Below are 72,089 nucleotides of genomic sequence, written 5' to 3'. Positions count from 1 at the left end.
AAAAGAAGGTATATACACTTGTTAAGTCCTTTATGGATTAAAACAAGCACCTAAACAATGGCATGCGAAATTTGACCAAACAATGTTGTCAAATAATTTTAAAATAAATGAATGTGATAAATGTGTGTACATTAAAAATGTTCCAACTCACATAGTCATTATTTGCTTATATGTGGATGATATGCTGACAAAGAGTAATGACATTGCCAACATAAATGCTACTAAGTGTATGCTAACTAGCAAGTTCGATATGAAGGACTTGGGAGTTCCTGATTTAATTTTGGGGATTAAGATCCATAAGACTCCTCAAGGTCTGGCATTGTCACAATCTCATTATATTAAGACAGTACTTGAAAAATTCAAGCACTTAGGGTTTAAAGTTGCAAAGACTCTAATTGATGTGAATCTGGCATTAGCAAAGAACAAAGGCCAAAGTATATCACAATTGGATTATGGTCGTGTATTGGGATGCTTAATGTATATCATGAATTGTACACGACCATATATAGCGTGTGCTACAAATAAATTGAGTCGATACACGATCAATCCAGGTCAATCTCATTGGATGGCAATGAAACGAGTTTTGGGATATTTAGAATATACCCAAGGCTTTGTTTTGCACTACAGTAAATATCCTGCGGTGATTGGGGAATACTGTGATGCAAATTAGATTACTGGTTCAGCCGATTCGAAATCCGCAAGTGGATATGTATTCATTATTGGTGGAGGAGCGGTATCTTAGAAGTTGTCCAAACAAACTTGTATTGCCCGCTCTACAATGAAGGCTGAGTTCATAGCCTTAGATAAAGCCGGTGAAGAAGTTGAATGGCTTCGGAATTTCTTGGAAGACATTCCATTTTGGGCCAAACTGTTGGCACCAATATCCATACATTGCGATAGTCAAGCGGAAATTGGAAGGGCTGGGAGCGTTATGTATAACGATAAATCTTGTCATATATGACGAAGACATAAAACCGTTAGGCAATTACTCTCTAGAGGAATTATCACGATTGACTATGTAAAGTCAAGCGATAATGTGTCGGATCCACTTACAAAAGGACTAACTAGAGAGATAGTTGAGAAATCATCAAGGGGAATGGGACTACGGCCGAGAACAAGTCATTGTGGCGGTAGCTCTACCTAGAAGACTGGAAATCCCAAGATCTAGGTTCAAGGAGATCAAACAAAGTCATTAATGACGGTTCAACATTGTCAACTAAAATTTTGGTCCATTCTCGTGATCAGAGAATGTTCAGTAACAAGGATAAAGCATTAAGCTTTTTTTAATGATTTCTAAATTTGATACGGAGTATATCAAATAGTGTATCTACGGGATGACACGTTTAGAAATCACCTATGTAAGTGTAAAGTGTTAGCCGCTTCAAGGAGAATTTTGAAAGGCTAGTTCTCTACGCACTTATGAAACCATGCGGTGTTCATGGCTGAAACGAACACAACAATGAGAACCAAAGACGGTTAAGGGTTGATTGTGTGACTTATGGTTGTCTAGGTATATACCAAAGTTTGACGGTTCAAAGATATCAAATCTACTGGATGACCGAGTATATCCGACATAAGTTCACTATGGAAAGTTCAAAGGAAAAACAACTTATCTAGATGCAATTAATCCTTGCTTGCGAATCACACGGTTTTTCATGTATATTTCCGTGATATAGCCATTCTCCATTCATGTGGGGGATTTTTGTTTTTTTAAGCATTAAAATAGGCTTAAAAGAGGGTAAATGGGAAATAGAGGGAAAATGAAATATTTGAGTTTCATTTGAGATTCCCTCCTTGACAAAGGGACATTTCCCCATATTGGAAGAGGAAGAGGTTTTTGATGGGTATATAAGCAATTGATCTTCTTCTAACTCTTAAAGAGTTGAGAAGAAGGCAAGCCTCGTGTCGTGTCACGACCCGAATTTCCCACACTCGGGAGTCGTGATGGCGCCTACTAATGTGAGTTAGGCAAGCTAATTAGTGACAGAGTACCTTTATCCATTTTATACCTTTTTAGCATTTATAAAGCAATAATATGAAAAACAACGAAAATTTCATTAAGCAGAAGAAATGTAGCGAAATATCTTAAATATAAATCTAATACAATTGTTTAACCAAAATCTTTCCAGAACTGGAGTCACAGTTTCACAGACGGTCTAAGAGTACTACAAGTAAAGGTCTGAAAGAAATTAATACAATACTGTCTCTGGAAATACATGAAAGAAACAGGAATAAAGGAAGATAAGAGGTGACACCAAGGCATGCGGACGTCTGCAGGACTACCTCGGGTCGCTTGTGTGGACTGAAGACAGAACCCTCACTGCGGTCCAAGCGCTCGGGTATCAGTATCTGCACATAGTGCAGAGTGTAGTATCAGCACAACCGACCCCATGTGCTGGTAAGTGCCTAGCCTAACTTCGGCGAAGTAGTGACGAGGCTAGGACCATACTACCAAATAAATCTGTGCAGTTATATAATATAAAGCAGAAAGTAAAACAGGAATAAACAAGTAAAGATAGGAGGGGAAAAACATGCTCCGGGGAATAACACGCAACAACAGAATATCAAGAGGATTATAAAGGAACCAAAATCCAACTACTAACAAGGGTAAGGAAAACAAAGGCATAATTCACTTTCATTTCACATCTTGTTGCAGGTGTGCAACCCGATCCCATTTCATTTATCTCGTTGCAGGCGTGCAACCCGATCCTATTTCACATATCTTGTTGCAGGTGTGCAATCCGATCCCATTTCATATATCTTGTTGCATGCGTGCAACCCGCTCCCATTTAATATATCTTGTGGCAGGCGTGTCACCCGGTCCCATTTCATATATCTTGTGGCAGGCGTGTCACCCTCTCCCATTTCATTTATTTTGTGGCAAGCATTCCACCCGTTCCCATTTCATATATCTTGTGGCAAGCGTGCCACCCGCTCCCATTTCTTTTATCAACACTAATCACAAAAAGGGTCCCGGCAAAGGAACAATAATATCAAACGAACATCCCGGCAAGAGAACAATAATATGACAATAACATCCCGGCAAGGGAACAATAATGATAATAATATCCCGGCTAGGGAACAGTAATGATAATAACATCGCGGCAAGGGAACAATAATATGACAATAACATCCTGGCAAGGGAAAAATAATGATAATAATATACCGGCAAGGGAACAATAATGATAATAACATGTGAAGCGCAATAAACCACAAAGGAATCATAATAATTACAATACAAGACTCACGGTCATGCTTGACACCAACGTATAGATACTCGTCACCATGCATATACGTCGTACTCCACAATTAGCACATAGCAAATAAGACACGACACCTAATCCCTCAAGTTAAGGTTAGACCAAACACTTACCTCAATGCCAAGAACACAATTCACATCTCAATTATCATTTTACCCCTTGATTCCACCACCAATTCGCTCGTATCTAGCCACAAGTTACTTACTTACATCAATAAACGCTAAATGAATCAACCCCAATGCATGAAAATGGGTTTTCCAAAGTTTTACCCAATAAGTCAAAAATCGCCCCCGGGACCACATGGTCAAAGCCCAAGGTTCGAACCAAAACCCGATTACCCATTCCCTCACAAACCCAAATATATAATTTGTTTTGAAATCGGACCTCAAATCGAGGTCTAAATCCCCAATTTTTGAAAAAGCTAGGTTCTACCCAAAACACCCAATTTCCCCTATGAAAATCATTGATTTTGAGTTGAAATCATGTTAAAAGATGTTAATGATTGGAGGAAACGAGTTAAAATTGACTTACAATCTATTTGGAAGAAGAGTTGTTCTCGAAAAATCGCCCTAGGGAGTTTATGTTTTGAAAAGATATGAAAAATGATTAATTTTCGGCTAAGTATTAAAGTTGCAGGTCGCAGGTATGGGAAATGCGAACAGGGTTTGCAATTGCGAACCCCGACCTCTGCTAAGTTGGGAATTGCAAACAGCCTCTCGCAAATGCGAGTTGGGAATTGCGAAGGTAGGGTTGCATTTGCGACTTCTGGCTAGGAAAGGAGGCATCGCATTTGCGATGGAATCCTCGCAATTGCGAGGATAGGCTGGCATGGGCTTCTTTCGCATTTGTGACATGCCTCTTGCAATTGCGATCTCGCATTTGCGAGCCAGGCTTCGCAAATACGAAGCCTGCAGGGCCTGCAATGCAACAGTAAAAAATCTGCAATTCCTCAAGTCCAAAATCCACTCCGTGGCCTATCCAAAACTCACCCGAGCCCTCGGGGTTCCAAACCAAACATGTACACTCCCCTAAAAATATCATACGGACTCGCTCGTGCATTCAAATCACTAAAATAACATCAACAACTATGAATTTAGCATCAAAATCATGAAATTTTCTTAAGAACTTCATATTTTCAATTCTTTTCAAAAATGATCCGATTCACGTCATTTCAAGTCCGTTTCTTACCAAATTTCACAGACTTATCTTAAATCACATATAAGACCTGTACCGGGTGCCGGAACCAAATTACGGGCCCGATACCATCATGTTCTAATCACAATTCATTTCCAATTCTCATAATTAATTTCAGAAAATAAATTCCTTTAAAAAATTCATTTCTCAGGCTTGGAACCTCGGAATTCGATTCCGGGCATACGCCCAAGTCCCATATTTTCCTACGGACCCTTCAGGACCGTAAAATTACGGGTCCGGGTCCGTTTACTTAAAATGTTGACCAAAGTCAACTTAATTCATTTTATAGTCAAAATTTATCGTTTTTCACATATTAGCTTTCCAGCTAGGCGCCCGGACTGCGCACACAGATCGAGGTGATGTCGAAAGATATTTTTAAGGCCTCGGAATGCAGAATTTTATTTTAAAACAAGTGATGACCCCTTTGGGTCATCACATTCTCCGCCTTTAAAACAAACGTTCGTCCTCGAACGGACAGAAGAAAGAAGTACCTGAGTCGGGGAAAAGATGGGGATAATGGCTTTGTATATCACACTCGGACTCTCAGGTCGATGCCTTAGCAGGCTGACCTCTCCACTGAACATGAACAGAAGGGAAACTCTTCGATCTCAACTGATGAACCTGTCGGTCTAGAATAGCCACCGGCTCCTTCTCATAAGACAAGTCCTTGTCCAACTGGACAGTGCTAAAATCCAACACGTGGGATGGATCGCCGTGATATTTCTGAAGCATGGACACATGAAACACTAGATGCATGGCAGATAAGCTCGGCGACAATGCAAGTCTATAAGCCACCTCTCCCACTCGATCAAGAATCTCAAATGGACCAATGAACCTAGGGCTAAGCTTGCCCTTCTTACCAAATTTCATCACGCCCTTCATAGGCGAAACTCGAAGTAATACTCACTCACCGACCATGAATGCCAAATCACGAACCTTGTGGTCGGCATAACTCTTTTTCCTGGACTGAGTTGTACGAAGCTTATCCTGAATAATCCTGACCTTGTCCAAGGCATCCTGAACCATATCCGTACCCAACAACCGAGCCTCCCCCGACTCAAACCATCCAACCGACGACCGACACCACCTACCATACAAAGCCTCATACGGAGCCATCTAGATACTCGACTGGTAGCTATTGTTTTAGGCAAACTCTGTTAAAGGCAAAAACTGATCCCATGAGCCTCCAAAGTCAATGACACAAGCTCGGAGCATATCCTCTAAAATCTGAATGGTCCGCTCGGACTGCCCGTCCGTCTGAGGATAAAATGATATGCTCAACCCAACCCGTGTGCCCAACTCTCACTGAACTGCTCTCCAGAAATGGGAGGTAAACTGCGTACCTCGGTCCAAAATGATAGACACAGACACACCATAAAGGCGAACAATCTCCCGGATATAGATCTCAACTAACATCTCAGAAGAATAGGAGACTGCCACAGTAATGAAATGTGCTGACTTGGTCAGCCTATCAACAATAACCCACACTACATTGAACTTCCTCTTAGTCTGTGGGAGTCCAACAACGAAGTCCATAATGATCCGCTCCCACTTACACTCGGGAAGCTCAATCCTCTGAAACAAACCACCAAGCCTCTGGTGCTCGTACTTAACCTGCTGACAATTCAAACACCGAGCCACATACGCAACAATATCCTTCTTCATTCTCCTCCACCAATAATGCTGCCGCAAATCCTAATACATCTTAGCGGCGCCCGGTGAATAGAGTACCAGGAGCTATGGGCCTCCTCTAAATTAACTCTCGAAGACCATCCACATTAGGCACACAAACTCGACCCTATAATCTCAAAACTCCATCATCACCTAAGGTAACCTGCTTGACACCTTCGTGTTGCACCGTGTCTCTGAGGACACACAAATGAGGATCATCATACTGCCTATCTCGGATACGCTCCAATAAAGAAGAATGAGCGACTGTGCAAGCTAACACACGGCTGGGCTCAGAAACATCTAACCTCACGAACTGATTGTCCAAAGCCTGAACACCCACAGTAAGCGGCTCTCACCGACCGGAATATAAGCAAGACTGCCCATACTGGCTGACTTCCTACTCAACGCATCGGCCACCACATTGGCTTTTCCCGGATGATATAAGATGGTGATATCATAGTCTTTCAACAACTCCAACCACCTTCTCTGCCTCAAATTTAACTCATTTTGATTGAACAAATACTGTAGACTCTTGTGATCCGTGAACACCTCACATGCCACGCAATACAAATAATGCCTCCAAATATTCAACGCGTGAACAATGGCTGCCAACTTCAAATCATGAACTGGATAGTTCTTCTCATGAAACTTCAACTGCCGCGAAGCATAGGCAATGACCTTGTCATCCTAAATCAACACTGCACCAAGTCCAATACGAGATGCATCATAATAAACTGTATAAGGCCCTAAGCTTGTGGGCAAAACCAACACCGTTGCCGTAGTCAGAGCTGTCTTGCGCTTCTGAAAGCTCGCCTCACACTCGTCCGACCATCTGAACTGGGCACCCTTTTGGGTCAACCTGGTCATCGGGGCTGCGATAGATGAAAACCCCTCCACAAACCGACGATAATAGCATGCCAATCCCAAGAAACTCCGAATCTTTGTAGCTGATGCTGGTCTAGTCCAGTTCTTGACTGCCTCAATCTTCTTCGGATCAACCTGAATACCCTCTGCGGATACAACATGACCCAGGAATGCAACTGAACTCAACCAGAACTCACATTTCGAGAACTTGGCATATAACTGACTATCCCTCAAAGTCTGAAGAACCACTCTAAGATGTTGCTCGTGTTCCTCCCGCTACGGGAATAGATCAAAATATCATTAATGAAGACTATCACGAATAAATCTAAGTAGGGCCTAAACACTCGGTTCATCAACTCCACAAAAGCTATTAGGGCATTTGTCAACCTGAATGACATCACTAGGAATTCATAATGCTCGTATCGAGTGCGAAAAGCTGTCTTAGGGACATCGGATGCCCTAATCCTTAACTGATGGTAGCCAGATCTCAAGTCAATCTTCAAAAATATCTTAGCACCCTGAAGTTGATCAAACAAAACATCAATCCTCGGCAAGGGATACTTATTCTTGATTGTAACCTTGTTCAACTACCGGTAATCAATATATATTCTCATCGATCCGTCCTTCTTCTTAAAAAACAACACCGGCACACCCCAAGGCGAAACACTAAGTCTAATGGAACCTTTTTCAAGCAAGTCTTGCAACTGCTCCTTCAACTCTTTTAACTCAGGCGGGGCCATACGGTACGGCGGGATAGAAATGGGTTGGGTGCCCGGAACCAAATCAATGCAAAAGTCAATATCCCTATCGGGTGGCATACCCGACAGGTCTGAAGAGAATACCTCAGGAAACTCACAAACAACGGGCACAGAATCAATAGATGGAACCTCAGCACTAGAATCATAAACATATGCCAAGTAGGCCAAACACCCCTTCTCGACCATACGTTGAGGCTTCACATACGAGATAATATTGCGGGTAGAATGACCAGAAGTCCCTCTCTACTTTAAACGAGGCAACCCCGGCAAGGCTAAGATCACAGTCTTGGCATAATAGTCCAAAATCGCGTGGTAAGGTGATAACCAGTCCATCCCTAATATGACATCAAAATCAACCATGTCCAAAAGAAGCAAATCTACACGAGTCTCAATACCTCCAATCACAACTATACAAGAATGATGGACTCGATCTACCACAATAGAATCACCCACCGGTGTAAACACATAAACATGAGCACTCAAAGAATTACTAGGCATGACCAGATATGGTGCAAAATAAGATGACACATAGGAGTATGTAGACCCTGGATCAAATAACACTGAAGAATCCCTACTACAAACCATAACCGTACCTGTGATAACTGCATCGGAAGCCTCAGTCTCGGGCCTAGCTGGAAGATCATAACATCGGGGGCTGGGCCTCACTACCCTAAACTACATCTCTAGGACGGCCTGTTGCTGGCTGGTCTCCACCTCTAGCGGCCTGGGCTCCACCTCTAATATATCTACCTCCACCTATAGAACCTCTACCCCCACCTCTAGCTGGCTGGGCGGGCTGTGGAACACTCGGTGCCTGAACCATGGCACGGGAACCCTGATGCTGAGAGCTACTCGATGTTTGAGGGCAATACCTAGCAATGTGCCTCGTGTCGCCACAAGTAAAACAAGCCCTCGGTTGCTGGGGATAACGACCCTGGAAACTCTGAAGCGATGGTGCACTGATAGGGGCTAGTGGTGCATTATAGGACTGCTAATCAGAATACTGCATCTAAGGACCACGGCCACCGAAAGCACCGTGAGAAACCTGAAGTGCTGACTGAAAAGGCCTAGGAGGATGGCCTCTACCATACGAATCCATACCTCCAGACGAGGTACCACTGAATCGGCTGGAATGATGAGGCCTCTTGTCAGACCCCTGACCACCTTCCTGTGACAGAACCATCTCCACTCTCCTGGCCACATTGGCCGCCTCCTGGAAGGAAATCTCACTCCCTGTCTCCCTAGCCATCTGAAGACGAATCAGCTGAATACGTCCATCAATGAACCTCCTCACCCTCTCTCTCTCGGTGGGAAGTATGATAAGAGCATGACGAGCCAAGTCGATGAATCTGGTCTCATACTGGGTAAAAGTCATAGAACCCTACTGGAGACGCTCAAACTACCTCCGATAGGCCTCTCTCTGAGTGATGGGGAGAAACTTCTCCAGAAATAGTTGAGTAAACTGCTCCCAAGTCAAAGGTAGTGATCTGGCTGGTCTAGCCAAATAGTGATCTCTCCACCAAGTCTTGGCGGATCCAGACAAGCGAAAAGTAGCAAAATCGACCCCATTGGTCTCAACTATCCCCATGTTCTTGAGAACCTCATGACAGCTGTCTAGATAATCCTGAGGATCCTTAGAAGATGCCGCGTAGAAAGTAGTAGTGAAGAGCTTGGTGAACCTGCCCAATCTCCACAAAGCATCAGCAGACATAGCTGCTCCATCACCGGTCTGAGCTACCATACCCGGCTGAACTACTCCAACTAGCTGAGCTGCTGGAGTCTGAAACTGGGGAGATACCTGCTCTGGAGTGCGAGTAGTAGGAGTCTGGGCTCCTCCTCCAGCCTAAGAGACGGTTGGTGCTACAGGAAGCAAGCTTGCCCGAGTGACACTCTCCATAAGGCCCACTAGACGGACCAGAGCATCCTGGAGTACTGGGGTAGCAATAAACCACTCTGGGACCTGAGCTGGGCCCACCAGAACTGCTGGGGCCGGAACCTCGTCATCAAAGTCAACCTGAGGCTCCGCTGCGGGTGCTGCTGCCGGAGGCTCAGGCTGTTGGTCAGTAGATGAGGAAGCACGTGTTCTCGCCATCTACGAAAGAACAGAGTAGAAATTCAATTACCATTGAGAAACCAAACCGCACGACATGAAGGAATAAATGGGGAGTTTTTCCTAACTTTGTAGCCTCTGTGGATAAATACGGACGTCTCTGTACCGATCCCTCAGACTCTACTAAGCCTGTCTATGAATTGTGAGACCCTTGTAACCTAGAGCTCTAATACCAACTTGTCACGACCCGGATTTCCCACCCTCGGGAGTCGTGATGGTGCCTACTAATGTGATCTAGGCAAGCCAATTATTGACAGATTACCTTTATCCATTTTTGTACCTTTTTAGCATTTATAAAGCAATAATGTGCAAAACAGCGGAAATTTCATTAAGCGGAAGAAATGTAGTGAAATATCTGAAATATGAATCTAATACAACTGTTTAACCAAAAACTACCCAGAACTAGAGTCACAGTTTCACAGACGGTCTAAGAGTACTACAAGTAAAGGTCTGAAAGAAATTAATACAACACTGCCTCTGGAAATACATGAAAGAAACAGGAATAAAAGAAGATAGGAGGTGACGCCAAGGCCCGCGGACGTCTACAGGACTACCTCGGATCTCTTGTGTAGACTGAAGACAGCACCCTCACTGCGGTCCAAGCGCTCCGGTATCAGTATCTGCACACAGTGTAGAGTGTAGTATCAGCACAACCGACCCCAGGTGTGCCTAGCCTAACCTCGGCAAAGTAGTGACGAGGCTAGGACCAGACTACCAAATAAACTTGTGCAGTTATATAATATAAAGCGGAAAGTAAAACAGGAATAAACAAGTAAAGATGGGAGGGGGAAAACATGCTTCGGGGAATAACATGCAACAACAAAATATCAAGAGGATTATAAAGGAACCAAAATCCAACTACTAACAAGGATAAGGAAAACAAAGGCAGAATTCACTTTCATTTCACATCTTGTTGCAGGCGTGCAACCCGATCCCATTTCATTTATCTCGTTCCAGGCGTGCAACCTGATCCCATTTCACATATCTCGTTACAGGAGTGCAACCCGATCCCATTTCACATATCTCGTTGCAGGAGTGCAACCCGCTCCAATTTCATATTTCTTGTTGCAGGCGTGCAACCCGCTCCCATTTCATATATCTTGTGGCAGGCGTGTCACCCGCTCCCATTTCATATATCTTGTGGCAGGCGTACCACCCGCTCCTATTTCATTTATCTTGTAGCAGGCGTGCCACCCACTCCTATTTCTTTTATCAACACCAATCACAAAAAGGGTTCAGGCAAGGGAACAATAATATCAAACGAACATCCCGGCAAGGGAATAATAATATGATAATAACATCCCGACAAGGGAACAATAATGATAATAATATCCTGGCAAGGGAACAGTAATGACAATAACATCCCGGCAAGGGAACAATAATATGACAATAACATCCCGGCAAGGGAACAATAATGATAATAATATCCCGGCAAGGGAACAATAATGATAATAACATGTGAAGCGCAATAAACCACAACGGAATAATAATAATTACAATACAAGACTCACGGGCATGTTTGACACCAACGTATAGATACTCGTCACCATGCCTATACGTCGTACTCCACAATTAGCACGTAGCAAATAAGACACGACTCTTAATCCCTCAAGCTAATGTTAGACCAAAAACTTAATTCGATGCCACGAACACAATTCACGTCTCAGTTATCGCTTTACCCCTTGATTCCACCATCAATTCACTCGTATTTAGCCACAAGTTACTTATTTACATCAATAAACGCTAAATGAATCAACCCCAATGCATGAAAATGAGTTTTTCAAAGTTTTATCCAAAAAGTAAAAAATTGCCCCGGGCCCACATGGTCAAAACCCGAGGTTCGAACCAAAACCCGATTATCGTTTCTCCCACGAACTCAAATATATAATTTGTTTTGAAATCGGACCTCAAATCGAGGTCCAAATCCCCAATTTTTGAAAAACCTAGGTTCTACCCAAAACACCCAATTTTTCCTATGAAAATCATTGATTTTGAGTTGAAATCATGTTAAAAGATGTTAATGATTGAAAGAAACGAGTTAGAATTGACTTACAATCGATTTGGAAGAAGTGTTATTCTTGAAAAATCGCCCTAGGGAGTTTATGTTTTGAAAAGATTTGAAAAATGGTTGATTTTTGGCTAAGTATAAAAGTTGCAAGTCGCAGGTATGGAAAATGCGAACAGGTGAATGTTCGCAATTACGAACCCCGACCTCTCCTTAGTTGGGAATTGCGAACTCTCGCAAATGTGAGTTGGGAATTGCGAAGGTAGGGTCGCATTTGCGACTTCTGGCTAGGAAGGGAGGCATCGCATTTGCGATGGAATCCTCGCAATTGTGAGGATTGGCTGGCCTGGGCTTCTTTCGCATTTGCGACATGCCTCTCGCAATTGCGATCTCGCATTTGCGAGCCAGGCTTCGCAAATGCGAAGCCTGCAGGCCTGCAATGCAATAGTTAAAAATCTGCAATTCCTCAAGTCCAAAATCCACCCCGTGGCATATCCAAAACTCACCCGAGCCCTCGGGGCTCCAAACTAAACATGCACACCACCCTAAAAATATCATACAGACTCTCTCGTGCATTCAATTCACTAAAATAACATCAACAACTATGAATTTAGCATCAAAATCATGAAATTTTCTTAAGAACTTCAAATTTCTAATTTTTCCAAAAACGATCCGATTCACGTCATTTCAAGTCCGTTTCTTACCAAATTTCACAGACTTATTTTAAATCACATATAAGACCTGTGCCGGGCGCAGGAACCAAATTATGGGCCCGATACCATCAAGTTCTAATCACAATTCATTTCCAAATCTCATAATTAATTTCAGAAAATAATTTCCTTTAAAAAATTCATTTCTCGGGCTTGGGACCTCGGAATTCGATTCCGGGCATACGCCCAAGTCCCATATTTTCCTACGGACCCTTCGGGACCGTCAAATCACGGGTCTGGGTCCGTTTACCCAAAATGTTGACCGAGGTCAACTTAATTCATTTTATAATTAAAATTTATCATTTTTCACAGATTTTCATATATTAGCTTTCCGGCTACGCGCTCGGACTGCGCACACAAATCGAGGTGATGTCAAAAGAGGTTTTTAAGGCCTCAGAACGCAAAATTTTATTTTAAAACAAGTGATGACCCAAAGGGGTCATCACACGCCGTCGTCGTCGTTCGCTCGGCTCGGCTTCGGATTTGGATTTGATCAAATGATTGATTGATTGATTAATTTTTTGGACCAAATTTATTTGTTAATAGTAAATATTAACAGAAATATTATTAAATATTCATTTAATAACAAAATATTAATATTAATATTAAATCCAACAAATATTAAACGTTTTTTGGTTATCCGTTTTCTGTTTTTCGGTTGTGTAACTGAAAATTAACCTCACTCTTGAATTCCCGGTTTATTGTTGCGCAAATAGCCATTTACGTTATGGCATTTATGCTATGTTCGTTTTGCATAAACAGTCATTCTGAAGAGTTGTATCTCTTCAATTTTCAGCCCAACATTGGCTATAAATACAAGTCCATTCTTTCAGTTTTTCCATACGATTTTCTGAGTTCTCCTCCTTTCTTCTGCATACTTTTAACTTCAAAGAAAGCAACAGTAAGTGTGATTTGCTACAGAACTTTGTGTTCGCTGAAACACTGGGGTTTTAAATACCATTACATCAGTATGTAATTCATTCTATCCTGGAAGGAAATAATCCATAACCTTGGGTACTAGGATGAAATTAAATTCCTTAAGGAAACACTGTGAATTCAGTAGACTCGAATTAACTTTTTTTTCATTTATATTTTCTGTTTATATGTTATTTTATCTTTTCCAGAATTACTTTACAAATACAGTTTATTAACATATACTGCTATAATCAGTAGCACGGAAAGTAACCTCTAGCTTACTAGTCCAGATGTCAAAATGAATTCGAATCCTAATTGTCCAGTTACTTAGCTGTTAACTATGCAAAAAGAATAAAAAAACCACTGATTGCTTTTTACCTATTGTAACTTGTAAGGACTCTATTATCAAGACATTTCACTATATGAAAAGTTGTTGTGACGTTGTTTACAGCAAATCAGTTAACAATTTTTTTATTAAGTTTTATATTTTAAGGGGATTACCCAATGATGCGTATATATGGGCTTTTGAAGTAAATGTGCTTACATAACTCGTTAAGAATAACTCTAATTGACGAGGGAGGAAAATTATGGACGCCAATTTCATGGTATTGTCAAGCAACCTAATGCTCTTTTTTCACGTCGACCATCTTATGGTAAAAAGTTATTCATATCGAGTATTTACACGAAGCCAATAAATATAAAACATATGTTTTGCAAATATACTTTTAAAACTTAATCATGGTTAAGTGATAAATATTATCACTTTGATTTGTTGATTCTTAAGGTTAATTACTTAGTTAGGTGTCAACACTCTGATGCAACAGGTAAGTATTTATCCCATCTTATATTGAATTACTACCTCTTTTCTTGTTTTTTTTTTTTTTTTGGGCTTATATTGCTGAATTTACACTGATTTTATAAGACACACATATACGCTTGTAAACTGTTGTTATAGTAACCTATATCCTAACACAACTCCACCTTTTCTCCACCAATTGCATAATCTTGCTTCCCACACAGATATCACTTGATGGGACCAAATCTAAAAGCCTCTTAGATTTGACAAAAGATGGGCTTTATCGGTAGCATTTGAAAGAGATATAACAACAATATGTAGTGACTAGGGATGAGGGGACTATACACAATAATGTATTATGAATGGGACTCCAATTTGGAAAAAGAGGAAGAAACTAATCATGGGGGAAGAGGCCATATGCTATCTATAACTATAAGTGTACTAATCTCCATCGCATTGTGTGGAACTTGTGCCTCACTTTTTGTAGACATTACCAAAAGCCCTTGTCCCAAACTAGATGAATGGATTTAGTATTCTTTTTATTTCTAGACGTTTCTTTTTTTGCTCTCATGGAAATAGTGGATGAGTCATGCGTTTAAACAAGTTTAATGCATAAAGGGGTCACTATGACGTGTATAATAAACAATACAATGAATAATCATATAAAGAATACAAAGTTACAAATGATCAAACAAATAATGGAGGCAAGGAACACAAAAATAACGAACAAAACTAGAAAATACAAGAACTGAATAAAAATGTAAGCAATTATGCATATAAACAACGAAACAACAAGAAAAGATTAATATTGTACATACACAAGCAACTAAACGAAGTTAATTTGAACCATATTTATAAATACTTGAACCCAAGCCCTTTAGAGTTGTCAATATGGGCCGGGTCGGGTTAGCTCAGTCCAGCCCATATGAGTTTTCGCAATTGATGGTTTGGGCTGGGCTAGCCCACCATTTTGATGGGCCTTAAAGTGATCAGCCCACCCCAGCCTTATATAGGCCGCGGGCCCTCATAGGACGGCCATTATTTTTTAAAATATAATTTTATATTTTTTCTTTAAGTTCTAACCTAAAAACGAATAAATATTTAAAAGTTATAAAATATTTTATTGAAAAAATTTCGCAAAACTTAATAACTTTTTATATTGTTTCAGTATATCACAATAAACACTAAAAAGATTAATAAATAAAAAAAAGACTATATTTCATTCACTAAAAGTCAAAACTCAAAACAAACTATTCAAGAGAATGTCCATGACGATTAATGGATATCCAACGCATCATCAAACACATTTGAATTCACTTGTGACAAGATTGTCTTAACATCTTCACTTTCATCTACATCTACCATTCATATGCAATATTAATTAGTTAAATATTAAGAATAACTAAATTTTAAAAACTAAATAATATTCAAATTCACATAAAAAAATATTATCAGTTTGAGTTTGGAAAAAGTCGTGCAACAAATTTCGAGTAGTAACATGTGTTTGGACATTTTCATGATGGATGCAACTTTTGTACTTCGTCTTAACATATCAACTAATGCTAAATGTTGATTTTGATGCTACAGTGGTAATAGGAATACTAAGTACATCACGCGCAATCACAGAAAAATCGGGATATTTTTTAGAATGGTCCTTCCAATACATTACAACAACCATCTCTTGAAACATCTCAAGATCAAGCTTCGGTTCCTCTAAATAAAGATCCAATTTTGACTTTCCATTGTTAAAGGCAATATACTTTTTATATTTTACATATTTTAAATAAATATTTTTATTAGGCCCATGGGCCGGCGCAGCCTAGCCTCAGTCAAGTCTCACGGGCCACGAACTTACTCGGGCTGAGTTTAAAAGCCTCGTTTTTAAATGGGGTCCAAAAATTCTAGCTCAATCCTGCTAAATCACGGGCTGGACTGGCCCAATGGGCCAAGCTCATATTGACAGCTCTAAAGACATCTGCTTTGAACTTCTAAGTCTCTGCCAAGTGTAATAAGGCTTCAGTTTTATCCTTTTACCTATTAGGTTCATAAACAATTACTACATTTTCTGAAAAAGTAATCTATTTAAACTATAAATATTTTCGGCCAGAACCATTTTATTTAGACCCCTTTAGCTCAAAAATGGGTCCAATGTTGCTTGGAGTCATCAATAAAGAAGTATTTAGTAAAGCGTCTACTAACCCCACTCTTCTCTTTTGAGAAGCCATAGCCTCAAAGTTTTTGTTTATCTTCTTTCCGTTACCACCACCCTGAGTACAGTGGATGGAATTATCTGTCATACACGTCCGCGACTGCAACTCAAATTTCGAACTACTTTCACAATCATTAAGTTAAGAGAGGATAAAATACCCAAAAAGAAAAAGGAAAATTAGTTAAGAGGGCAGATGACGAGTACCAATAATTAATTGTGGTATAGAATGTAACATTTTCAATGATTCTGAATATTCAACGTAATGCCAGAAACTGCACCAAAGGTGTAAACTGCTAACCATTAGAATTTTCCACGCCAACATTTCTGATTTGGGAAGTAAAACACATTTCTCGTTTAATCAAGTTCAAGTTGAAATTGACTCCATATCTGCATCCGCTTTGTATAATTAGTTTCTAGCCTTGTAGGCGGTGTAACCTAGGGGTGTCAATGGATATTCGAAAACCGATTAAACCGACTGAATCGTATCGCACTGAATCGACTTTTAGGTTTCTTTTTAAGAAACCGTAGATTTTTATATAAATCTATAACCGCACCGATAATTAAGGTAGGTTTTTTATTTTATAAAAATAAATCGAAAAAATACTGAACCGTAACGAATAAATTTTACATGTAGAAAATATATTTATTTAGTAAGTTTAAAAATAATAATGCGTTAAATTTTCTTTGAGCCTTGGAATTATAAAACTATTACAAGCCAACAAGTAATTAAACTCAAAATACTAATTTGTAAAACCTATTAACTTCTACTTAAACTAAGTTATTTCAAGTATCTTTATTAGCAAGACACAGTATTCTAGCGATTATGAGTAGCAAACTACAATGTATTGAATATGTTTCCCTTCATATAATTAAGATTTATCTTTTTGAATATTTAATATTCTATACACTTTATTCTTGAGTCCCAACTTGGTATATCTTTCAACTCGGGTGACTAATATTTTCTTTGCTTTTGTTTGATTTCTTTTACACTGTTGTAGAATAGTTGATGGATCTATACTCTAGCCATCTTTTTTTTTTTTTAATTCATCACCCTTTAAACAGTAAAAATATCTAGAGAGTTTTGTTAAGTCCTATAAAAGAACGTACGTTATTGCAATTCTACTTTACTAGTGAATTTTACATGATATTAAAAAAAATACCGAAAATTAACCGAACCGTACCGATACCGAAGAGAAACCGACACGATTGGGACGGTTTCGAAAAGTCTAATCTTGGTTATACATAATAGAATAACCGAAAAATTGGTATGGTACAAATTTTATAAAATAACCGGCCGAACCGAACCATTGACACCCCTAGTGTAACCACTTAGACATTATGCTTAACCATTACAAATGTTACCATTCTCAAAAAAATTAACCTACAAATACAAATGATACCATTCTCAACAAAAAAAAAAAAAAAAAGAAGAAGAAGATTACAATGATTGACATATCAAGCTTCACATTTTAACTTATGCAATACATTATAAGTGGTCCTAAGAAGGATACACCTAATTAATATACATCCATCAACAACAACAGAACCAAGAATTCTGGGCAATCTCATTAAGAGACTGCAGCTGCTTGACGAGAATGGTGATCCCTGCACAGTTCTTCGGATTCATGATTCAAAGAAGAAACAGCATCATAGGTGTAAAGCCGTCTTAGTTCCACAAGGATGATTACTGAAGGCTTAAGACTGGCCGGAGATGACTTCTGAACCGCTCCAGTTCCTCACTTCCACCAAATTAGCAACATTGTTTCTGATCTATTCAGCTACACTATAAGAAGCTTGTGCCTAAGGTCAAGTCATTCAAGTTTGACATTATTTGCATCCGTGTGGTTCCAATCTGCTGAGCTATCTCAAGCTGTTCCTCCAATGGGAGCATCTCATAGCTGCAAAATGAACAAAGATATATACGTTAATGATACAAATTCAGATGCAACTATAACTGATCACCATTGTCAAACAGATAGAAGTATATAAAACATTCAAACATAATTGGGATGCGTAATTGCAGACAATTCAGATGTCTGAGCTGTCTTATAAGATAATGTTATGATAGATGAAAAGGTAATATAAAACATTAAAACAGAATGATAGAAGAGAAGTGCTTCAGGACTGCCAAGCAATAGGGAGAAACCTAACAAAGTAGAAACCAAGTTCAATAAGACAATAGTAAAACCAAAAATGTGGAAGTGAATGTTGGGCCTCTAAGGTTTAAACTTGCCCATAAGATGAAAAGTTGCTGAAATATTGATCTTAAGATAGAAATCGGTGTTGTTAAAGGCTCATTTGAGGGGCGCTAAGATGCTAAAGCGAGGTGAAGCTCAGGCTGTGCCACTACGTGCTTTGCCTCGTTTTACGATTCTTAAGTGCTAGTATAAGGTTGTAAGGTGTGCGTCTCATTGCCCATAGGCTATTCTAAGAGGTTAATTGATTTTGTGGTCCATTACAATTTTTTTAGTTTTATGTCAAATCTCCTAATAAATCTGTTTTTTTTACACTAAAAGATCTGAAAACTGAACACGATCTTTGCAGGGTCATTTTCTTCTATTCAAATTATAAATGGTTATGTTGAACCTTTTCCTCGCTATCTAGAAGATGGTGGCATTAGACAGTATAATCAGAAAAAGAAATATATTATTAAAAAGAGGTTATGAATGAATTTGCTACTTATTTAGGAAGAGGAATTTAGAGATTTCTTTTAGAAAACTAGTAGCTTAAACTGAATAAGAAACTTAAAGTACATTTTTTCATCTAAATCAAAATTTTAAATTGGTTTTTGAACCTACATGCTTTATACTTCATCTACTTCTTTAATCATATCTTTTTTCAATTACTATGTTCATATACAATGATTTTTCTTTGATTATAGTTTCTTTACTAGCATTACGTATATAATTTTTATTTTTCCTTCATTGTGACTTTCTTTACGCCCAAGTTTTAGTTGTGTTTTGACCTTGAAGGCCTAGCAGACCTTGGGCACTTTTTTGTGCTTTTAGCCTTTGATAATGTGAAAAAAATAAAATAAGCAAAACCTTAAAGTGCTGGGAGGAGTGACCCAAGACATTATAAATTCTTTTTTTTTTGAGAAGGAACATCATAAATTCTTTTTGGAAACCCTTATATTATAAAGAATAAGAGATAAGAGTATTAACTAACACCCTCCCGCACGAGTAACCCAGTTATAAGGTTTACGCACAGACTTAGACTTCTCTTTTTTTTCTTTTTTTAGCTTATTCTTTTTTGTCCTCTCTTTAGAAGACTGAACATTGGACTTGAAGTAGGGAGAGGGAGAGACAGTAGGCTCAAGAGGGAGTCTGGAGTCAATAGGCTCAACATGCTTAAGGACTGGGCTGGGAGCAAATTTAGCCGCTCAATAGGTTGAATTTAGCGAGATATGAGAGAAGCCCCAAGTGATAGAATAGATAGAGAGGAATGATTGTGAAAATGGACTTACCAAAGTTTGGCACTGATACCACGTGAAAGAATCTAAGTGTTCAACCCAAAACCTTAAGGTAATGGGTGAGCCCCTTAGGACATTATAAATCCCTTCAAATTGTATGGAGGAAGTTAAACACATGCAATCTCCCCAAGTCAATGCAGACTTAGCTAAGAACAGAAAACAATAAAAGCAAAATGAATTGTATAAGTTATACCAACCAGTTAGGATCAACGCTTAGTTGTTATTACACATATTAGATCAAGTATTTTCCAGAAGTTCTTTTAATCTAGCCAAGACTCATATGTCTGCCTAGCAACAAGTGTGAGATCTAGAGTACCCCATTTGTCTTAAAAGACAAACTACTGTATGCATGGAGTTCTTAAATCTAACCAGAAAGCAAGATACTTTCTTATTCATTTACCACCAAACAAAATATGGTGCATATATCTCAATTGTCTAAACAGGGAAGAAAGCAACACATGAAAACAATTCTGAGTAAACCGAAAAGAAGTGCTCAACAGCTCCAGAGGGCAGAGACTACTTACTGGGATAGCAGCTCATAGTCAACTATGTTGTCTGGACCAGGCCGATGAGCTTTTCCATTTGAACGGAACTGCCGGAATGATCTTGGATTTAGTCCAGCAACATGGGTAACAGCACTGACAAGCTTTTTCTGCAGGGACTGAAGCCTACGAAAAGTAAGTTCATCCAGAGGGGCTATACAGCCAAGGCTGCCATCTAGTGTCCCAAACACTGAAGCGAAGCGATTTGTTTTATCAGACCCTGGAGTGGTACCAGTTCGGTCAGATATAGTGGGAAGCAACTGCAAGCGTAAGAACTTCGTAATGCGAGAACCAACATGGAACTCAGCCCTAGACAGAAGCTTCTGCCCTTTCCAACTTTCTGACACCTTCGGAGCATAGTAGAATATCTACATTCAAGAATATTATCAAATTAGGATCAGATATCAAGGCCCATGATTAAATTTAAAGAACACAGCGAGTCTTTCAAACATTGCTAAACACAACGACAGTAGCAAGTAACAAAAGATATTTGTTCCTTTGATAGAGAACATTAGGAGAAATGTTATGCAACATCAATGATGCTGACCACAGGATATCAGAATAACTATTGCAAGTATGACTAGCTATTTACATACTATAACTACGTTGGTGGCCTCAAACTTCTTTAGGAAATTATCATTCTCGGAAATAATAAAATTTCGTGACTTAAATGCTAAATGTTCACGGCATACTCAGTGGCAAAAGCAAATCTGCATCTTTTTCATGCATTAGTATTGTCTGTCATTGCAGACTCATCCACCTTTTCATAATCAATGTGAGCCCCCATTCTCCAGGCCAATGGAAAAGAAAGCAAATAGTAATAACAATAATAATGTATAATGCTGGGGCAAAGATATACAGAATGGTGCTTGCTGGCTGTGTTTATCACATACGACAGGAGAGGAACTTGAGGGTATTTCAAAAGAAGCAGAGGACAAGTGATATTATACTAAGACTGGTCATCCAAGAGGTGTTTTGTAGAGGTTATCTGAAGAGCAGACTAGCTAGGAGATTAGAATCTGCAAATTTGTATCCTTCGATGATATAGCTGGTCGTTTGTATTTTAGTAGCTACTGGGGTTGGGGCAATATGCCCAACTTGCAGCTCTAGTTTCTGGGTTTTTGCTTTGTATTGTACAGTTTATCCCTTGGTAAATAAAACCTCTTAATCACCAAAATAATAATAACAATAATAATGGAGTTTCGTGGGGCAGGAAAATCTCGTATACAAGACGTATACCAAAAAGTAGAGAACCTACACCAGAATCTGATTCTCTACGAAAGAACACCAATCATCCATACACAGAGGCACCTTAGGGTGTCCAATGTTGTTAAAGGCTTGCCTAAGGCGCACTTAAGCCCTGAAGCTCTGTGAAACCCGGGCTGTGCACTTCGCGTCGCTTAATTGGAGCTTTAGTGTAAGCATGAAGGTGCTAAGGCGTGTGCGATTTAACTGATAGGTTCAGACTTTACAGGCACAGCAGCATACCTATAGTTTAGTTATATTTTCTCATTCCTTTGCACAAATAATTATTGTTTGTGTTCATAGTTACATTTCTTGCATTATATTTCTATTTTTTATTTTGTTTTCTTCATTGGCGTTTTTTTTTTTTTTTTTTTTTGCTAAAGCCCATACCTTAGTTGCACTTTACTCTTAAAGCTCCAACAGAGCTTGGCGCTTACAACCTATTAAACTGAATTTGTTGTGTGAACTTCAACTTTCACAGAAGAATGATGGCCTTCAAATAGAATGAGGAAGTTATAGCCTTGACAAAATAGACAAAATATAAAGATAAAATATACCTGAACATTTTTTTGATCATCTGAAACTACAAGACTGAGAGTGCTACCATCAATCAAGAACTCTGTTGCTAAACAGTCAAGGGAACCAAAATCTTTAGCTAATAAATTAAGCTGAGGCTCTTTCCAACTGATGAAGTATATACTCTTGTGAATGTCTCCAAGAAGAATAAAGTTCTTCACCTATAACATTTACAATATTGAACGAAAAAGGCATGAGAAAAGTTCAGAATATTAATTGTGAGAAGCTCAGAGAAAGTAAAGGAAGAAACTCCAAATACTATCAACAACAACAACAACAACAACCCAGTATAATCCCACTTAGTGGGGTCTGGGGAGGGTAGTGTGTACGCAGACCTTATCCCCACCCTGGGGTAGAGAGGCTGTTTCCAAATAGACTCCCGGCATCCTTCCCTCCAAGAACTTCCCACCTTGCTCTTGGGGAGACTCGAACTCACAACCTCTTGGTTGGAAGTGGAGGTTGCTTACCATCAGAGCAACCCCTCTTGTCCAAATACTATCACGGTTCGATATTGTTTTGTTCAAGAATGAAAAGTATTATACAATTAGATCTTTCATTTTTGAAAAACGACAAGGATTTTGAGAATAAAACATGAAAACAAGTTATGTGCTCCTCCCAACAGTCGATGCAATTCGTTTTCTAGTTTGAGCTAACAAAAATGATTATTCCAACTGCAAGTACTATTGATAGGAGAACCTATAAACCAATAGCAAATTGCTTGCTCCCTTCATTACATTCTGTTCAGGTTATACTTTGATCCCTGTTGAAGCATATACTTGCCGGATGGATGCAGGGCGGACGATTTTAGAGCGGGCTGAGCTGTCACAAAATGATTTATCTCCCCAAATTTTGTAACTGTTACTGATACTGCAGAAAATATAGAAACTGCGCCACTTGGATTCACCAAATTATGACTGCATCTATGCACTTTTTACCAAATTATGATTGGAACTCCTCAATCTAGGTGCGCCCCGACGCTTCTATATGATTAATTCATCATGAGTTCTATATGATTAATTCTCAGAGGCACCATAATCTAAGTACCTTCCCCAGATGAAAGGGAAAAAGTACTGAATGAACACCCAAGTACTTAATCTTCACTGGAAGTGTTTGATCTGATTTTATAAAAAGGTTTTTTGGAAATGAAGGAAAAGCCACTATGAATTGTACTTACAATATTTAGGCTCACAACATGGAGTGGAGGAACATCACAAAAAGCAACTCCATTCAACTCAGACCCCGTCCATTTGTGCAAGATAATTTTAGGACCAGAAGCTATCAACAAGTGACCTTGAAGTGAAGCTAAAGCAGATATAGCACCCTTCAATTCCTTTGAGTAGACTTCTGAGACCTGAAACGATTTCGAAGGACAGAGTGAAAGGTCTCATTTTGCCAATAAAAAAAGAAATATGAAAGTGAATAGCCATGTGATGGAAGATACCAAAGTTCGAGAATTATCAGCATTTCGGTCTACAGAAAACAAAAGCACACGTCCTCTTGCAGCAACATCCTCCCCTTGCACATAAGCAGTTCCAACTGCCAATAGTGTTTCATTCTCTCTGGTTGTTGTATTCTGTTGTACAAATTGAAAGAGGAAACTATCAATTTGTGAAAGACTCCTCATATTCCTACTAAAGTGGTGTCCCAGTAGTGCTCCTGTTTTTGCTTTTTTTTTTCCTCTTCTTCCTTTGGGTGGGTGGGTTGCGAGGGGGGGGGGTTTGGAAGAGAAGGAGAAAAAACTCCAGGTAGCATTTTAATTGACCTAGTGACCATTAGGGAAATAAAAAGTTTCCTTGCCTATGAGAAGTATAATTATGTATTTTCAAACAGATCACTTAAAGGAGAAACTTTCAAAGGGCAACTGGAGCTTCAAAAACTTTAGTTTAGGGAACTGTAACATTCAACAGAGAAAATGCAAAGAGGAGCTGAATGTATATACCACTAGAAACAGAATCTTTTATTTCCCAAATTGGATTTTAAAGTTGTAGATTCTCTTAAATCAATTCTCCCCAGATTTTTATTCTCGATAGACCAGGCTCAATGATAAGAATCCAACCAGAAGGTTGTAACTTGACCTTCAAGAATTGAATGGTAAAAGTGTGGTCCATAAGATTGACCTTCACCAGCTGCGGAGGAGGTTAAGAATCCAACCAGAAGGTCGTCACTGAGGAGGAGGAGAGATTGCACTAGTTATTAAATTGTTCCCTTCTTTTACTATAGTAGTAGTTCTTTTCTGTAAGGAAACAAAAAGATAAATAGAAAAAGAAGAGGAATAAAAATGAACTCACAAGTAAAGTAACCACCCTCACAGTCAGAGCATTTTCAGAACTTTGCATAGGAATACTTGCCCTTGTTTGCCAGGGCCCACCAGATTTGTCTGGTTCCATAATCCGCACCTCAAATTCTTCTATAGGATAGTTCCCTTCAAAATTTATATTATCAGGATCAAACTGGTGGCCAACTTCTTGATCAGCTATAGTTGATAGGACTTGATTCAATGGCTTAAGAACCTGTCAGAAATAAGTAAAACTGTATGAGAACTTTTTTTTTTGGATTGGTAAATAATATATTATATAAATATTTGCACTAAGCCAGTGCAACAGGCGTAATTACAGGTTGTGCAAATCAGCAATTGCGTCTAAAATATCATCTACATCTGGTGCACCAAAAAACGATCAACAAAATGCAATTAAGTTTAAGGCACTGTAAATTTCTTCTTTTGCCTTCAAAAATTCTACTGTTTCTTTCAAGCCAGACGGACCACTAGATAACTTGAGGAACAGTGTTCCAGGTCTTTTGAGCTTTCTTGCATAGACCCTCCCTCATCCAGCAATTCAGCATTTCTGAAATGGAGTTAGGCATGGTCCAAAACATACCAAATATTGAAAAGAACATGTTCCATAACTGGCTTGTAACCTTGCAATGCAAAAAAAGATGGGTAACATCTTCAGATTGTTCTTCACATAAAGGACATCTGCTGCACAGCTTGAAACCCCTCTTCTGGAGATTGTTTTCTGTGAGGCATGCCTCCTTAGCCACAATCATTAAGCCAGTAAATATTAATGCTAGCCTGTCTTTTCCACCAATGATTCACATTTTCCTTTTATATTATTTTGTTCCGGGGGGGGGGGGGTGTTATTTTCTCTCTGGAGGTCACACAGAAAGCTGACCATAACTGTAGTCGACTAATATGTTGTGCATTCATGCGTGGGAAGGTTATGTAATATTCACGTTGGTATAAGGTTTATGCCTCATCTCTGAAATTACCAGCCTAACAACATATATTAAAACATTATTAACAAACCAAGAACAGATAACAGAAGCAGGAACATATACTCACTGGAACTGAAACTATAATTGGGTAAAGATTCTTCTCAGCAAAATAAGTAACTTGATGTGGTGTTCCCTTCAGTGGTATCTGCATCTCAGTCCCAAAATAAAAGATAAGAAAGACAAGGGAAATGTTAAAATTCGGATATCCAATGAGAGAAATAAATATCAACTTTCTGCAGTAATGATATTGTACTCTAATTAATTTGAAAATGTTCGCAACAGTTTATATGCATCACTATAGTTATTTGTGCAGACTAGTAGTTCAACAACTACTAGATGTAATTGTCTCTAACTATGAAATTATACTAATAAGTCTCTCTAATCAATCAATTAGTTTACCAGTAGACAAATTCCCTTCAGTTTAGTAATCAATTTCATCAATCAATCAGTTATCCATTACACAATCATATTATCTTTGTTGAAGCTCTCATGGGAAATGCCAAAACTTTACACATCGATCGACAAAAAGGATATCCGTACAAGCACAGTTATTGTGACATCTTAATTCATCAAAAGCAAAACAATCCTAATATATCTGAAGGATCAATTTAAAAAGATATAATAAAAAACAAAAGCTTTTGAATTTCCTTAAAAGTATGTCTTTTGCGGTTATACAAAATAGAAAAACATAGAAATAACATTAGAAACAAGCATGACATTTGAAAACAATATTTGTAACATGCATAGTGTAAAATTGAGCAAACATATAACAAGTAAAGAAAATCAGTTAGCTGGTTGGCAAAAATGAATTCCCACCTTCTGCACTGGCCAATAGTTGTCATAGGACAGGAATGATGGAAGCTGGCATATTTTTAAAGTGCCCTGCAATGACAATAAGCAATCCATGGATACATGAGCAGAGACAGATGAAAGTCGGAACAAGCACAATTTCATTACCATACCTGGGCTGTTACGTAGATAGGTCCGTGATTACAGTTGACATTATGAAGAACAGTGAACGCAACGATAGGTCCGTCACACAGCTGCAGCAACAAAGCAACACTAATCAAGAAGAGCAAACATAAAGCATAAACGACCCAGGGTGAAAAGTCTGTAGCTTAGATAACAAAGGATATAGGTGAAATAAATGGTTTTGTGGTGCCAGGAAGGTTGTGCTTCAAGGCAAGGCCATGATTTCCTGATTCATTCTTCACACAAGACGCCACAAAACGCAGCCTAAACGAGCATCACTTTAATCTAAATTCACCAATCCCTTGACTCTTTACCCAGAAAAAAACAACTAGAATATGTGAAATACATATGGGAGCAAGTAAACAATAACCTGTGGATGTACTCGAAGTCGTTCACGAAATACCATGAACCAAGATGGCCTGGACCCGGTGAGAAATAATCCTTGAGAACCACCAATATTCTTAAAGACACTCATTCGCTGTGATGGGGTTCCAGATGACATCTCTTCCTTTGCATAATTCTCTACTGAAACCCGAACAAATCTTAAATTTCTGAGCCTAGATGCATTTGTACTGCTAAGACCAATGGAATTCTGTGACGAAACAGATCCATCAACTTTAGAAGAATTCTCTGATCCTTCAAAAACATATGCATGATAACACAGAATCGTCCCATCAGCTAATATCCCAAAAAGAAAAGGGCGGGAATATAGCCCTATCCACCTATGCATCATCAACTCCACCACGTTTATCTTCATGTCCTTAGCATTCTCTTTCTGTCCAGGGCCCATAACATCCTCAGTATTTTTCTTCAGACCATTGACTGGATCTTGGATAAAGGTGTCGACAAGGTGGGTTCTTCCAGATACGAATTTATCAATGGAGAAAACACAACTAAAATTGGGAACATCAAATATTTCAAGAGTACCATTTTCATAGCAAACAACACAATACACATCACCCTGATCATGGGTTACCCCATCTGCACCATCAATTGCCTCTCCCATTCCAGAAGAAAGCCAAGCATCAGTACTAGTCTTCCTGAGCCAAGGTTCAGGGCCTTTATCATGATATAGAGTACAAGCAGATACTGACTTTTTTGAGCTTTCAAATATTGATGGAACAGTAACAGAAACAGAGCACGATGATGGATCTGAAAAGGAACAATAATGTCAGTGTGGAAGAGAAACACAGGATAAATGCAAAAGTCGAGCGTAAACAGAGACATGTTTCAAGACAAAAAGGGAAAGACTTAAACTGCGAATTATGGAGTTATATTAACTAGCCCAGGCCTTTCAGAAATAACTGCATCTACTTTGACTACAGCTTGTACTATTCACTAATGCAGTATGATTCAGGCCAGTAGTAAGTCCCTTGGGAAATGTGCTACATGTATTAGCTTGATTCAAGTTCATTTTAGGGTCAGTTAAGTCATATTTCATTTCTATCGTGATTAATACGGACTAGATCAATATGCTTTCAGTGTCAATTTAATTTTTGATAACAAAGGTACTAACAGCTTGTTTGGATGGTTGTTACCTATTGTATCGTATCGTATTGTTACTTTAAATACGATGTTTGTTTTGATTGGTACTTAAATTTTATTGTATCGTATCGCTAAATTTGTCGTTACATAACGACGAAATGTGCCACTTTATGTAACAACCGATTTGGTGCGTTCGCGTCGTTACCTTGTCTTTTCTCTCAATCTCACCCTTCACTATTGTTAAATAATTTATTTTATCATTTACCCTACCTTTTTATATAATAAATTTACCCTATATCATAATTTTTATTTATAATATTACAAGTTTATTCTTCATATTGCTGGTGCGTGATGTCATGAAACGATGGAAAACGATACAATCTATCCAAACATTGTATTTATCAAACGATACAGTACAATACAATACAGTACGATACGATACATTATGAAACGATACGTAACAACTATCCAAACAAGCTGTAAGGAGCGTTCTGATAGTTTTTCTTGCCAGTAGTTAAAGTACAACGTAAAGAGCATGTGAAAAACAAATAAGCAAATACTCTACAAAGTTATGTTCTCAGCTAATATGATGAACTAACATAGAACAAATAAACAACACTATATAAAATCTGTAATCTGTTAAGCTAGAACAAGATTTTATCACATTAAGCAACGAAGAAAGAGTTTGCTTGTTGGTTAGCACTGCAAGAAGAGAGGTAGAAATTTACAAAAGCAAATAAGTTTTATCTTAGTAGATATACCTCCCGCAAGAAGCTGAATACTTCCATTTGTCATTCTTAGTAAAACATAAGGGTCAGCTATCGAAACAGAAGATACGATAGAACTATCAGAACTCGAGCCAGATTCCACATTTGAAGCCTTAAAGCTCAGTTCTTGAGTCATAAATGCACCATCAAGAATTCGAGCGCCATGTGCAAACACTTGGATTACTCGACGTCTACATGAACAGAAGTATAACGTTAAGCTACTTTGTAAAAATTAAAAAACGCGTGCAACTGCTCAACATAACCAGCAACTGAAGGATATCAAAAAAATGAATTAGATCTAAATATCTAATTGGTCAATTTTGAAAAGCATTCAGCCAATAGCATAGATGAAACCAAATTCCACATAAAGGAACTAAATTCCTACAGTGTCGTTCATAACAGCCATAAATAAAAGAATAGATTATAACGTATTCTCATTTTTTATAAGGTATGACGTATTCTCATTTAAGAAAGCAGGGCCATAATCAAACTCTTCCTTTTGAATCAGTAGTAAGTACCTCTATATGGGGGGGAAGTTCGAAAATCTCCTCCAAATTATTGCACAACTTCTTGAACGTAAAATCAGGAGAAACACATTTCCCCTTTCTTTTTTCTTTTTAAAAGGTGATTATTTCAAAAAACGGAAACCAGTTATGATTAACAATATGATGTATAAATTATACTCTTGTCATTTCGGTTTATATGACCACATTCTACCTTGGTACTTCCAAAAAAAAATTGAGGCCATTCCATTTCTATGCAACTTTCAAGCATTAAAAATCATTAAATTATTCCAATTATTGACTTTGATGTGATATTTTCTCTATCATACTAGCTTTTCACCCGCTATTTTAACATTTTACTCTACTATCAAAAATCTAATATATAAGTCAACTTAACATCACAGACTCCATAACACACAAAATGAAATGGAGGGAGTAGTTATCAAATGAACAATACTGGCGCACAGAATAAAACGGAGGGAGTAGTAATCAAACAAACCAAAATAATCTAAACTAAACAGGCCAAGAAGGAAAGGAAAGGAAAGGTTAGACAACATTTGTGCACATTTGGGTCTTGTACCATGAACTATTTTTTTTCTTTTCTTAGTAAGGTAACAGTTTATCCATTAACACCAAGGTGGTACTGGCAATCAAATATTTACAGATTACAAGACCTTGTGTCTTATAAGGAGTCAAAAGAATCTCCAAGTAATTCTGCATCTACAACATAGTTCTCTTTGCACATTTTATGTAACAACTTTTATTCTCAAAACATCTATTATCCTTTTATTTGCACACAGTTTACACATTGTATGTAACTACTTCTATTCTCAAAACATTTATTATTCTTTTCTTTCCACACAGTCCATATGCATGTTGGAGCCATAGTACCATGAACTATTGTGCACTGTCTAATTACTAAATACCCAGTTTAGCAGCACAAAGTTAGGGAATACATCAAATACTATATGCCAAAAAGATATTGGAAGGGCAAGGGAAGATATGAACATAATGATTGAGCAAATGAAATCACCTCCCAAATAGATTTCCAGCAGCAATAGTATTTCCTTGAACATAGTAATCGACATTCTCTGTTACCTCCTCCAAATTATTTGCAGTCTGCAGAACCTGCCATAAGAAGATAAGAAAATAAAGTTATGGGCCTCAACATAAGATTTCAATTCCAGCTATAAAGCGTAGATTGAAAAATAAAGAAAATACTATATATTTGGAAGCGAAAAGGATACCATCGTACGAGTCTCCAAACTAATAATCAAATATGCATGATATTCATCTTCTTCATCTGCCACCCTTGAGGATTCGTTGAGATGGCTACGCGCACTCTTGTGGTAAACAGTCCAAATTCCCTTGCAACCTGGCAAGGCTTCCTTCATGAAGTAAAAATTAAGCATCAAAATTTCTTTCTCCGGCTAGACTTATGTATACTGTTCACTAACAGGCAGTGTCACGATATGCTGAATATCTAAGATTAATTTAAAAGAACATCATAGAACATCTCCCATTAGTCCAAGTTTGATCCTAGTCAAGGTTGTGTATAAGAATGCAGAGAAACATAGAAATTCCTAAATGCTTAGCACTTAGAGAAAATCAAAATCGTCTCCTTGACATCAAGATACGAACAAAGAAAAGCAAAGAGAACAATCACATCATTCAACATGAAAACGGTAATATCATGGAAAACATCAAAACACAGTGCAATTTTGTTCAGCAAAATTTTCAATAAAAATTAAACTTTCTGGCAAGGTGCCCATACATCAAGTAACTATTCCTTCAAGTCACCACCAGTCATGTTGCTCATTAAACATAAAAGATAAAACTAGAACAATTCACAGAATTTTCTTCAAGTCTCGCCGCATAGAGAACCATCTGAATAACATTTTAACAATAAATACCACGTGCCATGCCCATTTCAAAAAAAAAAAACATGTGCCATGCATTGCAAGATTAACGAGGGGTCCAAATGAGATTGGGAGGAAACATAGTCCGAAAGCTAGCTTGAGGATATGCATACTGCAAAAACTAGTAAAAGGAAAAAGAAGGCCAAGGCACTTCAAAACTAATGTAATGAATAAACACGAAACAGGAAGAAAAATAACATTACCTCCTTTTTTCCTGCCCCCCCCCCCCAATAAACAAAGGAAGAGAAAATAGGCAAAGAAAATTTCAGCAAGATGACAAAGACTTAATCAGGTTCTCAACAACACAGCAACCCCAATTATTTTTGTGAGAAGGCACGGGAGAAAATATGATATATATTGATGTTGTAGTATGTGATGCAATACAAGAGGTGTTATTTATAGCTACTCTATACAAAGGGGATACTACTCTTATTCCAATGTGGGACAATTACATAGCTATCTCTAAACACTCCCCCTCAAGCCGGAGCATATAAATCATATGTACCGAGCTTGTTACATATATAATCAATGCGAGGACTAGTGAGGGACTTGGTGAAAATATCTACAAGTTGATCATTCGATCTCACAAACTTCGTAGTAATATCTCCTGAGAGTATCTTTTCTCTGACGAAGTGACAATCAATCTCAATGTGTTTAGTTCTCTCATGAAACACCGGATTTGATGCAATATGAAGTGCAGCTTGATTATCGCACACAAGTTCCATCCGACTGATTTCACCAAATTTCAACTCCTTGAGCAATTGTTTGGTCCAGACTAGTTCACATGTTGCCATAGCCATTGCTCGGTATTCTGCTTCTGCACTAGACCGAGCAACTACATTCTGTTTCTTACTTTTCCAGGACACCAAATTTCCTCCTACTAAAACACAATATCCAGACGTAGAACGTCTATCAGAAGGTGATCCTGCCCAATCAGCATCCGAGTACCCAACGATCTGCTCATGACCTCGATCCTCAAACAGTAATCCTTTACCTGGAGCCGATTTTATATACCGGATAATGCGGACAACTGCATCCCAATGACTATCACAGGGAGAATTCATAAACTGACTTACAACACTCACAGGATAAGAAATGTCGGGCCTAGTCACTGTGAGATAATTTAATTTACCAACCAGCCGCCTATAGCTTGCAGGATCGCTAAGCGGCTCCCCCTGTCCAGGCAGAAGTTTAGAATTCGGATCCATCGGCGTGTCAACAGGTCTGCAACCTGTCATCCCTGTTTCCTCAAGAATGTCTAACACATATTTCCTTTGAGAAATAACAATACCTGAGCTAGATTGAGCAACCTCAATACCTAGAAAGTACTTCAATCTGCCTAGATCCTTAGTTTGAAAGTGCTGGAAGAGATGCTGCTTCAGATTAGTAATACCATCCTGATCATTGCCCGTAATAACAATATCATCAACATAGACTACCAGATAAATACATAGACTTGAAGCAGAGTGGCAATAAAACACAGAGTGATCAGCTTCACTACGAGTCATGCCAAACTCCTGGATAACCGTGCTGAACTTACCAAACCAGGCTCGAGGAGACTGCTTTAGACCATAAAGTGACCGACGCAAGCGACATACAAGGCCACGAGACTCCCCCTGAGCAATAAAACCAGGTGGTTGCTCCATATAAACCTCATCCTCAAGATCACCATGAAGAAAGGCATTCTTAATGTCCAACTGATAGAGGGGCCAATGACGAACTGCAGCCATGGATAGAAAAAGGCGAACTGATGCCACTTTAGCCACTGGAGAGAAGGTATCACTGTAATCTAGCCCAAATATTTGAGTGTATCCTTTGGCAACAAGACGTGCCTTAAGTCGATCAATCTGGCCATCGGGACCAACTTTGACTGCATAAACCCAACGACAACCAACGGTAGATTTACCTGAAGGAAGAGGAACAAGCTCCCATGTACCACTTGTATGTAAAGCAGACATCTCGTCACTCATAGCCTGTCGCCATCCTGGATGAGACAATGCTTCACCTGTAGACTTAGGGATGGAAACCGAGGACAATGAAGATATAAAAGCATAATGGGGAGATGACAGACGATGATAACTCAAACCAACATAATGAGGATTAGGGTTTAGTGTGGTCCGTATACCTTTTCGAAGTGCAATCGGTGTACTAAGAGCAGGATCCGCAGTAGGAGCCGTGTCAGGTGCAGGACGAGAACCAGATGGGCCTGATGTAGGGCGCGAACGACGATGATAAGTCAAGAGTGGTGTTCCTATGGCTGGGGAACTAGGAGGGATAACACTGGACTCCTCAAAAGTTGGTATGGGTGAAACCTCTGTGGTTGAAGGTGGAGGAGGATTACTAAACTCCTCAAAAGTCGGTATAGGTAAGACCTCAGATATGTCATGGTGGTCAGCAGAAGTGACATCAGTTGTGAAGAAAGGTTTAGACTCGAAAAATGTGACGTCAGCTGACATAAGGTACCTATGAAGATCAGGTGAATAACAACGATATCCCTTCTGAACACGAGAATAACCAAGGAAGACACACTTGAGAGCACGAGGAGCTAACTTATCTTTCCCCGGGGCTAAGTTATGAACAAAACATGTGCTCCCAAAAACCCGAGGTGGAAGAGGGTATAAGGCTGACTGGGGAAACAATATTGAATGTGGAATCTGACCCTTGATGGGAGATGAAGGCATCCTATTAATCAAATAACAAGCTGTGAGAACTGCATCGCCCCAAAAACGCAGCGGAACACGAGACTCAATTAGAAGTGTGCGAGCAGTCTCAATAAGGTGCCTATTCTTTCTTTCTGCAACCCCATTTTGCTGAGGGGTATAAGGACAAGATGTCTGATGAATAATTCCATGAGAAGACATAAACTGCTGAAACTGAGAAGATACATATTCTAAGGCATTATCACTGCGAAAAATGCGGATAGAGACACCAAATTGGTTTTTGATTTCAGCACAAAAACTCTGGAATATAGAGAATAACTCAGAACGATCTTTCATTAAGAAAAGCCAAGTACATCTTGAGTAATCATCAATAAAGCTAACAAAATAACGAAATCCCAAGGTTGAACTGACTCTACTAGGACCCCATATATCAGAATGAACCAAGGAGAAAACAGACTCTGCATGACTCTCAACACTACGCGTAAAGGAAGCTCGGGTATGTTTCCCAAGCTGACACGACTCACAATCTAATCTAGACAAACTGGATAAACTAGGCACCATCTTTTGAAGTTTGGATAAACTCGGATGTCCTAAACGTCTGTGGATTAGATCTGGAGGATCTGTAACTAGACATGTTGTGGAAGGACTGAGCGAGTTAAGGTAGTAAAGACCTTCTGATTCACGACCTGTACCAATTGTCCGTCCCGTACTGCGGTCCTGCATAATAAAAGAATCATCAATAAAATATATACCACAATTGAGGGCACGAGTCAAACGACTAACAGATGCAAGACTAAAAGGACAACCAGGAACATAAAGAACGGAATCTAGGGTGATAGAAGACAATGGGTTGGCTTGTCCAACTCCTTGTGCCTTAGTTTGACATCCATTGGCTAAAGTAACAGTAGGAAGAGACTGTGAATATACAATATTCGACAAAAGTGATTTATTACCAGAGATATGATCAGAAGCGCCTGAGTCCATGACCCATGGTCCAAGAGTACTAGACTGGGAAACACAAGCAAAAGAATTACCAGCAATAGGAGTGTCAGTCTGGGCAACTGAGGCTACTTGTGGAGATGTTTGCTTACTTGCTCGATACTGAAGGAGCTCATTATATTCTTCTTTAGATACAGAAAAGCCCTGGTTACCTGTAGTCTCGCTCTGAGCAACGTAGGCATTTTTGGGTGGACGGCCATTTAAGGAATAACACATTTCGCGAGTGTGTCCAAGTTTGTGACAATAAGAACACTTGGGTCTAGATCTCCCAAAACGACCGCCTCCTCGTCTATTCTCCATAGCTTGAGATGCCCGAACATCCACTGTCTGGGATGCAAGAACAGAGGAATCAAGTATCTGTGATGAAATCACTGGGTGACTTGGTGCTGCAGCAAGGCGAAGTAATCGAGAGAATAATTCATCAACTGTAGGGACAGTCGGACTCGCCAAAATCTGGTCTCGTACTGAATCAAGATCATGAGGAAGTCCAGCGAGTGTAAGAACTAGAAACATTTTCTGTCGCTGCTCTTGTTGTTTTGACACACTAGCAGAAACTGGCATCAATGTCTCAAATTCCTCCATGACTGCCTGTACCTGACCCAAGTAAGTAGACATATCTAATTCTTGCTTCTTTAAGTTTGTCATCCGTGATATCACATCATAGAAGCGAGATATATCATTAGTGTATAACGTACGAGCCTTTGCCCAAACCAAATAACATGTCTGGAATGGCCGAAACAAAGGCATCAACTTAGAATCAATAGAACGCCACAAGATGCTACATAATTGAGCATCAATTTTTGCCCAAAGCGCTATCGCCTTTTCATCTCCTTCGCTAGACTGTTTAATCAGATGATCTTGCACACCTTGACCTTTACACCACAACTCGACAGATGAAGCCCAAGCTAAGTAGTTTGAACCTCCCATTAAAGGTTCCGAGGTAATCATAACATTAGAGTTTCCAGAACTCATGCTTTTAGACCCAAAAACATCAATTCCCAAAGACATCTTGTAAATTATTACCAAATAAGAGAAATAATCAACTGTAATCCACTGAAAATAGAGTAAGGAACACTGAACCAGAATAGTAAACTACTGTAGCAGTTGGAAAGTTACTGTTGCAGCCGGAAAATATTCAAAGTGGTCGGAATGAAATAAAAACAGTAGGGGTAGGATCGGAATTACCAGAAGACCCAACTGTTCTGAAGGAACTTTTTCAAAAAATGGCCGGAAGTCCACTTCTTTTTTTTAAATCACTATTCACGCCGGAAAAATAAAAAAGTGGTCGGAATTTGGTGTAACCTGGATGGGTAGGCTCGGAATTGCAAGGGAAACAATCTGTCCTGAAGAGTCGTCGCCAAAAAATGGCCGGAAGGTGGCCCACGCAACGTTGGAACTTCGCCGGAAAATTTTCTTTGGACAGCTACAGTACCGCCGGAGATTTTCACTGGGATTTGGTCGCCGGACAGTGACTACTCTTGTGGTAGTGTTGGATTTTGTGCACAACACTGATCGAGACAAAGCAGACGCAAAACAACTTTGAAAGTCGCCGGAAAAAAAGGGTTTCGGTGACTGCTTTTACTTCCCGGAATCGCTGAAATTTATGCACAGCGATAAATCTCTCACGATAGCTCTGATACCATGTGAGAAGGCACGGGAGAAAATATGATATATATTGATGTTGTAGTATGTGATGCAATACAAGAGGTGCTATTTATAGCTACTCTATACAAAGGAGATACTACTCCTATTCCAATGTGGGACAATTACATAGCTATCTCTAAACAATTTTTAAAAATAAATAAATAAATTGAGCACAGCTCCACATATTCCACCTGTTGAAGGTCAAGAGAATTAATGATACTATATGTGCCCAGATTCAGAATACTTCTTGATTCACAAAATTTTCTTAGATAGCATAGAATATTCTGCATTTATAGTAGAGCATTTACAATTTTTTGGATAAAGTATAATTGAATATTTGCTTACCCAGTTAAGAGAAGACTATAACTACTTAACTTATTATATGCAACCCAAATCTTCTATATATGGAGCCTCTCTTACACATTGTTGTAGAATCAAGTCATTAAGCAGTTATTTCTCCTTCAATTTTCTCTTTTCATAATATTCTTGTCTCAGTTCGGTGGCAGTTCGGGAAAAACAAATTGGAGGCCATTCTAGCAGCATTGCTATTATTTCTGTTGCTCGTTCTGATGCAATCGCCCATTATCGTTGATCATTCCAATGACATCGTCACCTCCAAGAGCTATTCGACCACTTTTTAATGACTTCTCAAGCAAACCATTTTCCCAAAAGCTACTATTTAGATAAGAAAAGAAAGAGCTTGCTAGTTGTTTCTTCTTGTATGTATACATGCATAAATACAGAAGATATGAACCTCTCACCACTTCAAGTTAATATACACCATTAATCAGCAAATCCAACTGTCAAAAACGTATTTCACAAAGTATGATACATGATTAAAAACACTAACTCTTCAAGGATAATTAACTCATGTAAATGAGTGTGTGCGCGTGAATGAAATAGAGGATGTGTTGCCAAAAATAAAACACACAACCAAATAGAAACAAACGTCCAAATAGCTATTCTTACTGTATAGCTATATGCACAAGAAACTTCTGAAACTCCCATAAAACGAGTATGACAAAGAAGCAGGAAGAAATCATAAAGTTACAATACAAGCTCTGAAGTTGAGCAAATAACTTGCAATGACAGGATTTAAATCATTTTCCACGATGATGTGATGTGAGTATCAGCAAAGTTTCACAGAACACCAAAATTAGGAAAAAACTGAAAGAGAGCAAACATACTTGGGTTATCATTTCTGGGCGGATAGATTGTTGAAGAACAGACAGAGAACCATTCTTTCCGTGGCCTGAACAGCATACCTAACAATATTCCAAAGTGATTATGAAGATATCATACTGGCCCCAAAAACAAGTAATAGAGCATCCAAAAGTGATAGAATTTCAATAATAACAAACTTACTACATCTCATTTTAGGTTTTTGCAGTTCGGCCATTAGAATGTTTCATAAACTTCAGCAAAAAAAACAACTATCAACGCATTATGAGTTTCAAGAGCTAGAACCTTTGACCAGAAGATGATTATCGTTTTTTATTTCTCTTTTTATAACCGAGAAAACCCCTGAAGGCAGTGCTCCACAGTTGAAAACTCGATTGGTAATGGCCCCTCTACCCTTGTCCACTTAAATACCAGGCTTTTGTTAGTAGCGATTCGAACCCAAGACGTGCACCTAATCCACACATCACGCACTCTTACCACTTGACCCTAGGGGCTTATTTCTCATATTTTTACTAGAATTACGACCAAACATGATTTGTGGAAGAATGAAATTACAAGACAAAAATATAGCCTAGAGAGGTGTGTTGTATTTAACGACCACCACATGATTCTATGGTTCTATTTGAATATTATACATAGAAGTTAACATCCTTTTTCTTTGATGTTACAACTTGAAAACAAATATGTGAAATTCTTCTGCATGAAGAAAGCTAACAGGCAAACACAAATCAGTTGTTTACTTGATCAAAATAAAAGAGGATCAATCAATTGTTATCAAAAGGCTCTAAAAGGAACAGAAAAACATCAATCTCATCATAATCTTCTCCAAAAAATCATTACCTCCAATTATCAAATATATATTCAGAGTAGAGTTGCTGATTAATTTTGATGGATGACATAGATATCGATCCTCAAAAAGGACACTTGGAGGTCGAATGGCATATCAAAGGAGCCTTTTCGTTGAAATCTTTTTATTGCAGACTACTAGCGAATGATGCGGAACTGCTGCATATCATCATTTGGATAACCAGAGCTCCAGCGAAGGTGTGTTCTTCATGTGGCTGGCAACTAGGTATACACTCCACGCGATGGGTATCTCAGGAAGAGGACAAAGTTTGCATGCTAGTTGATGGTACATGTGTAAAATGTTGGGAGAGACCGTGAATCGCCTATCCATTATCAAGCGGCAAACCGCTAATGGTAGACAGCTTTGAACCTTACGCCAGAAACGGTGAAGAATGTACTGACCAGCAAGTCATCAAATGGAGTAGGAGAAAGAGAAGGAAAATTAGGGTGATAGTTCCTTTGGCATGGATTGTTTATAACGTGAGAAACAAATATGCTCTTCATACGTTGGAATAACGTTGTTCGGGCTCTTAAAGAGTTAAAGTTGGTGGTCCTTTGATTAGGGTACTTCATATGGTGGATGGGGAGAGAAAACCACCAATGGGCTATCTTTATGAAGTTGTGGATAGAGCCAAAGAAACTATTGAAGCGTCATTTGAGGGAGACCTGAGGAAATATGAAAAAGTTTTTGAGATCATTGATAGAAGGTGGTCGGATCAACTCCATCGACCTATGCATGCAGCAGGCCATATTGTGAACCCAGGATTGTTTTACAAGAATAACAGAGATCGCATTTTAGATTCAGAGGTGTGGGTTGGATACCATAAATGTATTGAGAAGTTGGTCCCCGATGCAGCGATAGTAGATCAAATAGGGGAGGAGTTTGGTAAGTACACACAAGCAGATGGCCTATTTGGTTTACAGGCGGCTATTAGAGCCAGAGACATAAGGTCACCAGGTAACTAACTTTAATATAGATGTCCTTATAGCTTTAATTTAATTTATTTGATTTATTTATACTTATTAACTTTTAAAATATTTTTCTATAGTTGAATGGTGGATGCAATTTGGTCATCAAACTCCAAACTTGCAAAAGTTTGGCGTCAAAGTACTAAGTTTAACTTGTAATGCATCTGGATGTGAGAGAAATTAGAGCATATTTGAGCATGTAAGAAGCAAATTTATTATATTAATATGTTATATATTGTATTATTATTATTATCTATTAATTACTCTCTACAACTTATGCGCAGATTCACTCCAAGAAAAGGAATAAGCTTGAGCTATCGCGTCTCAATGATCTAGTGTATATTAAATACAATAGAACATTGAAGCGTTGACGCTCGCGATACCATTGATCCAATTTTGTTGGATAACATTGACAAGGCAAATGAATGGTTAGCTGAAGCCCCCCAAAATCATGAAGATGAACAAGTGTAGGTAGGAGATGATCTCGATTGGGGTATTGTTTCTAGGGCGGTTGGAGTTGAGGAGAATATTTGTGGTCTAAGAAGGAGTTCTTCAAGTTCAAATAATAAGGGAAAGGGAGTAGCTACAAGTTCAAGTCAGTCCCTAATTGATGAAGACTTCGAGGATGACGAAGATGATAGCCAATATAAGGCCAACATTTTTGAAGTTCAAGAATTTGAAAATCTTGAAAAAGAATAGATGTTGCTTTATGAATTTACTATGACTATCTATTGAGTTTTTAATTTTTGATTTGATATATTTATTAATATATTATTGCTATATAATATTTTATTTTTTGTATTAATTGTCGCTTCACATCTTCACTTCTTGCCTCTCGCCTCAGTGAAGCGAGCCATCATTGCTATTTGTCGCCTCACGATATCCAAAACACTGATCTACTTTATGTTGGCTTTTGGATAATTTAACGTAACATGTAAGCAATAGATTGCTCACTAACTTAGTGAAGTCAAACTAGTTATACAAAATGGTAGAGAGAAGACAAGGTGGTACGGTATTTTAGAAATGAGGATGTTGAGATGAGTATGCGGGCATACCAGATTAGATAAGATTAGGAATGAAGATATTCGAGGAAAGGTGGGAGTGGCCCCCATGGAGGACAAGATGTCGGAGGCTAGGCTAAGATGGTTCAGGCATGTGAAGAGGAGAAGAAGAGATGCCCCAGTAACGAGGTGTGAGGTTGACCTTGGTGAATATGAGGAGAGGTAGTGATAGAGGTGGCCAAAGAAATATTAGGGACAAGTGATTAGGCATGACATGGCGCTGCTTCAGCTTACCAAGGACATGACCCTTGATAGGAGGGTGTGGAGGTCGAGGATTAGGGTTAAAGGTGGGGACAAGTGATTAGGCAGAACATGGCGCTGCTTCAGCTTACTGAGGACATGACCCTTGATAGGAGGGTGTGGAGGAGAGGATTAGGGTAGAAGGTTAGTATGTAGTTGAGTGATTTTCTTTTTCTTTTCCATACTAGGAGTATTAGCTAGAGTTTGGCCATAGATTTCCAAATTTTTTAAAAAAATCTTTTGGGTGAAGTTTGGTGTGAAGATGAAAATCTGTTTGGACATAATTTTTCAAAACATATTTTACTTTTTTTGCTAAAAAAATATGAAATGTGACTTATACACATAAGTTCTAAAAACTATCAAAAATACCCAACAATACCAAACAAACAAACTTGCTAATCCTGTATATGCAGAACCTTCATCGATGTCATTCATTATCATTATCACAAACCATAGTTTTGAACATAAATAAGTTTGGTAGTGAACTACATAATACACTATCCTAAAACAATAACCTGATATTTTAATATCAACTGCTAATAACACAATTACTAGCCACAATAATTCGTCAAAATGCAATAATATTACAAGATTCATCAGTCCAAAAAGAAAATGATAGTAATTAGCTAGTGGATTAGTTGGGTCATAATTGAGGGTGTGCTTTTTTATAAAATACAAAAAATTGGGGTAATTTTTGAAATTGTTAAAAAATCCAGAAGTAATATTTTGGGCCAAAAACAGGTCTAGAGTTAGTTTTGGGATTTGAAAATTTTGTTTTCAAAATCTACCAAAACATGGATAAAATTTATAAACAAACATGTTTTGCCAAAAAAAATTTGGAAAACAACTTGGAAAAATCTGTGGCCAAACGGGGGCTTAGTGTTAGTCTGGTATTTTTCTTATCCCTAGATTGCTATTACTACTACTACCTGTTGTTTTGTTATTATCTTTCGCTTCGATTTTCTTAGTATCCTGTTGTTACTACTTGTTATTACTGCTTCTTTTCATCGTTCGTTGAGCCGAAGATCTATCAAAAACAACCTCTCTACTTCCACAGGATAGGGGTAAAATCTGCGTATACACTACCCTCCCTAGACTCCACTTGTGGGATTCACTAGGTTGTTGTTGTTGTCGTTGTTCTCCGAACAAAGAGAAAGCAAGTTAAACCTCTATCATTAACTGCATCCAAGATAGGCGTGTTGTCAACAACAGAACTAACCAGTTCATAATTACTTTGCTTAGCAATTCCAGCAGCATTTAGGTCGGCATTGATTCTCAGACCATAAGCAAAGTCTTTTAGAGGGCCAACATTGATCAGGGAATCCCTCACTGCAAATGAGAATGCCTTCTACAATCACCGAAAATCATGTAAATGATGAGGAATGACAGAGGATGATATTAATGATAAAGAGGCGAAAATAAAATAGCCAAGAAGCCATTCTGTAATCATAAATCGTGATAAATAGCAAAAGCTCCAAGTAAAGAATTATAAAGTTTTATAGACAACTTATTATTCTCCCAATTTTACATGTGTGCTTCAGTATTCCGTGAGTCTAAGGTGTCATGATCTTTTTCTAGTAAGTAGTAGGGTGTCGTATGATTAATAGACATGATAGTATACAGGAAAAAATAAAAAAAGTAAAAAATAAAATAAGTGCACACATTAAGCAAATTCTGCAAGGTGGCGACAAACATGAAAAGGAACAAGCCATCCAGAAACTATGAAATACTGGGTACACAAACATGACGAGACAACAGCTTTATGAAACTTCAGTGTGCTATATCATCAAAACAAAATATTTACATAATGATATATTGAAACATTACAAAGTTCCATCAACCAGTGTTGGTAAGGACTCGATTAAAGCGCGCCCTGAAGCTCAGTAAAGCCAGGTTTCCTATTTGACGCTTTAGTGTAGGCATCCAAGTCCTAAGGTGTGTGCATCTTCGCCATAGGGTTTTGTCTTTAGATCACAACACTAGATAATAAACACAGTTGACAAAGTGATACATTTGTGGTCAAGAAAATGCCATGACTTGTATTTTAGGATTAAGAATAATAAATTAGAAATTTAGTATAAGAAAACTAGTCAGTAAAACTCTAAAACTACATCTTTTCATCTAAATCAAAATTTTAAATGGTCTTTGGACTTGATTGACATGATTTTACCTATATATATATATAGTTTTTACATTCTTTTTCCACATAATTATTCTTTTTCATTATAGTTACATTTTCTTGCATTACATTTCTACTTTTGAATTTTTTGCCATTGGGGTTTCCTTTGCTAAAACCAACACTACTTTAATCGCGCTTTGCGCTAAAAGCTCCAGACTCTAGCACTTTTTTGCGCTTCTTGCTTTGACTACTCTGCCATCAACTCATAACTTGCTTCAGAACACGTCTCTCGTTTCTTTTATTTTTTTACTTATTTATCCTTACCAGAATACTAAATGCTACACCTAAGTGCAAAAATACATTTGATATAAACAGCAGATGTCCTTGTCATTTTACTAATTATTCCCAATTAAACTCATATAGCATAGTGGAAATAACCTCTTACAGAAAAGCAAGGTGAGGCCGCGTACAATAGACCCAATGTGGTCTGGTTCTTCTCCCAGATCCCCCACATAGCGGGAACTTAGTGCACGGGCCAGCCCATCTTTTTAAAATCATATATCATAACAGAATATAGTCTTCACAGAACACAATTCACCTGTGCTGATTGTGCATTATTTGGAGCTGTACCATATAAGGAAAGCTCTTCGCCATTAATCATATCTTGCAATGCATCCGAGGATGACCTTCTTAGCCTCTTCGCAGAGGGAGTGTCACTTTCAATATCTCCAACCTGCACATGTAAGCAAATAGCAACAGGATTTTAGAGAAAGCAAAGCCAGTACCCTTAGAAAGAGAGGCAGAAAGGCGAGTAACACATAGAACCACTAAGCATTATTAAACGACTAGAAATTGTGAAACACCCAATGAATGTGCATCATTTCAAAAGTAATTTTTAATCTATTCATATCAAGTACAAATTAATTTTGAAGTAAAAAAATTTAAGTAGTAAGTTTGAAGGAAACATAAAAATAAAAAATAGGAAAGAGTGTGCAAAAAACTAGGGACTGCAGTATATTGATGAGCCTATAATTTTTATGATGGGAGAGGGATCGTGGACACAATCTGGGGTACAGCCATTCAGGAAAAAACAAGCAATGGAGGCAGTTACTCTAAGGGGTATATATTTATAAGGTTATAGATTACGGAAAACAGAGTACATATAAATAAGGAATATGCAGAAGAAAAAAATAAACTGTAAAATACCAGCAAAAAGATCAAGCTACTTCAGCTAAAATCATGACACAAACCTCTTCCTGCACCCCAGGAGGCAAAATTGACCCTCCCAGACCACAAGTAAACTGCACGAGCAAACTATCTCCTAGGCGACTGCCCAAAAAGAATAATGAGTCTCCAATTGTTGTAATTCCCTGGAAATAAGAGAAACCCGTTGGAATTGCACAAACAAACACAGAGCAAGACATACATAGTATATATATATATATATACATACATATATATATGTATATATAGAGAGAGAGAGTAGATCCATAAATTAAAACAATCCAGAATTCAAGAGGTAGCCAACCGATGTAAGTACTGAAGCTCTTGATTTTGAAAGGTCGAGCTTTTGAACGATTCTGCAGAAACATTAAAATAAAATTAAAATTGCAGCACATCTCTTCAAACTCTAGGTAATAGCCAATCAAAAGCTGTAAAATGTAGCAAAGCAGGAAATTTCTAAACTCCTGGTGATAGGTAAAAACAAACTGTATATGTTCAACTAAATTACCACTTTGATTCAATGCATCAGGACATGAGGAAAAAAAAAGATTCTTTGATCAGGACAAGAGAGAAAATTTTCTCAACTCTCAAGTCAACATAAGAATATATTCTTTTTTTTTTTGAATTGGTAACTATTGTATATATTAAAAACATCAGTACATAGGTTGCACTGAAAACCAAATTTACATGAAGAAGATTAGTAGATGTTCTAATTCGAAACCTAGCAAGATCCTAGTATATCTATGATTGTCAATGTATCTTCTATGTAAATCTGTTTGCACCAAAAACAAAAAAGAAGAATACAATTGAGTTTGATCTTCTGCACTGGATTGCTTCTATCTTCAAAACATCTCGCGTTCCTTTCCCTCCAAACTGTCCACCAGATACAAGCCGGGACAGTCCTCCATCTATCTCTACTAGTTGCTTCAGCTCCAGCTTCTTCCCAGCTATAAAGGACATCTTTAAGCCTGTATGGCATTGACCATGAAATACCCCTAAGACTAATAAAAATTTTCCACAGTTGGTCTGTAATCTTGCAATGTAGAAACAAATGTGTGACAGTTTCAGCATTTTCCCCGCACAGAAAACATCCTAAGCACAGAGAAATTCCCCTTTTTATGAGGTTATCCTGGGTTAATACCGCCTCCTTTGCTAGTAGCCAAGTGAAGCAAGCTACCTTGTATGGAATCTTTGTTTTCCATATATGTTTCCAAGGCCATGGGTCCACCTGTTGATTATTATGATTCAAAATCTTATATGCATCCTTCACTCGGTAAACCCCTCTGTTGTGCCTCTTCCACCAAAGTGAATCAAAACCTTCTTGTAATCCTTTAAATGCTTCCAGCTCTTTGTAAAGGTCAGCTAATCTTGTTATCTCCCAGTCATTCAACTGTTTTCTTAGAGCGATTTCCCGTCCTTGATGACTCCTCATATCAGCTACTGTCTTATGCTGGTTTTATGCTAAACCAAACATATCGGGGTATCTTTCCTTTAAGCTTCCGTTTCTTAACCAGTTATCATTCCAGAATGATGTGTTCCTTCCGTTGTTCACTCTTATGGAGAAGTGATTCTTCATTATAGGCCAAAGTTCTCTGATGGATTTCCACACACTTACTCCATATGATGTTCTGACTTTTTTTGACACCCAGTTATTTTCCTCACCATACTTTGCTTTGATCACTTTGCCCCATAAAGATTGGGGTTCTTGAGAGTACTTCCATAACCATTTCATTCCAAGAGCCTTGCTATGATTCTTCAAATTCCTTATACCTAAACCACCTTGTTTTTTATCCATTGTGAGTGTCTTCCATTTAACTAAATGGAAGACCTTTTTCTCCTTATTACCTTGCCAAAGGAATGATCTTCGGAGTTTGTCCAATCTCTGTAAAATGCCTGCTGGAATTGGGAACAAAGACATCATATAAGTAGGAAGTGAGTCTAATACTGAGTTGATTAGAACTAGCCTGCCCCCAATGATAGGTATTGTGATTTCCATCTTGACAGCTTCTTCTCACACTTTTCTATGACTGAATTCCAGATTTCTTTTGATTTGGATCTTGCACCAAGAGGCATCAGTTGGTAGGGACCCAACTTCTCCTCCCAATATCTGTGTCAGTTGCTCCATGTTGTTAACTTCATTAATGGAAAAAATATTGCTCTTTCTCCGGTTGATGTGTAATCCTGACTCCCTCAAATAAGACCAAAATGATTCTTAGGAATCTAAGTTGGTCCTTTTCGGCATCACAGAAGACTAGAGTATCATCAGCATATTGGAGATGTGTGATCTCTAGATTGTTTGCCCCACTCCTGTTTACCTCAAAACCTTTAACTCATCCACTGACTTTAGTCGTTTTGATCATGTTGTTCAATCCTTCCATGGCTATAATGAATAGAAAGGGAGATAAAGGATCACCTTGTCTTAGACCTCTGTGTGAATGGAAAAAACCTTTAGGAGATCCATTTATGAGAATGGAGAATTTTACAGTAGATATGCAAAATTTCATCCATCTATTCCATTTCTGCCCAAAACCCATTAGTTCTAACATTCTGAGTAGGAAGCTCCAATTTACATGATCATAGGCCTTCTCAATATCTAATTTGCATAAGATTCCAGGTTCTTTCTTTTTTATTCTTGAATCCACAGCTTCGTTGGCAATCAACACTGCATCTATTATTTGTCTTCCTTTGATGAAAGCCATTTGTTGAGCATCGACAATTTTCCCTACCACCCTCTTAAGTCTTTCGGTTAAGACTTTTGAGAGCAATTTGTAGAAGCTCCCTATCAGACTGATCGGTCTGAAATCTCTCAATTCTTTCGCACCTGTCTTCTTTGGAATCAAAGCTATATATGTTGCATTGAAGCTTTTCTCAAACATCTCCTGAGAATGGAAGTTGTTGAAGGCCACCATGATGTCTTCCTTCAAAATGTCCCAACACTTTCTGAAAAAACTCATTGTGTATCCATCCGGACCTGGGGCCTTGTCACTTGCACACATCTTCAGACAAGTCAAAACTTCTTGTTCCTCAAAGTTACTCTGTAAAAACTCCCTTTTTGATTCAGAAATTCTTGAGCTATTTTCGAAATTGACCGTTGGTCTCCACTCTTCAGGTTCTTTGTATAACTCCTTGTAGAATTCAGTTATCTCAATCTCTATTCTGTCTGGATCCTCGACTACTTCATGTTGAATCATTAGTAAATCAATGTTGTTGTTTCTCTTGTGTGCATTTGCAGTGCGATGGAAAAAATTTGTATTCCTGTCCCCTTCTTTGAGCCACAGAGCTCTTGATTTTTGTCTCCATACAATTTCTTCATTCTTGAGTTGTTCCTCAATCTCCATTAGAATAGCTGCTTTCCTCACTGATTCCTCCTCTGTCAACGCTCTTAGTTGTTGTGTTGTCTCAAAACCTGCTAGTTGACTTAGCAATTTTGATTTTTGCAGTCCCAAATTACCTTCATAAACTCTGCTCCATTCATTTAGCTTGCCCTTGAGAGCTTTTAACTTGCAAGATAAAATGTAATCTGGTCTTCCTGAGAATTCAAAAGATGTCCACCAGTCTCTAATTCTGTCATCAAAACCTTCCACATTCAGCCACCAATTTTCAAACTTAAAGTATGATTTAGCTTGTTCCCACGCACCACAGTATAGAGCCACAGGTGAATGGTCCGAAATCAACCTTTGTTGGATAGTTTGCTTGATGTTTTTGAAGCTTTCATCCCATTCTTCTGAAATGAGAAATCTATCAATTCTTGAAGCGGCTGTATGATTGTCCCCTTTGAACCAAGTATAGTAGCCTCCTTCAAGTCGTAGATCTATCAACTCCATATCTTCTATAAAATCCGAGAATTCCACCATTGCTTTGGACCTCCTTGAACATTCCCGTTTTTCAGAAGGGTACCTTGTAATGTTAAAATCGCCACAAACCGCCCAAGGACCTTCCATCAATCCCCTCACTGCACCAATTTCTCTCCATACTATTTTCCTTTCTATTCTACAATTTGGGGCATACACTCCTGTTGTGACATTGAAAATTCTGTAAAAGATCCTCGAACTTGCAAGTCAAAGTGTATGCACCAGTCTGTAACACCTCCCCTTTCCATACTCTGCAATCCCATAGTAACAAAATCCCCCCTCTCGTGCCGCTAGCTTCTAATCTAGCATACCTCACCCATCTACCACCCCATATTTGACTGACTATTTCCTTAATATCCCCCTCCACTTTTGTCTCTTGCATGCATATAATGTATGCCCTCCAGTTCTGCACTTGACTTTTTATGATCTCCCTTTTCTTCTTGTCGTTTAATCCCCTTACATTCCAGAAAATTACTTTGATCTTCATATTGAAATGATTGATAGATCTCTTCCCCTACTCCTTTTCCCGTCACTCTTGAATTTGACATCAAACGAAGTTAAACCTTTTAATTCCAGTGATCCTTTGAATCTTTGTTTCTTCACCTCCAACTCTGTCTCCACCCTTCTAACATGTCTGCAACTGTCAATTTGCATTAACAACTCCAATGCTTCTTCTTCATGGCCTTGAAAATCTACTCCAAACATTTTCCCCAATTTGATCATATTTTGATGGACCCATAGTGTTGCATCCATGTCTTTATCCATTAATGTATTGTGTTGCTGAACTGCTATAGGATTCACCTCCTCGATTTCCCAATCTTGGATAGAGCTAAAGTGCTTTAGTTGTTCCAAAGCACTTCCAACTTGATCTTCCCCCATATTTGTGTTTATGCTCTGCTCCCTGCCTTCTGTTCCAGTCTTGCTATCTCTGCTCCACCTTCTGGCTGACTGCAACTGTTAAGTGTAGCCTTTGGCATACTTTCAAGGTTTTCATTGGGGATTGGATCCCCTGGAGTGGACTCTTTTGCCCCCAGGTAAGAAGGTCCTCCCATTTCCTCAATACAAGGCTTCAGCCTAATATCATCAGAAAACTCACACGAGAGATCATTAAAAATGACTTGTGCAGCCAAGTCGGAGTCATAGGATTTCAGCTCGTTGTTTGTCACTTTACTGCTCTGATTCATCGAACTCGAACCTTGTGTAAGTTGCACACTTGCCTTTCCTTTATCAGTGTTTTGCAATATGGTGCACCCCACTTGATTGTTCAAATATCTCTCTATTTCAAAACATTGTTCGTTTTCTTGCATCTTCAGCTCATATCTTGTCTGTCTTTCAACCCAGATTGGGATGAAAAATTTGATACCGTCTCTTTCAATCCCAACCTCATTGGGAGTCTTTCTGCCATCACCAATAATTTTAATTCTTGCCCACTTAAAGATGATTTTTGAGATCAGTTTCTTCTTCAGTAGCTATCCATCCCCCACAGAGATCTCCTATTTCTTTGAAGATCTTTTGTGACCATAGATGTAAAGGAATCCTCATGGCTCTAATCCAGCATGTTTCCTCGATTTGTGAGTTTGGAATGCATCCAGCATTATGACTCCACCATTCCAGATGAAGCTTGAACTTTTTTCAACTCCATTCTCCTTGCATAATCTGCTCCGCCATGAATCTGTTTGGAAATTCAAAAAGAAACATGTTGCCTGTCATTTCATACATGTTTACTCCATATGCTTTGTTCCATGACGCACTAGCTCATCGCCTTATGTCTGCTAAAGTGGGTCTCTCATTGATTTCTTTCCCAAAAAACCCGACAATGCATCTTTTTAGTAAACCAGAATCCTCGCTACCTGTCGGTTCCACAACAGAGATATCTCCATTGTTTATGCTGACCTTTGCCTCTCGAAGGGTATTGGATTGCCATTTACTCTCCTTGATTGCTTTGACATAAGGGTAATTGTCCACAGTGATTCTAGGTGGGGCTGTGGGATTCATTTTGGGGGTCTGATGTATGAATCTTTCTATCTTAGCTGTTATGTCTTTCCAACCTGCATTCAAAGCTAACTCTGGAATTATAATAACAGACCTCCCTTCTCCCTTCAGTGACAGAATGTTCATGTATCTTCCATGAACGTTGAATTTCCTAGTCCAGAAATGTTCTGTCATATGTTCCTTGTACTTCCATCGCTTCACTAAATTCATTTGATCTGTCGACGCTTCTTTAAGTACAAAACAAATCCATTCCATTACCTTTCTGCCCATGGATGAACGTCTCATCATGCTGCGGCTTCTCTCCACCCATTCGAACCATACCTCTTTATTGGAATTCCATCTGGTGATGTCAAAAAATTTGAATCCTGCGTTGAAATAAATCCGGTTGTCTCCCATATTGTACAACTCAGCTGTTCAGGTTATGGAAATTATAAGGAGTATTTGATGGTCATCACAGTTGAGCTGTTGAGGTAAAAGAAACTGAAATTTGGGCTAAAACAAAGGTTTCCCGCTCCCGGAAAAATAAAAGTCGTCGGAAATCTGAAAAAATTGTACCGATCTGGTCGGAATTAGCAGTACAGGAAGCTGTCCAAAAAAAAATTTTGAAAAGCTGCCGGAAATTGGCTCACGTGCCCGGCGCGTGGTGACTGGGTCGCCGGAAAGTGCCGCGCGTGGAGGCTGCTTCGTCGGAAAAATTTCAGTGGAGTGGTCGGAATTTCGAGGGATGTCTAATGGTGTTCATGGAAAGCTAAAAATTCTTGTACTCAGGCTCCTCGGGGAGTGTGCCTGAGAGCTATTTGGGCTCTATTTGGGCTCGAAAAGGCGCAAATATAAAAAAGCAACACTTGTTACATAAGAATATATTCTCGAAAAACAAAAAAGAAAATACTACAGCAACGAATTCCTAAATTTCTCCTTCATAAATTAGTCGGCAAAAAGGCCTTACCTCCCATCATACATAATTGTTAGAAGAAGTAGCTCCCCTGTTTTTGTTGACAGCATTGCCACATCATTTGCTAACCAAGTTGCATTAGCTGCATCTAACTCCACAGTAAAAGAAGATCTTGGCATTTCTTGACTGGAAGTAACCATAAGGACGTATCACAAAATTAGATAAAAACCTGGGACCCATTCTCATTGTAAGAACTGATCAAATCAACAAAGTGCCTCAAAATGAGGAATCAAGGGAGTGGATCAACGCACAATGACTAAAGAAAAGGTAAAGGAGCATGAAAAACCGCACTTATGATAGAGTACAAATAAAACCATATTAAGTGTAAAGGAAAGTTGTAAATCAGAAAAAAAGGCAAGCTCATAAAATAAAACTAAAAGGGTAGTATTCACCACAGCCAGCACAAAGAAAATAAGTCTAATTCATCTAAGAATCCAAAGATTAAATCAGTTCTGATAAAGACTTAACACTGAGAACTAGCCTTATGCAGCAATTAAAAGCAAACAACCACCATTTTCAAGACTATTGTATCCGTTAAGACTTAAGAGTCCCACTTTTGTTGCGGAGATGGGTTGCAGTTTCCTTAAATAGTGTTGAGCGATCATCACCTCATGAGCTAGCTTTTGAGGTTGAGTTAGGCCCTAGGTCCATTTCTTTACATGTTATCAGTGTTGACCACTATGTTATGTTGTCCACGCTCCAGATGTCTAATTTTGAGCGTGCACCGTACGGGGATGTTACAGACTTAGGGGTCGTTTGGTAGGGTGCATAAGAATAATGCTGAATATGGTGTATCAGTAATGCTGGTATTAGTTATGCTTGCATTAGTTATGCTGACATATTTCTTATCCATTGTTTGGTTTGATGTATTAAATCATTGCACAATTTCTAAAAGAATTGCTTGTTTACAAAAATATCCTCAAAACCAGTCCATCACTCTAACTTTTTAAAAGAAACATATGTTGAGAAATGTTTTTATATGAAAAAGTTTTAAAAAATTATTTGATTTGTCTACCTATATTGTAATATAGAACTAAATATTTATTTATGAAAAAAGAAATATGCTAAGTATTTATTTATTTACTAGAGATATAATTTTATTTCTCACTATTTGGATTATTTTAAACTTGCATTAATATAATAACTAGCACATTTTAATCAAGCATAAATTTTGAAGGACAATTTTGTCTTTAACTAAGCTAATGCATGCATTAAAAACCATTGCATTGCTAATACCATGGTTTTCTATGCATCAGTTATGCATAGGATAATACCAAATAGAATGTATAACTAATTCTTGCATAACTAATGCATAGGTTCAAAATATCTACCAAACAAGATATTATTAATACACAAAGCTAATGCATGCATTATTTTATCTAATGCATCTTACCAAACGACCCTTAAGAGTCTCACAATAGTTGACAGTATAGGTGGTTGTTTCTTTATACAGTCTTGTGCAACCTGGGTTGAGTTTTCCTAAGGTCCATTTTATTAACAATCTCAAATGTTAAATGTACTTCCAGCGGATAGAAAGAGAACTTTTTCTTTTTCAATATTCAAGTATAAACAAAATATGCCATGTTATGTTATTGACCATTATTTATGATCCTAATAAATGAAAGTGAAGCTGGAAGTAGTTATAATTTTAGAATCCAGTGAAGCTGCAGGAATTGGTGAGGGGAGAGTGCAAGGACAGTAAAAACTAAGGGGAAAACCTGCTATCACCAAAGAAGGCAAAATTGTTCAACGCCAACGAACAAGAAGATGACTGCAAAATACGCAGATCAAAGTCAGCACATGAAAATATAGTATGCAGGAAAGCTGTAAGAATATGTTGAAGGAATAAGCAGATTGTGAATCTCATGAAGATAACAGACCTGGCTGTGATAATGGATTGAGTTCGCACCAATAACAAGTACTCCACCAATAGGAGATGGCACAGCAAGAAGTTTATATGCATCATGAGGGAGATCCTGGGGGAAAAAAGTAAGTGAAGTCTAATGTAGGAAATATATAATTAAATGGAGTAAGGTTCAAGCAGATTTTGACACCGTGTAATATCCATAATAAGCATCCCAAATTCATGAAATGAGAAGTTACGATGAATGTCCATCTTAGTGATACAGTTCAGCACTGGTTGAAGAGACGAGAAGAACACGAGAGGAAAAATAAAAGGAAACTGGAAAACGAAAAAGGATTAAAAAAACTAAGAGATAACACGACATTTAACTCTCAGCCTAAGATGTTAAGGAAACTAACAGCAGGCTGAAGCTTCTTACCGAAATGAAACAGCAGGTTTTCATTGTTCTACATTTTATAAAGTTCCAGAATAAAACGGCCACAAATTCTGTTAAAGAGGGAAGTAATTTTGCACTGTGCTCTTTAAATATTTTTGCGAAATATCATGACATCTATTTGAATCATCATCCTTTGAGTACCAAGTGTCTACCAAATCAACTCTCTTTGATAAGTTCAAATCACCTTTCCATTACCAAGTCCTAGTATGCAACATCTTGTTTTCCACACTGTAGCACCTTTATCTCAAAATTACCTTCTTGCTAAGCAACATGGTTTTTACTTTTGTACTGCAGGAAACAAAAGTGATAAATCTTGCACCAGAGGAAACGACAAATCGGTGGCAATAACATCGTAACTCTCCAGTTCAGATTGTTAGTAGAGGAAGATATTTTGAGGGAAGGAAATGTAAAGAGACGGAGAAAAAAAAACAAAATAAAGGAGGACGAATACAAACAAGGTCAAAAGAAGTACTATGGAGCTGAAGGCCATCATCAAGTGTATGTATACTGGTACTTCTTAGAAATAGTGGAAGTAGACCCTTTTTAACTTTTAGCTGCCTTTCTTACCTAGTTTCCACCAGCAAACCCAACACCGAAAAAGAAAGAAATCTGATACAGTTCTTTTTGTAATAACCGAAAAATCCCCAAGGGCTAGTGGAGTACGGTTTGAAACTCAGTGGATAATGGACCCACCTGTCTACCTTCTCCACTTAAATACCAGGCTTTAAAATCCGACACAGTTATCATCAGTAAATAGCTCATATAGAGTATTCTCCTTTCTCAGTTTTCTCTTTTCACTTTGCTTCAAGCTAATAAGAACATCTATAAAAAATGCTGGTAAAATAGATCACTGTAACTTACAACAGCTGACCATATCAGTGGATGCTGCTTCAGTGTTGTACTAATACTAAAAGCAGAGACCATACAAGTATGATGTTTCCAAGAGACACGCCCAGCCCAAGTAAGTTCCCTTTCATGAAGGATAACCATGACCGGCTCAATATAACCTGCATAAAGGCACATTACAAAGTTCAAACTAGCAACATGAGTAACTGCAGGTGGTGGAAACAAAAGAAGAGCTTCAGACTTGAAGGACAATGCGAATCACCATTATCAAATAAATTAATTAGATAGGAAAAATACTAGATTATGAAAGAAATAGAAGTCAACCAATTTACTTGCCGCCAAATAGACGTCAACTGAATCAGTCGTCATTGTGAAGACAATCATCAAAGTCCTCTTTTTCTTTTTCCTTTTATTTTGGATAACCGAGAAATCTCCAAGGACCAGTCGTTGCATTGATCGAAATTCGGGTCCCACCCCTCTACCCTCCTCCAATTAAATACTTAGTTTTTTGTTCGCGGTAGGGTTGGCACTCGTGATGTGTATCTAATCCACACATAATGAGCTGCGCTCTACCACTAAACAAAGCCCTGGGGCACCATTAAAGTACATTTGCACAGCCAAGAAATATTAATCTATTACAGAAGAGAACAAAAATGCTCAGCCAGTTCTGATGTCTGTTAAGAAGTTACAATAGGCTATAACAAAGTTTACCCACGTACATTGAGCCATTTACATGGGGGAAAAACAGAACTCCAAGACTCTCTAATGTTCAACCTCAATTTAACTCTTGTAATACCAGCGGAATAATGACTGTGTGATAGTGCTCTCTCCACGTTACTAAAAATCAATGGGGAAGGGGGAAAAAGTTTAAAATGATACAGGAGGAACAGCTGGGGTATACCTACCATGAAGAAATATGAAATCTTTGACATGCCTCACATCAAGATCCCTTAAGGTGATGATATATGATGATTCGATGCGAGCTGAGGCACCTCCAGAACTAAAAGCACTGTCCTCACCAACTAAGCTAGAATTGATCTGAAATAAGGATATATCACTAGAAATTATAAGCAAATCATGATAATCCGAACCACATAGATGGAAAGAGTAGTAGTTCAGGCATATTGACTTAATTCTTTCAATTACACAAAGAGAACCACACCAACAGATTACGACACTTTAGCATGCTACTCATAATATTTTTTCTTTTTTCTATATCGGTGGTGGCCGGACCACTGAGCAGCCTATCTGATCCCCTAGCACAGGTTGCCAAGTAATCTTGCACACCAATGCTAGAGCAGATGGGCTCACACATAGTGTGGCAGATTGTATTCGAACCTGGATCTCCAAGTTGCCACTCCTATTCCTCAACCACTATGCCATTCCCTTGTGACTACTGTAGACACAATACTATTGATTCAGTCACTCCCAAATCTCAAGGATATACAGATCATTGACCAAAGAAAAGCAACTATCACCAGATATATTTCTTTTTGACTTGACACTGTTCTCTGTTAGTATACTACTGCCTGTGAAAATTAATCAGCTAAGCTCATAAATAATATGAAAGCAAAAGCTTTTCATTCAATAAATCACCCTTTTCGAGCTTTGGCACATATTTTTTATTTATAGCAGGCTTATAAATGGGTAATGCCAAGAACTACCACAGAATTGTATAACTGTTGGAACAGAGGTAGAAAGAAGAGCAAGAGGACACTGTGGTGGAACACAACCCAGCACGCATATGGTGGACTCCTTGGAAGAAAAGGAACATCAGATGTTTCGAAGACGAAGCTAACTCAACTCAAGAGATCAACTTTAACCACACATGTTTACTTTCTTTTTTCTGTACAGAGGAATTTGTAAATAAAGCAGGAGCAATAATTTGCCGCTTAGTATCCTGTAAGATTGGGAAGGATTTCTTATTTTAGTCTTCTGCTCACTAATAAAATATTACAGCACCTCGTTAGTGGTAGCTTATGATACAATTACCTTCCTCTCAAATAAAAAATAATGTTAGTTGAACTGTCCTTTTGTGAAATCAGATAAAATAATATCAAAGTACATAGTATAACAACTTTTATTCAAGTTTCAGCAGGGGGTTCTGCATTCTAGCCTATACTGGTAAGTTATGAATAGGATAACAGGAAGAAGGCTGGCCAGCAATGTCTGACCGTAAATGGTTTTAGCATGATTAGTCCAAAATATTAAGCAACCAACGTTCAGGTTAGCTAAGAAAGGAAAAAAGGCAGCAAAAGAAAACCTCAGCAGCCTTGAGTATTATCATCTGTTGTTCAAAAGCAAAGACTCCAGCGCATTGCCCCTGCGGATCAACCTTGATAATCGGCCCTTTGTCAAATGATTCTCGTCCTCTTTTTAAATGAAACCAGTCTGGACCTTCAAAACAGTGCATTGAGCTGGAAGGAGAGAAAAAAAAAAGGAAATTTCCAATGTAGTTTGTCAGTTATCATGCTTAAATGATAAAGAAACAGGAAGTAGCGGGCAACATACTTAATGTTAAGTGTGAATTGTGAAAGGTTTGAAAATTCATAGGGTAGAACGTATTAAGTTACAATTTTGATGAATTTTATAAGGTTAAGTTTTCCAATAAAAAAGAGCAGAGACTTTAAGAGCAAGTAAAACAGTGAACTCAAGTAATAGGTAGCAATATAAATAAATTTGCAGAAGCTTGGAATCTTCATTAAAGGGTCCAATAAGATTACACGTCAATATGGAAAACGTGGAGCTCCCAGAGTTGTTTAAAACACAATAACAAGGGAGGTGCTTAAATCTAACAAAATTCACCACCTTGACATAGAACGTCAACAATAATTTTATTTTCCTTGTTCGTGTTTTTATACTCAATAGTTGTGGTGCCGGGCCAGCTTTGTGACACCTCGATTTTTCCACTAGGTACCTACAGCCTCTCTTTTTTTGGTTCTTTTGGCTCAACATCTTATTTTCCCCAGATGTTTTTGGGCTCACAAATGAATTAGTTGCGGTTTACCTAGTCCGTAGTCCATGTGTGGCGTCGTCGAACTCGAGAACAGACATTTTAGCATCTTCAAAAGACAAAATAATAGAATCTCTCCTTCTCCCACCATCAACTCCTCCTGCTGTTAACACTCCCATTGAATATATATTTCCATGCAGCCTACATATATTACACACACAAAAAAAAAAAAAACTTTAACAATAAAATATCAAAAAACGGTCTTATGATATTTTTTTCCAAACTGAAATACCTGTAATTGCAAACGAGCTCAAGTGAAGCAGCAGAAATACCGGCCATGAGGCCACCACGTTTCACTTCGGCGGCATCTCTGGAGGATGCTTGTTCAACCCTAACCAAGTAAATTTCAAGCACGTTTCCTGCCGAGACAACGAGGTTCGGGATAGGGCCAAGTGGCTTAGTGGCTGGCCAATCGGAGTCGACGTCGGCTGTATGAATTTGCGGGGTGAAATCGGCGGCGGAGTGAGTGATGAATCCGGCGGCGCAGCTCTCGATGCCGGTGGGGCAATGCATTGTCTTGCACGCCGCGAAACTCATCTTTGCAGCTTCTACGGCAGCGATTCTTTGGCCAATTGAAGAACTGAGAGAGAAATTGAAGACTAGGGTTTTTTGCTTAAACCCGTGTTTTGAGTTTGGCGGGACGATGAGCAGTGGACTGACAGTCCAGTGAGCAGTGAAAAGTGTGTAATTACCAATTTGATTTGCCGGACGGGAAGTCCGCTTCTTTGTCCATGTAATTTCCAACCGCGTGTGTGAAATCGTAATTTACCCACTGAATTTTACAACTTTAACAAGAGTTTTTTGTTAAAATTCTAGTTCTAAGGTAAGTTTAACTTTGTCATCCAAATATAACCTTGAGCACTAATTGTCCTCTAAGTTTACAAAAGTTGAGTGTCTTTAGTCCAAGTAACAAAAACACAATATCCTATAGAAAACTAACAGCAACATGTGATTTGCACGTGATGCTTTTCACCTCCAAATCAGTTCAAGTCACCCCGAGAGCAAGGGGGAGTTCTTGGTGGGAAGGATGTCGAGCGTCTATTTGGAAACAGCTTTTCTACCCATAATAGGGGTAAGATCTGCATGCACATTACTCTCTCCAGACCTCACTAGTGAGATTATACTGGGTTGTTGTTGTTGTTGTTGTTGCCCTCTACTTTCAAGGATTCTTCGGCTGAAAATTACAACTTTCACAGTTCCGCTCGATTCAAACAAGACCCAGATTACGGACAAGACCAAGATAGCGTAATAGCTTCACCAAAACAATTCTTTAAAGTTCAAACTCAAAACAACATGATCGGATAACTATCGTGCCCGCACCCATCTAAACCCCTAATTGGGAAGTTAACTAAGAGTATGTATAATGGTGGTCAACGCATTAAAAAAAAACTTTATATCTTCGATTGCTACATTTAAGTGTCGATATATAAACTTTCTATATTTTGATTTTCTCTCATCTGCTTGCATTTTGAAAAGCATTACTATATTCACTTAAAGAAGAAAACACCAATTGTTAGAAAAATAAATCGAAATTTTTTACCCATGCAACATAGAAAATGTCGATGCCGGAGGCAGGGGACCTTGTTCTCATTAGCTCTGACGACATGGTTAAAAACACTTCTTGAATGTGAGACTTACAACAATGTCGTTCTTAACCATTCCTCCTCATTTTACGCTCAACCAATAAACCACCACCCCACCCAGTGTAATCAACTGTTACATTTCGTGTTTTTCGTACGTTAAAGTTTCGTCTTCAGTAAATTGACATAAATTTGAGGATGAGATTATCTTGATGTTAGCAAATTTATGCTATTTATACCAAACAATAAGCAAGTGCCATGAAGGAAAGGGTGCGCGAATTAAAGAAAATGAGTTTCGTTGAAGGTTGTCGAATTTGAATAAAATACGGTTCGAGCTATAATACCCAATACTTATGGACTAGTATCATGCAAGGTATCATATGACCACGATAGTATGATGTATAAAGTATATTAAAAATAGGTAAAATTTCAAGTAATTTGAGATAATTTTTAATTATGCGATTATTGATTAATTATCGAGTAACGGGACATTACCTAATTACCTAATAAGTGGATAAAGATTAAATTTTCTTCCAATCCCCATGTGGCAGTAGGCCACACCCTAAAGAAATGACTCTTAGTCATTTCTTATGAGGTGGCATAAGGAGTAGATTACACATTCATTTCAACCTTAAGAATTTCCATGCAACAATTTTATAATCAAAGGTGAGGGAAAAACGTTAAAACTCTTTCAAAGTTTCATTCTCAAGACACTGAAATCAGATCCTAAGTCTTTCTTAAGTAACGTAGTCTTAGTCACTCCAAAAAGCAAGGATGCCTTCTTTCTTGATTTGAAAAATTCAAGAACAGACTTAAGAAATTCGTTCAGTACCTCAACAAGCAAGAACTTTGAGGTTTCGTTCAAGAATTTTGAAGAAGCAGAAGCTAATTTCGTTAAAAAAAATTAAAAAAAAAACAACAGAAATTTAATCCGATTTTTGGGTTTTAAATTCAATCCACGAAGGTTTCCAACGGAATATTATACGAAGTTTTCCCTACTCCAGGTATGTTAAGGCTATCCCCTCTTTCTTTTGGCAGCATTGTCCAAATTATACCGAATAAACGAGCAAACGCACAGTTTCCATAAATTACTCTATTCATAGAAATATTATGGGTGTCTATATTTTTGATTCCTCATGTGAATTATTACTATCTTTTGTTCATGAGTCTCAAAATAATACGCAGTTGAAAAAGTTTATCTAGAAGGAATATTGAGATTATTACATATTTTTCATGCATTTCACCCATTTATATATGTGCATTGACCCATGACCAGATGGCGTTATATACGCGTATATACATAAATATATGTATATGGGATATGGGAAAAGGTTACGGCGTTATATACGCACCACCACTTGATCAGCTGGTATATGTTGATGATGTTGCCCACAGTGACCGAGACGATATGATGGGATGCCCTAAGTGGCTTGATGATATAATGTACACACATACCTATGCATGCCACGACATTTATACGCACATGCATGATATTATAAATGTTTTAGAATATATAAAGTTATTCAGATTTAAAGACGTGTTTCTATATTCCATCTTTCATCTATATCTTTTACGTACTAATTTTCATGTCTTACATACTCAGTACATTTTTCGTACTAGTCTAACGCCCTCTATCACGGGGCCTGCGTTTCATGCCCGCAAGTGCAGGGAGGCAAGCTGACGGTCCCCCTTCTTAAGATCCATGATCAACGAGAGTTGACTTGCTCCACTTGATCCAAAACTGCTTTTGATTTTGGTACGATATATATATAGGAATGACGTGGCTCAGTCCCGTCTTTGTATAGTTATGTTTCCATTAAAGGTCTGTAGACAGTATGACTAGTTGGGTTGTATATGCCTTGTCGGCTTTCAGTTATTGGATGTATAGTTGTCTATTGTAGCCTTGCCGGCTCGCCCACTGTATTTTGCATGTATACATACATATGCCTTGTTGACAGGTTTTCTTCATGTATGTTATCTTCGTAATTCAACAGATGTTATACAAATTCATATCCTAGACGCATGCTTTGGGGTGTTTGACAGGCAGGACTCAGGCACCCGTCGCGGTCCATCGGTTTGGGTCGTGACATCAACAAGTCGTGACATCTACAGTTTTCCAAGCTTTAAATCGACCATAGTAACACTCTAAGTTCACCAGCTATCTGGGTTGTTTGAATTCGGTGGAAGTAATAATTTTTTCCGGCAGAAAATTTCGCAATCAACTGATTTGGGGTGAAAGAGAGATGGGTTTTTAAAATAAAAAAAAGTTTAGCGTGCAATTGAGTTGTAGCTCGGTTAGTTTTCTAATGGATGTTGTGTTATCTGTTACTTGGACTAAAGACACTCAACATTTGCAAACTTAGAGGACAATTGGCGCTCAAGGTTATATTTGAAGGACAAAGTTAAACTTACCCTTAAAGATAAGGGTTAATTTTTGCCAAAAACTCACTTTAACAACACCACCTTTTTTAAACGACCTGATTGTTTATTTTATTCTTTTTTCGTTAATAAAATAAACTTAATGATAAAAGAAGTTGAACGTGCATTTGAGCATGAATTAGCTAATTTTGGAAGAAAAAAAAAATAGTATTTGAAGTTAAGTTAAAAAAATATTTTTTTAGTGGAAAAAAGAATATTCGAAAGTTGAAGCTTTGTTGAAATTTGAACATGAAAACACAATTGAAGCTTCATGAGTGAAAATTTTAAAAAATAACTTCTAAACCTGATTGAAATTGAATTAAACATTATTTATGGACAAACGACTCTCAATTGATACTATGACAGCAAATTACATGGAGAAAATAAAAAGGATGGTTGGGAGTCTCCATCTACAATTAGAAGTCTCGACCTGAAATTTTTGATAGAAAGCTTCTACTCCTTAATGAACTTAATTATTCTACACGAATTCGTATTAATCGATTTAATATACTCTGAAATATGAATATAAATTAGATATAAGGTTAAAATAAAATTTTAAAAAGTCAATTAGAGGGGTCATGGAAGAAAAATGTTCAAAGTCATGATGAGTTCCTTTTGCAAATTATGTTGCAGCTACACGAGTGCTTCCCCCGTGCCACGAATAATCTACGAAGAAGTACAATTTGATCTTTAAAAAGTCAACCTGAGCCCTTTCTCTGAGCGAAAAACCTTTTATCCTTAAGCCCCTTTACTAGGTTGATGTCCCTATTCCCAAGTTGTTGGTCGGGATTGTGGGATGAGACTTCATCGTTATTAATGTGGGAAAAATACATTAAGCTAAACTTAACCTTGTTTTTGTTTCTTCAATGGTTCATCAAATTTCAATAGGGACTCCTGCTCAATCTCATGTCCATTAGTCGTCATTGATTGAAGTAAAATAAAAACGCAATCGCAAAGCCTGTGATTGGACAGACCACTGCTATCACGAGCCTTTCCTCGCATTTGCGACGTTGAGCTAGGCTAGCACTATCGCGAGCCTCTCCTCGTGTTGGCGACACTAAGCCAGGCAGGGTCAGCTCACTATTGCGATATCGTTGTCAGTTCCCAAAAGCCAGTCAAGTTTACCTCCATTTGCCATCGCTCTCATCTTTGCTAACGCACCAGAACTCAACAAATCAACAAATGCTTTCCAACTTCTAAGGGTTTCAAAATTTGTACGAAACCCTCGGGTCTCAACTCAAGCCCTACCAACAAGTCATCAACAATAATATCGGCTTATACATAATCAAAGCGTAATTTGAAACGAAAAATCAAAAAACGAGCAATCAAGATGTTAGAGTAAGTCATTCACTGTAAATAAAGAAACTTCCTTAAATCTTTATCGGAGGTCAAATTCAAATGTAACCATTTCACAAACCTATCGTGGGTGAGAATTACGAGAAACATCAGCCTGACTTGTGCTCTAATTTACTAGTCCAAGCTGAGATCAGGTGTTCAAAAACTTCAGACTCCATGTAGGAACTTGTTTTACTAGATCAAATTTCACTTGATTTAATCTTATCAGTAAAATGAGAATATCAAGTAAACATAGTTGACCCCTAGGCAAAAGAATTCGGATCTTAGACTGCCATCATTTCGTTATAGATGTAGACAGAGAACAGTCTATAAGTAAAAGAAAACACTCCCCCAAGCCCCAAAAAGGGGGGACTGTCGAAATGACTACTGCAATTTGAGATACTACAGCATTGAAATTGACGGTATTAATGTTGCCGTTTAGATTACAGAATGTCTTCCACCGAATAAAAAAAGAGAGGAAAAATCAATGCTAAATGTGTATGGGGCAAAATTGCTACAAGGCCAAACACACTTTTTAATAAGCTCTTCCGCAGCAGAAAGCCAGAAACTAGTTGAAGATTGCGAGAGCAAGGATGCATCAATTTATTGTTCCTCCAAAGACACTTATTTATAGCTCATCTCAATGTCCTTGTCCATCTGCAAACAAGAAAGGATGTGAGTGTCGCATTGAGGGACTAATAATAATAGAAATCCAGTGAACTTACAGATCTGGCTAGCTCTTTAGCCTTCTCGTCATCAAAACCAAGTGTAGCCATTATTTTATGCCCAGCTGATTCCTTTTCTGACCAAATACCAAGAGCCAGATATGCTATGGTTATCTCCCCACTTTCACCTGCAAATATGATCAAGAGATCATACTTCATACATGTAAAGAAGAGTCTGAATGTCTGATGATGCTTGCCATGTATCTCCAGATAGATGAGCCTGGCTTAAGATTTTTAGCTCAATGTTGGCATCCTTAGTTTTATTATTGTGTTTCACCATGCATTTCCATGGCTAAGTAGTCATTCCAAAATTATGGTGTTTCATCCTCTTCATTATTAATTTTTTTATCAATAACATAATAACACGTCACAACACTGGATAAAGATATTGATTATGATGTTCCAAGGAAACAGGTGAACAAGCTTGTCTCACAGGCTTAGGTCGCATAGCTACTGAGTCAGTAACTTAGACTCGAAATGACTCAGGAACTTGACACAACAAATCTGAAATGATTTTAAAATGGCAGTCAGAAATTCTTTTTTTTTTTTTTTTTTTTTACTTTTTTTTGGATAACTGAGAAATTCTCGAGGAACAGTGGCATACGTTATAGTCAGAAAATCTAAAGATGGTGAGACCATTGGATGATGTGGTTGTTTTTCTGGCAATAGATGTGATTCTATTACTTCAAGATGGGGAAAATAAAAACAAACACTCTGGATGTCCTAATTCAAATGACATTTCTTCTATTTTGTAATATCTAAAATGATTTACTACCTTCCCACTGATATATTCTAAATCGCTTCAACATTTCAAGATGCAAGTAAATTTGACCTAGTAAATTCTTAATTTAATTCGAACTTCCCGATCAAACTTTTTAACCATTACTTTTAATTTCTTTTTCTACTTCTACTTACATAAGACAGAAACCAAATTAACACCTTAAACTTCGTGTTCAGTCAAATGGTATCACCTGAAATGAAACTGAGGCAATAGTATAATCTTCAAAGTACTGTTTGAGGTGGTCTTACCCCATTAGTAAAGTCTGTCTTCCAAAATCAGGTTGAGAAGAGCAGAAGAACATTAGTAAATGGAGCAGCTTAAAGAGAATATACTTCTACTGAAGGAGCCTCAAGCGGCCAAAACATATCTTGATTTGACCTTGAGCTAAGCACATCAAATCTCTAGAAATGTAAGGATATGAAAGGTGCCTATTTGTATACATGAGACACAGTTTGAAGAAATAAGGACAGGATATAGCAGGCAGACATTGTGTGCAAGCACAGCAGATGCTTTGTAAGTAAATCAATTCCTAAAATAACTTAACTTTATCAAAGTTTTCCTTTTTATGGACGAGGAACTTTATTAAAGTTTATGGTATAAAGTTAACGAAATCATACAGGTACACCTTAAAAGTTCATAATGCGGACGAATTAGACCTAAAACCACATGGAGGAGTTATTTTAATCACATGGAAAGGAGTTATTTGAAGGGGAAAGGCAGCATGAATCCAGGATTAAAAACAGAAGCTTATTAAACTTGTATTGCTGGTGTAAAAGACATGTCATGGAAAATATGGAACAATATATGGATTTTCTAGAGGAGCTAGGAGGAATGTAGTTGTCTTGTTGTATATGTTTGGATGTTTGTAATTTTGTATCATCTTGATACCTTTTAATAAAATCTTACCTTATTAAAAAAAAGGAGTTATTTTAATTAGACGACTTCTCGGGACCATGCAAACCTCATAAAGACCTAATGAAGAATAGAACTCAATGACAACAAAAAATCCTTAAAGGCGATACCAACCACTTGAGATTAAATCTTAATTGTTTGTTTTACACTTACATCAGATCTAATGTTTGTCATTAGAGATTCTATATCAGTGTAGGGATAAGTACAAAATTTAGAAAATCTCTAGTTTTAGATAACCCCTAATTTGCCTTATACGACAATCTAATTAGTACTAGAATGAAATATATCTGAATTCAGATGGATGGCCTGCATATAGACATGCCCACCCCATAGCAGAAAAAAAACTACGTACGCTTCTTTCTTTCCCTTGATTAGTGAAATAATCAAAGAAAATACAGTGCATAATAGGATTATAATTTACAGGAGACACCGAATCCATCAGTTCTATTTTGTGGTACCACTACCACTTCCACAGTTTTACTGCCACTTCACCTCATGCATGATCAATCAATAGGACTGGGCTGAATCTAATGGGAAGCAACCAAAGCAAGTAAGCCACAACCACTACAAATCTATTACAAGGAGTATATTTGAGACACAACCAACCCGGAAAAGATTGTACTCTAGTCAATATTTTCATGCCGTACCCCTCTTCGGTCCATGCATGTAATGGCACTTACATGCCTCAATTAGGTCCATAAAGGGATCCAACTTCACCAATATCCAGCCAACTAATAGGTGTAATTCAAGGAGCTAACAAATTTAGCTAGTCTAGATAAATTTATAACAAAAACCATAAATTTATCTGAATATTTGCAGTTTCAAGTTTACATCAACAAAAAGACTCATTGGGCATTTAGCCCTAAGTTTGTATAGAAGGAAAATGACACCCTCAAAACATCTGAAGTTTCTTTCTTTCCAAATGCTTCAAAAACATGCTGACACCATTTTCCATATGCATTTTGTAGCCAACCCTGCTATCCAGAGATGAGAGACCCAAGCTAACATATGCTCATTTAATGGTATAGGGCATTACCCTGTTCATTCCAAAAAGGTTTTAAAACATACTCCTAAATCCTAATGTCTCTGGCAGCTTGACAGGGGACGAAAATGGTTGATGTTTTCTGATTCTTGTATACACATGTAACACCTGTTTCATAGTATTATTCCACTTTTTGCAAGATTATCATGTTTAGGCAAGCTTCCTGGAACTTTCTTGGAATTATGGCTTTCCACATAAGTTCCCCGACACAGTTTAGGAACATTTACGACGAAATCTGGTTACCCATTTTCTCTCTATTCTCTAATTTCACATGTGTCTTGGGGGTATTATGGACACTTCCTACTTTTTCAATGCCCATAATACCCTTTGTGAAAATAAGTAGGATTTTGTAAGATTCAAATTTGGATCTCAATCTCTCTCATAAAATTAATTATGAATTTTTTCCAATGCATAGAAGAAATAAATATTGTGATAGAGGGAAAATTTTACTTTTCCATGCGCGCCTAATGCGTTGAAATACAAGCAATTACTATGCAAGCAAACCCTACACCTTTTATTAGTTGTAGTAGCTCCTCCATTTCTTTCACTTGCCAATACCCTAAACCGAATACCACAATATATGCCATGCCATGTACACGCCATTTGTTATAGTTCCTTCCCTTCCCTAAAACGAATACTTATATCTCCTCTCTTCTTTCAATGTAACTAATAGAAGGTGTATATTGGCTTAGGGTTTGCATGCCCAATAATTAACTTAACGAGAGAATGAAATTCAAATTTGGATCATACAACCCCTACTTTTTTTCACGGATAGGGCATGATGGACATTGAAAAGTAGGAAGTGTCCATAATAGCCCAAAGACACGTGTGAAGAGAAGAGAAAGATTAAAAAATGGGTTGTTGGTACAAAAGACTAGAGAGAGAAGTTTTGGTTTTAAGATGCAAGCTTGTAATTTCAAATTTAGGTTAAATACATGCAGAAACAAGTAGAGAAATAAATCTATTGGTCACCACTGGATCAGATGTAAAGCAATCTCAAATTTTGCCTTCAATATCTCTCTCTTTGATCATCTCTTCGTTTCTTGATAAGATGATTCCAATAAGGAAGTACATGAAACAGTTAGTGAAAGCAAGACAAGTTGTCTCTGCTTTTCACTCCATGTACTTATATTCCCTTCAGGATACCAGTTCTCACAGGAAAAACCAATCTCAAACCCACACACACAATCACTGCCTTCCACCTCTTTTGTTGTCACCGCCACCACAACTCACAACCCCATTGCTGCCGCCACCACCACCATCAATAAGTCTCACGTCCTGGACCACCTCCTCCACCACATTATCTGCCCTTCTTCCACCACCTCAAAAAAAGAATTAAAGAAAGTAAAAAAATGACATGGAAAACACATGGCAACGCGCGTGCATTACACTGCCAACTTAAATCTCGTTTTGGCCACTCAGAGTGATCAAAATTCCACTTTGAAAATGTTCAGGCGGTAATAGGTCCCTCGCAATTCCACTTTGAAGATGTTCAGGGGATAATAGGTCCCTCGCACAGTTTGAGTGCATAACTGGAAATCTGGTTATAGTTTAGGGGGATTTTATGTACTATCCCTATTCTACTTCTTGTCATTAATAAGACCTTATGCATACACATATGTGTACTGGGAAAATGGTATACTATCTAGAGCCGATGTCACTGTTAAAACCTCTCAAGTAAATCTGATATATCTTAAGCTTTATATGTGCATAGTATACTTGCAGGGGTTGTTCTGCACATACCCATAAATGATTTTATATATATCTATATCTATCTATCTATCTATCTATCTATCTATATATATATATATATATATATATATATATATATATATATCTCCTTAACAAAAAAAAATATATATGTAGATCTTCTCATAAAAAGCAATGATTTTACCTGATTTCAATTTCTCATCAACTGCCCAGTCAAGAGCCCTTTGAGCTGGTTCAGTAAGGGGAGGATGCTCTGGACTGAAAAAATACATATCAGATTTTCCAAGCAACTTCACAGTTTCTTCCCTCGCCTTGAGAAGGGTTACACCGTTTGCTCTCAAAAACTTGGCAGCCAAACTGGTTCCTAGCAAAACAGATCTCTCTTCATTCAAAATCAAAAAGAAACTATCCTCCTAATCTAATAGACAAAGTATGATTCATATTTCATAAACAAACATGCATGCCCCACGCTAGGTGTCAAAATGTAGTTTTTACAGCAGCATCCACTGAGTTCAATGCTAACCTTCGACCAAGATTCCCATTAAAAGAGCTTCGGTGCCAGTATTTGGGTACTTGAGCTTCCTTGCTTCTAATTCAGCCATTGCAAATGCCTTTATTGCTCTTGCCGACCATCTACAACAATTATTCAAAAGCTTCTCTTATATCACAAAACCAAATGGATACAAAAATTCATAAAGCCGACCCCAACTGATTTGGGATTGAGGCATAGTTGATTGATTGACTGATTTCTATTAAACTGTATAACACTGCTTAATTCGTACAATTAGAAATCAAAATTAAGCAGACATACCTGGGCTGTATATCAGAAGGAGCTCTCTCTGGTTTTCTGCAATACAAAAACCAACCGTCGCAAACAAAATTCTGTTAATTTACAAGCAAATGAAAAAGCAAACACAGAGCAACATGAAAGCTTACGCAGTTGGGAGGCTGAAGGAGACCGTTGCCACGGTCGAACGACGCCGTTTGAGAGCAAAAACGTTCAAATTCTGCGGCCGAATAGAGACCATTCCGCCAGTAAAAGAAGAAGCTAGAATCTTACAATACTTTTGAGTTAGAGTATTATTATCATTTTGTCTATTGTAAGAAGTCGAAGTTGAAGACGGGATTGAAAGTAATGAAAAACTGTGAGTCGCCATTGGCTACAAGAAAACCCTAATTTAGGTAAAAAGAACAGAAATTATTTAAATTTTCTTCTCTCGTCTCCTTCCGTGCAGAATTTATACTTTCTAGCTGTTACAAATGTGCTGATTAACAATGTACGTAGCGTACAAGCTTCAACTGAGGTGGATAGAACTGGAAAAGATAATATACACTTGAAGAAGAGGGAGGGAACAAGTAAAGATAGCACGGTATAGCCAGTTTTCACATTGGTCATCTAAAAATAGTCCGTCTTTACCAGGTCAATGAAAAATAGTCACTATTTTGGTGCAATAGAGATTGGTCCAGCTTAATATACTGGAGTTCGGTGCACCTGTGTATCAACTCCAGCATATTATGCTAGACCGATATACTTTGCTGACTCCGGTATATATACTGGTGATTGGACACCGGTGCTCCAAACTCCAGTATATCATGCTGGACAAATATACTTGCTGGAACTCTAGTATATTATGCTGATGTTCTACTGTACTTATGCTGGAACTCCATCGTATTATGCTGGAGTTCCAGCATACTTATCCTGGAACTCCAGTATAATATGCTGGAGTTCAAGTATACTTATGCTGCAACTCCAGCATAATATACTGACGTATTTTCCGGGTTTTGAAAAGTATTTTTTCTCAAATTTATTTTTACATGAAAAGTGGCTAAATTTTGATTACTTTTGAAACTAGCTATTTTTAAACGATCAGTTGTAAATCTGGCTATTTTTGAATTTTTGCTAGGGAACAATGATAGCTGGGCCGAGCTCAGACTGATACCCAATCATCAACATGGGCCTAAGTGTAACTGGGCAAGTTTGGATTTACAAAAGGAACCCCTAATAATGGAATGTGAATTCTTATAGGCGTATTATCACTTTAGCCCGCCCAAAAACTATTTACAAAATTCTGATTTTTGTATATAATATACAGAATGTATATATATACAAAAACTATAGATTTTTTTGACTATTATTTTAAAAGCGATTAGACAGCATCATTTTTATTATCACTTTTAGGCCGCACAGAAACTATTTACTCGGTAGCCGAAAAAGTGTATAAAATCTGTACTATAATTTTTGTATATAACATACAGAATATATATATATATATATATATATATATATAGTGTCACTTTCTTATATTCTTATATAGTAACACTATATATATATATAGTGTCACTTTCCTATATTCTTATATATAGCGGCTATACAGTGTCACTTCCCTATATTCTTATATTGTATACTCGCCCACCCAAAAAAGAATTGATATATAATATTCCTATAATAATTTTGTCTCTCTGCCGTAAATTTTATGAGTTAAAATGCATTTTACAATTAATTCTTTATATATCATGATAAGGAAAGGAATACGAGAATGAGGGCATGAAGTATGAAAAAATTATCATCTAATTAAGAGTTTCCAATATTTTGGAGGAAGTTATACATTTCAAAGCATTTACCAAATTCTTCAAGTTATGCAAATGCCAATTGATTTCAGTGTAATAATTTCAAAATTGAGCATTTTGGCGTCATTTATAATGCCGCTTAGATTGTTCTGTCCAATTTGGTCCAAGATATGAAAATATGATTACAATAATGGTGCCTGCTTAAGTGAAAAAATATTAATCAACAACTATGTGAAATCACACCTTCTTCCACTGAATGGAGGATCGTTGTCCTTTCCTCATAAGTGCAATAATCATAAACAATATGGTGATTGGATATTTGGCTATTTGCACATCCAAGTTCAGCAATACAATGGCTATAGATGCATAGTGTTGTTATCATGCGGAGGTGTATTAGTATTCATATTTTATTTACTTACAAAAAAATGGTTGGCTTATTGAGTTGGTCACATTATAAGTGATGCGACTAAATTGACCTACCGATTTTTTCAATGTATGATATTCTTCTTGATTATGATTATGATACCAATAAAAGTGAAATTACCACGCAACTTTCGTATAGAGGTGGAACTAGGATTTTAGTTTTATGGGTTCGAAATTTTGGAACAACGACATCAAATACTAATAAATGAGTTCTAAAATTAATATTTGCTCGTATTATTGAATTTTTTAACTTAAATATACTATTTAATTAGCAAAAGCTACTGGGTTCAGCCGAACCCATAACCAAGCTTTTAGCTCCGCCCCTGCTTCCATAGTTCCTCTAGCTGCCAATTAGTATAGTGTTTGCGGATAGATACTCATTTTTAGCCATCACATAGATCATGCCTCAAGTGTAGCAGCCATTTTCTTATTCCCACTTTCACCATCTTCCCTTTGATTAGAACCTTCTATTATGCATTTTGCACTTGTTGATAGCTTTGCAGAAAAATTATTTAATTATTTGGTGTCTAAATATATTAATTCAATTATGAATTTGTATCAGAGAAAGTTTACTATATATTAAGATTGATTATTATTAAAAAATAAAAAGAATAAAATTCAATTTACCCCATTAACCTTCAAGGCTTGAGAAAACAAATATCTCCTTACCTCTTGAATGAAAAAGAAACCTACTACTACTAGTGTATTGTTTTTCCGTGAGACTTTTTTCTTTGAAATAATTGATCTTTTCTTTTTCTATAATATAATAATAATTCATATTTATTAGATATATAAGTTGGACATACGTTTGCATAAACATACTAGTAGGGATAGCCCGGGCTTTGCCCGGGCCCAACATAAACAATCTATATTGTTTCATTACGCTATGTTACTTCTGATTCTCACCATAACATTTTGACTTTCTCTTATGAGAGGTCTCACTAATTTTTCAAATTCTTTGTCATGACTTTTTGTAAGTGCTAAAGAGAAATATAAAAAATATTACTACTGTAAATATATGTATAGTGACAATATTTGCAAGGACCCAAAAGCAAAGCGCATAAAGTTCTTTATCCTTTGACTTTTAAATTTTAGTTTTCAATATCATATAAGTTCGTCAAAAAGTAGATCGAGCTGAGCGTGTTGTGAACTAAATCATCAGAAAGGACAGACCCTGTATCCAAAATGTGCGAGCCTAATTGATCTGCACAAAGTTAAAAGGAGTATCCATGAAAATGTTTATGATCATTATTATTTCAAAAATGAGTTGATAACAGTATTGCTGAAGTAGAATCAAGTGAAACTTTATTAAAATATTAGTAAATGAATAGCATAACGTATGTAAATACAAGTATTGATAATGAGCGAAGGAACATACCAATTTACATTTGATAACTTTAATGAAATTGGTAAAACTATATCTCAAGAAGGCTAGTACATGCCACCTCTAT

General features: G+C 37.7%; 2 protein-coding genes across 4 annotated transcripts; both read right to left on the bottom strand.

Moving 5' to 3' along the window:
* Positions 1-17,743: 17,743 nt before the first annotated feature.
* LOC104244385 (cleavage and polyadenylation specificity factor subunit 1) lies at positions 17,744-57,934 on the bottom strand. 3 transcript variants are annotated; one of them, XM_070170991.1, is made up of 26 exons: positions 57,377-57,934; positions 57,139-57,285; positions 56,395-56,548; positions 55,037-55,169; positions 54,147-54,292; positions 52,866-52,961; positions 52,704-52,756; positions 50,980-51,111; positions 44,495-44,546; positions 44,217-44,336; positions 43,565-43,699; positions 42,067-42,192; positions 37,737-37,814; positions 30,575-30,715; positions 30,361-30,455; positions 28,819-29,015; positions 26,943-27,724; positions 26,563-26,643; positions 26,417-26,482; positions 25,668-25,745; positions 24,616-24,837; positions 23,769-23,900; positions 23,502-23,678; positions 22,309-22,488; positions 20,489-20,874; positions 17,744-18,390 (listed from the first exon to the last, which is right to left on the bottom strand). In XM_070170991.1, the coding sequence occupies exons 1-26, from the start codon at positions 57,679-57,681 to the stop codon at positions 18,276-18,278; spliced, it is 4,329 nt and encodes a 1,442-aa protein (XP_070027092.1). In that variant the 5' UTR covers positions 57,682-57,934; the 3' UTR covers positions 17,744-18,275. The 3 variants fall into 3 exon arrangements, with proteins under 3 accessions (XP_070027092.1, XP_070027091.1, XP_070027093.1); XM_070170990.1 differs by having other exon boundaries at positions 42,067-42,195; positions 57,377-57,933; XM_070170992.1 differs by lacking the exon at positions 42,067-42,192.
* A 4,877-nt stretch (positions 57,935-62,811) lies between these two features.
* On the bottom strand, positions 62,812-69,001 carry LOC104211563 (ATP-dependent Clp protease ATP-binding subunit CLPT1, chloroplastic). The gene is made up of 6 exons (XM_009760639.2): positions 68,584-69,001; positions 68,459-68,494; positions 68,171-68,280; positions 67,832-68,011; positions 63,203-63,330; positions 62,812-63,134 (listed from the first exon to the last, which is right to left on the bottom strand). The coding sequence occupies exons 1-6, from the start codon at positions 68,802-68,804 to the stop codon at positions 63,102-63,104; spliced, it is 708 nt and encodes a 235-aa protein (XP_009758941.1). The 5' UTR covers positions 68,805-69,001; the 3' UTR covers positions 62,812-63,101.
* Positions 69,002-72,089: the final 3,088 nt, after the last annotated feature.

This window comes from Nicotiana sylvestris, chromosome 3, assembly GCF_000393655.2.
Source record: "Nicotiana sylvestris chromosome 3, ASM39365v2, whole genome shotgun sequence".
Classification (NCBI taxonomy): domain Eukaryota; kingdom Viridiplantae; phylum Streptophyta; class Magnoliopsida; order Solanales; family Solanaceae; genus Nicotiana; species Nicotiana sylvestris.
This window is presented reverse-complemented; position numbering and strand designations above follow the sequence as displayed.

What these genes read in the sequence shown, in the direction of transcription:
- LOC104244385 (XM_070170990.1), bottom strand. Translation starts at nt 57,681, where the DNA reads ATGAGTTTCGCGGCGTGCAAGACAATGCATTGCCCCACCGGCATCGAG. An exon ending in ACAATTATGTATGATGGGAG is followed by an intron (nt 44,547 to 50,979) that starts GTAAGGCCTTTT and finishes ATGTTTCTGCAG; the next exon opens with AATCGTTCAAAAGCTCGACC. An exon ending in GAGCTTCAGTACTTACATCG is followed by an intron (nt 44,337 to 44,494) that starts GTTGGCTACCTC and finishes TCTTATTTCCAG; the next exon opens with GGAATTACAACAATTGGAGA.
- LOC104211563 (XM_009760639.2), bottom strand. Translation starts at nt 68,804, where the DNA reads ATGGCGACTCACAGTTTTTCATTACTTTCAATCCCGTCTTCAACTTCG. An exon ending in CCTTCTGATATACAGCCCAG is followed by an intron (nt 68,281 to 68,458) that starts GTATGTCTGCTT and finishes TAATTGTTGTAG; the next exon opens with ATGGTCGGCAAGAGCAATAA. An exon ending in TGATGAGAAATTGAAATCAG is followed by an intron (nt 63,331 to 67,831) that starts GTAAAATCATTG and finishes TCATATTTGCAG; the next exon opens with GTGAAAGTGGGGAGATAACC.